The sequence below is a fragment of the Lethenteron reissneri genome, unplaced genomic scaffold (assembly GCF_015708825.2).
Source record: "Lethenteron reissneri isolate LAM-NWPU_2019-01 unplaced genomic scaffold, ASM1570882v1 scaffold_1259, whole genome shotgun sequence".
Taxonomy (NCBI): Eukaryota; Metazoa; Chordata; class Hyperoartia; order Petromyzontiformes; family Petromyzontidae; genus Lethenteron; species Lethenteron reissneri.
The window spans coordinates 23,496-84,498 of NW_026890958.1; the positions used below are offsets into that span (position 1 = coordinate 23,496).

Here is a 61,003-nt window from a genome sequence, read left to right on the forward strand (position 1 = left end):
ATCCAGGGTCGCTTCTGAGAACAAAAAGAGCCACATTGCTCAGGTGGGGGCCTTCGCTGGTAAAATAACCAAAAAATTTGATCGGTAGTTTTAACATCGCCAGCACCAACGGCCGCCCGACCGCCTTTGTCTCCCCAGTCCCGTGTCAATGTAAACGTCGGACACGTGCGTTCTGAATAAATACGTGTTTTATTTATGAAACAGTGCGGAGATTTTGGGGAGAGGGGAGGGGAAGTAATTACATTGGAAGGGTTGCCCAACCGCACACAATCGACAAATTTCGTTGATAGATCAACACCGACGTAAAGATATTCGCGGATATGAGTTCCCTCCCCCCCCAGCCCACCCCCACCGCCCTCCCACCGCTGCCGTGACTCAAACCCGCCCGTCGCATTCATATCGAGTGTTTGTCTTTCTGCCATTTCGCCATTTCTGCAGTTCGCTCGACGACTCCGCACGGAGGTTCCGCGCCGCGATGGCGTGAACCCACGCGGTCAGTCGTGGCGAGGTCGGCGATGGGAGAGAGCGCGAGGGGGAGCGAGGGAGCGCGTGCAAGGTGCGTCAGGCGATGGGACACGCCAGGATCCAGGAAGATTCCACAGCCTTTACAGGTTTCATAGATTCAACACGTTTACACATTCTTTCACGTTTCACATATTTCACACATTTTTCAGATTTTCCAGATTCCTATCGCTTCCAATATTTCCCAGGAATTCCATATTCTTCAGGTTTCCCAAGATTTCACCAGATTTCCCAAATTTCCCAAGGCTTCCCAAGACATCAACCACACAGAGACAGTGGGTGATAGAGCTGGGGGAGATAAAAGCATGGGGGGGGGGTGGTGTGGGTGGGGACACAGGTTGCACACCCATCGTCCGATCACCCTCTCACCATCACCCCCATCGGCCCCATCATCACCGTCACAGCGTGCCCACCCACTACCACCACCACCACCACCGCCCCTTTCACCGGCACGTGCATCCGAGCGCCGTCATGTCGCCGTACAGCTTGTACGCGATGCTGCCGCCAGGCTCTTGCACGAGGACGCTGACGGCGCCGTAGTGCGAGGGCACGCACGAGGCCTTGCCCGCGCCCAGCCCGGGCCGGACCTCCTCCACGATGGTGCACACGATGGTGTGGTTGGGCGCGCCCAGGGCGTGCAGGAGGCCGCGCGGACACTCGCCGCGGCAGAAGCCCGCTTCGTAGCGGTACGGCGCGATGATCCACCGGTCCCAGCCCAGGTCGCCAAAGTTCACCGACAGGTTGTGGAGGCGGCAGCCGTGGCGGTAGGCGCCCGAGTAGCCGCGCGCAGACAGCCACTGCTGCCGCTGCTGCTGCCGCTGCCGCTGCTGCTGTTGGGGTGACGGTGCCAGGGAGGAGGAGGTGGAGGAGGTTTGACGCCGATTTGGGGTCTCGTGCGGATTGACCCCCTTGGGCAGCGAGCGCGCCACCCTGCGCCTCCTCGCTCTCGAGCCGTCGGCCCCGGGGGCACTGCGCGTCGTCCCGGAGGGGCACGGGGCCCACCAGAGGCCCTCGCCGCACGCCCAGGGCCCGCTTCGGTAGCTCAGCTTCAAGGCGGCGGCGGTGGCCGTCGTCGTCGCGATCTTCCCCCTCCGCTTCGTCTCCTCGTTAAACATCGACGACTTCAGCTTCTTCTGCTTCTTCCACCACAGGGTGTCGACGCTTTGCCCAACCCGGCTCCCCGCGAGACGCCAGGCGGGGTGGTGGTGGTCCCCTTCCAGGGACCCCGGGATATCCCCGAGGAACCCCGGCGAGGGAAGCTCCAACTCCTCAGACATTTCCTCTCCTGCCGGAGGCGGCGGCGAATGCGCCGCTGCCGCCGCCGCCGCCGCCGCCGCCGCCGCCGCCCTCAGGAGGTCGTTCGAGTAGAGGAGGAGAAACGGCGGCACGGGAGCGCGACGTGGGACGGGCACGCAGCTCCATGCCACGCGGAGCGCCGGCAGCGGGGAGGAGGAGGTGGTGGTGGTGGTGGGAGACGAAGAGCCAGGGTGGTTCAAGAGGCGCGACACGGGCCCCGTGACGTCCACCTCGAACCACTCGCCCAGCGACACCCTCGCGGGAGCCTCCAGCTCGTGGTCTGAGACGAGGTCTCCGTTGGAGAGCGGAGTGGGCTCGGCGTTGAGTTTCGGTGGAAAGTCTGGGTAGGAGTCCGGAGTCGGATTTGCGGTGAGGTTCTGTGCAAGATCTGGGTTGCAGTCCAGGTCAGGTTTGGGTTTCGGTTGAGGGTTCCGGCTGGGGTCTGCGCTGGGCCTTGACATCATCTCTAGGTTTGGGTTTAAGTTCGGGTCCAGGTTGCGGTCACCACCGCTGGCCTCTGGGTCTTCCGCGGGCTCCGAAACACCGTGGTCCGCTCCGACGGAATTCCTCGGCAAAATCTGAAAGCACGGAAGGGCGAACCGCCAGGGGTGGTCTCGTCAGTGGCCTGGTTCACCTCCACCAATCACGGCTGGTGAACAGTTACAGATGTTTACACTGGTAGGAACCAACTGGTTACACCAGCCCACAGGGGATTATTGTGTCCGTCCGTCCGTCGTGCATCCAAAAATGGGAGGGGTCGGGCTGGGTGAAGAGGAGAGGGTGGGGAGGGGCTGGGTGGGGAGGGGAGGGGCTGGTCACCCCGTGGTGCCCTTATAAAACTCAACGTTTAACCTACTCACGACGGCTTGTGCCCGCCCTCACAGTCGGGCATATTTGCGGAATGCACCACGCCGCCGTTGACCCTGGCCAATGACAGAGCAACCCAACGTGTTCCTACCAGCTCCCTCCGCAGGAATGTGTTTGGTAAGGGTAACGCGTGTGGTGGTAATGGGGGGGGGGTAACGTGGTAACGTGGCGGTTACCCGCAGGGAGCACGCGGAGCGGCCGTGGGCGTCCCCAGGGTACACGAGGGCAGCGCGCAGGACCAGCTCCCCACGCGGCACCGCACGCAGGTCAAAGGTCACCACCTCGGCTATGCACCCGGGTCAAAGGATCAACGGGGCAAGGGGTCAACGGGGCAAGGGGTCAAGGGGTGGAACTATCGCACAGGGTTGTACAGCGGGGCGGGTGAGTCGTGCGAGGCCGCCTTTGTAACTCGAGTGGCGATGTCTATACATCGCACAGAGTACTCATTTGAGGCTGGCTTGACCTAGGGGAGGCCCCAGTCCGGTTCAGATTATCGTTACTGGTGTTGGCCATGAGTCGGAATCGAACTCGGGTCCCTGTGTTCAGAGTACAGCGTGATAACACCCACACACACATTCACACCCTCACACACACACATTCACACCCTCACACACTCACACCCTCACCCACACACATTCACACCCTCACACACATTCACACCCTCACCCACACATTCACACCCACCCACCCCACCCCTACTCACCCCACCCCTACCCACCCCTCACCACCCCTCCTCATCTCTCACCTGTGGCCGCGGGGTCCCCCGGGGCTCGGCCGAGCCGGGCGGGCGTCACGAGTCTCGCCGTGTTGCCGGGGAGGGCGCTGGGACCGCCCCGCGGCCTCCCGTCCTCGTGCGCCTCCCGCCGGAACAGCGCCCGCATGTAGCGCACGTGGTGGCGGTGGTGGTTGTTGTTGTTGTGGTGGTGGTGGTGGGAGTCGTCGGGGACTCGCGACCCACGCGTCCCGGTGGAAACTCCACCACCACCTCCACCGGCAACGGCGCTGTGGTCCCAAATGTGGCGGAGAAACGGCGGCGGAAATCGGTGGCGAGAGACGAAGGCGGCTGCGGCGGATTCGTGCGGATCGTCGCAGGCGGCGAGACCGAGAGAGCAGGCGGCACAGAGGGCGACTGGGAATAACAACAATCCCTGACACACCATCATCATCATCACCACCACCACCACCACCTTCATCTTCGTCGAATTCTTCTTCTCCTTCTTCCCGCTGTGCGCCCTCTCGCCTCCTGAACGAGACCCGCCAGGGCTGGGGCGGACCAGGGCGTAGCTATTTAAACCTCATCACGTGGATCGCTAATTGGCTTGGGGGGTGGGGGTGTGGGTGATGAGGTGGGGGCTGGGGATGAGGTGTGGGGGGGGGGGTGACCGGGCGTGGCTAACAGGTGGAGGGCGGGTGGGAGGGATGAGGTGGGGGGTGGAAGGGGGGGTCGTGGATGATGGCTCTGATAGTGATAGGGATGACGCCGATGAGTAAATATGCGCTGTGTTATAATTTAAGGTGATTTTGAGCTGTAATGAATCTGTGGTATAATTGTAATTTTTTTTGGCAGCATTCCAAAACAAGGGGACAGTGTAGCATTTCGAGTCATTTCAGCCAACTTGGGCCAAAGTGTGCTTATATTTGTATCTTTCTGTGATTACACGGTACCTACTGAAAATTTTGATGTACAAAACATCACAGTTTTGCTAAATTTAAAATGTTTGTTTGATTTTGCTTAGTGCCAATCCGTGAAGTTGAAGCATATTTTCTACAAATGTGCCATATTTCATGGTCTACATTCACACTTGAGTATAAAATGCACCAAACCCTGTCTCAAGTGTTGAGGTACATGTTAAAGTGTCAGATTGAGAGATATTTTGTGTTGCTAAAATGTATATAAATAACATTACAAACAAAACCAGCAGCATAAGATTTTCGTTTTTTCTAATTCACAATTAAGTACATTTATGGATTTTGAAAAAAAACTGCAGGGTATTTTGCGGAGATCTTTTAACATAAAGTCGAAAATGGTTTTGTCTTTGAAAAAAATCATTTAAAAAGTAGTTCCCAGATGTGGGAACCAAAATCATTTTCTAGCCACTTTGTCCTAGATCACCTGACGGCCTACTACCACGGCGAACGCGCTTCCTCGGGCGCGTTCCCTCGTTCTGCTTCCACCCCGATCGTCCGTCCAGACCACAGTGCCCTGCACGTGGCCACTTCAACAGTCACGACGATGTCTCCGACCTGCACGTGTCCACGAACTCGCGCTTTCACATCGACAGCTGCAGCCGCACACTCACGCACACACGCGCATACACACGCACAGACACGCCCACTCACGCACACACGTACACACACGCACACTCACGCACGCACACACACACATACACACACGCACACTCACGCACGCACACACACTCACACACGCCCACACACATACGCACACTGGCACACACTCACGCACACACACTCACACACGCCCACACACACTCACGCACACGCACACACGTACACACACACACGCACATACACGCACGCACACTCACGCACACGCACACACATGCACACACATGCACACACAAGCCCACACACACACACAACAAAGACAAAGATCCCCCGTATAGCCTGAACAGACTGTAGGGGCAAGTGCTGTTAGCGAGCACCTATGAAGGCCGGAACGATACACGAGGGGGTGGGTGGCCAGCACCACGCCCGACCGCCTTTGTCTCCCTAGTGGCGATGTTTACACACCGCACCAGGTACTCATTTAAGGCTGAGTCGACCTAGGGGAGGCCCAGGACCGGTTCAGATAATCGTCACTGGTGTTAGCCGTGAGCGGGAATCGAACCCGGGTCGCCAGATTCATAGCGCAGCGCGCTAACCGCTACACCACCGCTCCCCACACACACACGCACACTCACACACACGCACCCGCACACGCACACACGCACTCAGGTGTGAGCACACCTGTAGTGTCACGTGACCTGTAATGCCCGGTTACTTGTCACATTCCTTCTTGAGTACTTTTGCACGCGGAGAAAGCCAATGCGTTCAACTGGACACACGCGTGGAGATGGGTCACGTGTAGAGAGTGGTGAGTGAACCCTGTTGCTTGAGCGACTCGTAAAGCCGCTTCCGCAACTTCCCTAATTAAATAATTAAATCCACGAGGCGCTACTCACGGAGGGGGGAGGGGGGGAAATGCCACGAATACGATCTGACATTTTTGTTGCTGCAGGAAATTAAATCGGCTATTTTACGCGTCCAAATGCAAAGACTCGTTTGAGGAAGAGAACGTCGAGTGCCACGTGGCACGAGTCGGCGTTCTCTCGCATGCGATGAAGCCTCTTGCATTCGTTATGGAAATGTCAGGAGTGACCTTTCGCCAGTGTGGCTAAGTAAACACACGACGGCAGGACTGGACTCGATTAACGATTGCTTTCAAGGGCAGATTGAAAATGAGAGCACTTTTATAAAGCAAACGCATTCCCAGCCCCCTGAACAAAAGAAACTGGTACGATCCACTCTGCAATATTAACGTGTGCGTCTCTGACTGCTGCAATGTCTATAAACTCAAACATCTGTTTTAGTTCACAAAGCATGGCCCACTGAGCGACGTAGCGCTCTTGCAGAAGCGACCTGGCTTTCACAAATGATAGCCACATTGAAATGGCTGATGACGTGGACACTTAAAGCAGCCAAACACTCTGAACGCGTGATGTTGATTCTAAATGTGGAGGGGGAAAACCGGAGGACCCGGAGAAAAATCCACGGGGAGAATATGCAGGAGATGGTGGGTGGTGAAGGGTGATGTTTGCCATGGGTATTGTGCACGATCCACCCTGGGTTTAACCAGGCTGGATTGTGTGAGGAGCTCACAAATCCTTGAAAGATCTGGGCAAAGTCCCTTTGGTGAGCTCCTCCGGCAGGCAAGGCTGCGTTGGCTGGGTCATGTAGCCCGCATGCCCAGCCACCGCATGCCTAAACAGCTTTTGTTCGGCCGGATCGAAGGGGCTAAAAGGGCGCGGCACGGGCTAGAGAAGAGATGGAGTGATGTGGTACAGGAGGACGTGGAGCTGAGTGGACTTGCCGATGACCGGTACCAGCGGTGTCAAAATCGGCTTCAGTGGAGGAGGCTCGTGAAGGACGCTACTGGGCAGTTGGAGGCAGTCGCCCTCCAACAACAACGGAGGGCGGAGGAGCGACGCTCACAACGAGCGGAGCGCCGGGTGGCTAAAGCACAGCAAATTGGCACAGTATGGGGCACAGGTGGTGCATCAGCCGGTCATCTCAGTCAGTCGATCCGTGGCACCTGCTGGGTCTGCCCCGTGACCTCCTGCCAGCGGGCGTTCGACACTTCACGTGGCCTCAAGGTGCACATGGCCTGGCACAAGCGTCGTGGTGACGTCACCGCCACTTAGTGGCGAATGGCGGTTGTTGTTGTGTGCCTGTGTGTGTGTGTGCCCGTGTGTGTGTGTGCCCGTGTGTGTGTGTGCCCGTGTGTGTGTGTGCCCGTGTGTGTGTGGGCGCTCCGGGAATGAGGGATAACGGGCGCGGGCTACACTTCATCCCGCGTCCCCTCCGCCTCCCACCACCCCAGAATCCCACCAGCCACCTCGCCACATTCCACAGTTCCGAGTTGCACGTCACCCCACACACACTCACTCATAGGGACACAGAGGCAAAGTTCCCCCGTGTAGCCTTCGACAGGCTGTAGGGGCAAGTTGCTGTTAAGCCTGCAAGCTGCTGACCGATGTTGCCACACCGCACCAGGTTCTCGTTTGAGGCTGGCTCGAAACGCGTGCGTCTCTATAAACTACACACAGAGGTAAATACGCACGCAAACCTGCGTTCTGATATGCACATAAATGCGCGTACGTGTACGTATGCGTATTTATAGACGCACACGTACGTGGCACATACACAAGTACATCCACGCATACATTTGTGTCCGCGCATACGTACACACGCACATACACAAGTACATCCACGCATACATTTGTGTCCGCGCATACGTACACACGTACGTGCGAACGTACGAGCGCACATGCGTAAACGCAGGTACACGGGCATACAAAGTGCCCCGTAAAGGCTTCACGGGCTGTAGGGGCAAGTGCTGTTAGCGAGTAGCACCTGTGAAGGCCGGCACTGTGGCACACGAGGGGGGCGAGTGGCCAACACCACGCCCAGCCACCTGTCTCCTCAGTGGCGATGTTTACACATCGCACCAAGTACTCATTTGAGTCTGAGTCGACCTAGGGGAGGCCCAGGACCATTTCAGATAATCGTCACCGTGAGAGGGAATCGAACCCGGGTCGCCGGATTCGTAGCACAACGCGCTAACCGCTGCACCACCGCTCCCCGTCACGACACACAGACGGGTACACGAACAGCCTCGCACACGGCCGCACGTCGCGCTCCTGAGCGCCACCATCCCAGAGACGCGCACGCGTTCAACATTCCGGCCGCCCTGACGTGGGCGTCCCCTAGGTCCACTCGGCCTAAAATGATGACTCTAGCACGGTGAGTGCGTGCGTGCATTACGCAATCGTGCGATTATACACGTGCCACGACACTGACTCGCATCCCTCCGTGGAGTGCGATGCTCCGGCCTTAATAGGAGCTCGCAGACACCCACTGCCCCCCCACCCTCCCCCCGCACCCTCCCCCCCGCCACTGTCATCCTTGACAATGATGACACCACCCCCTCCCCCTCCCTTCAAACGAAAAAAATCGACAACACTGCCATGAAGATGAAAACAATATACGAGAAGACGACGTTTCATGCAATGACCCCTGTTAGTGATTCTGATTATCGATGAGAGTGTTTTAAAAAATCACTCTTCGCCTGGATAACCAGGCAGGAGATATTTTCCGGAGTCCTGGCCCCCAAAACTCCGGCTCGCAATGAAACTCGGGTTGAAATCTTTAATTGTACGAGACAACGCGTCGTCTCGTTTATTAAAAAAAGATACCTCCACATTCAGTAAACACGGCACAATTTCTTTAATTGCTTTAGGAATCAAAGCCTGCCGTTAACATAATCAACAGACAGCGTGTAGACGACACGGTCACGTAAATAGAGACAAAGATCCCCCGTGTAGCCTTAACAGACTGTTGGGGCAAGTGCTGTTAGCGAGCACCTATGAAGGGCGAAATGTTACACGAGGGGGTGGGTGGCCAGCACCCCGCCCGACCGCCTTTGTCTCCCTAGTGACGATGTTTGCACATCGCACCAGGTACTAATTTGAGGTTGAGTCTACCTAGGGGATGCCCAGGACAGTTTCAGATAATAGTCACTTGGTATTGGCCGTGAGCAGGAATCGAACTCTGGTCGCCGGGTTCGTAGCGCAGCGTAGCGCTAACAGCTACACTACTGCTCCCCATGAGGTACCACACACAGAGAGAGCACACACACACAGCACACAGCACACACACAGCACATACACAACACACACAGCACACACAGCACACACACACAGCACACACAGCACACAGCACACACAGCACACAGCACACACAGCACACACACACACAGCACACACACACAGCACACAGCACACACACACACAGCACACACAGCACACACAGCACACAGCACACACAGCACACACACACACAGCACACACACACAGCACACACAGCACACACACACACAGCACACACAGCACACAGCACACACAGCACACAGCACACACAGCACACACACACAGCACACACACACACAGCACACACAGCACACACAACACACAGCACACACAGCACACAGCACACCAGCACACACACACAGCACACAGCACACACAGCACACAGCACACACAGCACACACACACACAGCACACACACACACACAGCACACACAGCACACACAGCACACACACACACACAGCACACACACACACACAGCACACAGCACACACAGCACACACACAGCACACAGCACACACACAGCACACACACACACACACAGCACACACAGCACACAGCACACACAACACACACACACAGCACACAGCACACACAGCACACACAGCACACACAGCACACACAGCACACAGCACACACAGCACACAGCACACACAGCACACACACACACACACAGCACACACACACACAGCACACACAGCACACACACACACACAGCACACACACACAGCACACACACACAGCACACACACAGCACACAGCACACACACAGCACACAGCACACACACAGCACACAGCACGCACACAGCACACACACACAGCAGTAGCACACACACAGCACACACACAGCACACACAGTACACATACAGCACACACAGCACACACAGCACACAGCACACACACAGCACATACAGCACACACAGCACACACACACACAGCACATACAGCACACACACACACAGCACATACAGCACACACACAGCACATACAGCACACACTGTTCTAAAACAATTTTCATTGCCACAATTAACTTTATTTTTCAAATGACAATGTAACCAAATAGAAGCCACTCAGGCAGACGTGAACAACTCTAAAAACGCAATTCTGCCTTTCATTCAGTCAGATAACATTGAACAAACTGTATAGAATACCTTAAATTTCCATGAGTTAAATATCTTTACCTCATGAACATTTTTAACAGGAGTTATAAGTAATGCAAAGTGGTCTGTTATCATTAAACTTTAAAACAAGTGAATTTTGCCCTTGTCTTTTACAAGATCTTTCAGAAAGCAATAGTTTGTGTCACATCTACAGCTACATAACATCAACAGTTATAACCAAATCTTATTCAAGAGTTTAATAAAACAAGTGCCATGAGTCCATCATGTTTGCAATAACCACAATACAAGCAGTCAAAATGCAAACAAAAAGAAACAACTCTGATGATGATAATGATATGCACTGTCCTTGAAGTTGATTGGTCCACATCCGAGACAGTACCAGTTGAAAGGGTAAAAACCTATCACTATATTTTGCCACTGGTAAAGGAGGTCTCATAGTGTAAATGTTTACCCCGAGCTCTCAATACTCTGATAGTGCGCTGTCTTTGAGTTGTACGCCTTTTGGTGTCATCTGGTCCAACACCAATGGAGACTAGGCTCTAAGAAAAGCCGTCTCGGGTGTGGACCAATCAACTTCAAGGACAGTGCATATCATTATCATCATCAGAGTTGTTTCTTGTTTGTTTGCATTTTGACTGCTTGTGTTGTGGTTATTGCAAACATGATGCCTTCTATAAAGGTGTCAGTTGTTATACCAGTTGAAAAGGGTAAAAACCTATCACTATTTTGCCACTGGCAAAGGAGATGTCTCATAGTGTAAACGTCAAACCACATTTGGTGAACGAGGCGTGTAACGATGGAACTTCTCCAAAGAGACACGCGACCGAGCCAAGTGTGATTGGGCAACTGCGCCGTGCGGCGCCTTGCGCACGAGCGCGTGAGGTGCACTGCCCCAGCAACGTAGCGGCGCAGAACCCGCCGCCGCTCACCGTCCGTTAGCGTCGTACCATTGCCGGCACGGGGCTTGCAACTACCCGCCCTCCTCTGTTCGCACCCGGGTGCTTCGACCCCTCCGGCGCACCGGCGCAGTTGCACCGCCTGTGCACTCGACGGTAGCTGCGCTGCCGCGAGCGGTGAGCGCCAGACCAGGCGGTGCCGTTGGAGTTCACCCTTCACTTCGCTGCCGGCCGCTGGCGGCACGAACCTCGTGGCCTACGCAGAGATGATTGCACGAGTTGGTCAACTTGCGTGAAGGGTAACTGCGTTGCAGGGCAGCAAGTAGGTGGCCGAGCTAGCGCGTGCTCAACGGGCGTGTTGTCTCCTGCTGAACGTGTTTGTCGTATTGAAACGGCTGCACGCCGTACGGAGCTGGAAATCAAAATTTCCCTGTACAAGAATAGGGGTAAGCCGAATGGGTTGACATGTATGAATGTGTGGCATTTAAATACAAGACTCGTTTTTATTAAAACTGTGTCTGTGTTTGTTCAGGGTGTGCCAGGGTCTCAGGGTCCTATGGGACCTCCTGGTGTGCCTGGACCTCACGTGAAAAGTTAAAGAAAGTGTGCGGGAAATAGTTGATGTCAAAGGTTTCTGGAAATTGTTGACTCCCCCCTCAAAACATATCTTTACCCCCACGTAGTTATATATAGCTACACGCCCTACATACAACAGAGGAAGTAGTATCTATTGATTCTGTAGTTGTCTCGACGGACTGTACAGTAGTATCTACTGAGCCAGTAGTAGCTACTGACTGTGTAGTAGGATTTACTGCATTTCGTATTTTCATTAGAGAATGCACTGAATGTGTAAGTTGTGAATAAATGACGCTGCAGCGACGACAGCCTGACTCGTTCTTAGTTTAATGTCGCATTTAGTCGTCTAGACAAAAGTATCAGCTTAGATGCAATATCACCCTAAGAAAGTTACGTACCCGTTATTTTGGTATGATTTATCCAAGAGATAAACTGCCTCATGTGGCACTCCGCTTGTTTCTACTTTATATATACTGTATTAATGTATACTTACATACATTTAATCACGATTATTTCCTGTTCCATCAGCTAAAATTACCATCATATATACAGTGAGGGAAAAAAGTATTTATCCCCTGCTGATTTTGTACGTTTGCCCACTGACAAAGAAATGATCAGTCTATAATTTTAATGGTAGGTTTATTTGAACAGTGAGAGACAGAAAAACAACAACAAAATCCAGAAAAACGCGTCAAAAATGTTATAAATTGATTTGCATTTTAATGAGGGAAATAAGTATTTGACCCCCTCTGCAAAACATGACTTAGTACTTGGTGGCAAAACCCTTGTTGGCAATCACAGAGGTCAGACGTTCTTGTAGTTGCCCACCAGGTTTGCACATATCTCAGGAGGGATTTTGTCCCACTCCTCTTTGGAGATCTTCTCCAAGTCATTAAGGTTTCGAGGCTGACGTTTGGCAACTCGAACCTTCAGCTCCCTCCACATATTTCTATGGGATTAAGGTCTGGAGACTGGCTAGGCCACTCCAGGACCTTAATGTGCTTCTTCTTGAGCCACTCCTTTGTTGCATTGGCCGTGTGTTTTGGGTCATTGTCATGCTGGAATACCCATCCACGACCCATTTTCAATGCCCTGGCTGAGAGAAGGAGGTTCTCACCCAAGATTTGACGGTACATGGCCCCGTCCATCGTCCCTTTGATGCGGTGAAGTTGTCCTGTCCCCTTAGCAGATAAACACCCCCAACGCATAATGTTTCCACCTCCATGTATGACGGTGGGGATGGTGTTCTTGGGGTCATACAAGTTAAGGGGGAGGAGGGGGGGAGCTTATCAGAATGTGGTAGCCAATGAATGGAACGTATTGGGAGGGGGGGGTGCTAAAAGAGGTGTACGTAGACGTCGACGTGGACGTGTTTGTGCGCAAGCCCCTGTTGGTGCACATGACAGAAGAGAACGAAAATGCCCATGTTGTTTTCACCAGTGTTGGCTGACAATCAAATACGAAAAAGGAGAGTACTGTTAAACGCTGGGGATGTCAACACTCGGTAAAGTAAAATAGTGCCTGTCAGATAAAATGGTCCAAAAATGTGTAGTTAAATCTTTTTTTGCATGGTTAATAACATCTTTCCAATGATTACTAAGTTTGTACCCATCATCACGGTTGAAATTATGTCTGTGTTTGTATATCTGAATGGCTTCGTGTACAAACCTTTGATGGTATCCAGAGGGTTTGCAGAGCACCTTAGTCTCGGAAAAAGCAATATCATGAGAGCCCATCTGTGAAGGATGTCATCCCTGACTTGCAATACCCTGGAGTCTATAAACTGAGTTGCAGCTGTGGTGATTGTTACATTGGGGAAACGAAACGTCATGTCTCTGATCGTGTCCGCGAGCACAAGCAAGATTTGAAACACGGCAAAATTGAGTCTTCCGCCTTTGCCGATCATTGCTACAACGCGGTGGGCTCTCATGATATTGTTTTTTTCGAGACTAAGGTGCTTTGCAAACCCTCTGGCTACCATCAAAGGTTTGTATACGAGGCCATCCAAATTTACAAACACAGACATAATTTCAACCGTGATGAGGGGTACACACTTAGTAATCATTGGAAATATGTTATTAACCATGCAAAAAATATTTAACCACACATTTTTGGACCATCTGCCGCCCTTCCATGCGCACCTTTCCCTGTAAAACACGAGATCATCGAGTCCACGCATTTCCCCCGTGTTCGACGAGGGAAATGCTCGCCGGGGGGGGGGGGGGGGGGGGGACGCTGGGATTCACTGGGAGATGCTGCACTCGGTGCCGGCGACATACAGAACTTGTGGGTCCTCGTGGTCAGCAAATCTGAGTGGGAGAAGCAGCATGTGGTTGGAGGGGCAGAGGTGGTGGTGGGGGGGAGGGGCAGGGCATGGTGAGCAATGTGGACGAGTCACCGACTCCTCCTCTCTCTCCCATCATGCTGAGATCTCGGTGGCTACTTTGTCCCAGGCTCGGGAGCCGATTGCAGATCTCTTGCAGGGATCCGCCTGGCGCCCCCCCCCCCCACCCCGTCGGCAATCACGCAGGGTGGCGGTGGGTGGGGTGGTGAGTGGGGTGGGGTGAGGGAGGGAAGTTGAGGGCAACTGCGAGGTGCGGAACGACAGCCGCGCCATCAGGCAGCGACATCCGCTGACACTTTTGTCCGGCCATGATTGTTGTTGCCAGGGGCGAGGCCCGTGGGGGCCATGGCCGACAGTCGACGGGGCGAGCGATCGAGCCGGCGGAGGAGTCGGGGCCCCAGCTTCCCAGCGAGCCGCCGCCGCCGTCACTTGCACGTGTACTCCTCCGCCCCCTCGCTGCACGTGCTGCAGCGCACGTAGCAGCACCAGCGGAACTCGCACTTGCAATGCCACGAGCGCGTGTACTGGCGCGTGTCGTAGCCGCGGCCGCAGCACAGCAGCTCGCAGCCGTCGGCGTGCGGCGACGTGCGGTTGCACGGGCGGCCGCGCGTGCCCACGCTGCCCGTCAGCCGGTCCTCCTCGCAGTAGCTAGGCGAGCTCTCGGTGAACACGAGCTCCGTGTGGAGCGGCTTGCGGTGGCCGCGCGAGCGCCTCGCCTGGAGGAAGGCGGGGTAGCGGTGGCGGTAGCGGCCGGCGTGCACCGGCTCCACGTGGACCGCCTCGTCGTACTTGCGCTTGAGTGCGGAGCCCACCTCGCGGAACTGGGGCAGCGTGGCCCAGCACGTCCTGGTGGTGCACGAGCCCAACACTCCGTGGCACTTGCACACCGTCTTCATCTTCTCCTCCAGCACCTGGCGGCGCGTGGTGGGGAGAGAGAGACGAGAGGGCAGGAGAGCATCGGGGAGGTAGGTGGGGACAAGTGGGGGGGGGGGGGGGAGACAAAAAGACAGAGAGAGACAGAGAGAGACAGAGAGAGACACAGAGAGACACAGAGAGACAGAGACAGACTTTGACTTTAATAATTTATTACACCAGCGGCAATTGTGCTGGAGTTTTCCAATATATGAGCCTTTATGGCAACACACAAACATGTAATAAAAGACTCCATCAGCCACTGCTGGTCTCCGCTTGTCTTCTATTTAGGTTCTTCTCCGCACCCCGCTGGTCTCCTCCACGGACCAGCGTCGTCTCCTCTCGCGTGCCACGCACGCTCCTCCGTTAGCTCCTCTACTCCCGCACTCCGCACCCCGCTGGCCGACGGCGTGCTGAGGACCTTCGGCCACGTGGCCGATGGCGCGGATCTCTCACCACCCAGCGTGGCTCAGCCTCTCAACTTCCCCGACTGCCCCGATCTCTTCCGGGCTCCCACTTATATCCATTCCCCCCACGTGATCCTGACTCCTCCCCTTCCGGATCGTCAGATCCGGCCTTCCCATACTGCCCCGCTGGCTCCGCCCCCATTCACCTCGCCTCCCATTGGAGCTGCCGAGGTGACCGGTGGCCCCTCCCACACGCCCCGCAGACCAGGCTCCGCCCCCGCAATACCCCGGCCGTGTGATTGGACCAGAGCCCAGCAACAACCCCATTTACACTATGAGACACCTCCTTTACCAGTGGCAAAATATAGTGATAGGTTTTTACCCTTTCAACTGGTACAAAAACTGACATGTTTGCAAGAACCACAAGAACCACAACACAAGCAGTCAAAATGCAAACAAAAAGAAACAACTCTGATGATGATAATGATATGCACTGTCCTTGAAGTTAATTGGTCCACACTCGAGACAGCTTTCCTTAGCTAAAAATAAGCATTGTGCCGGAAAAATGACGAGGAGAAGAGGTAGGATAATGGGGGGTGGGAAGGGGGGAGGGAGAGAGTGGGGAGGGGTGATTTTGTTTTCAGCGCCTGCGTTGGATTGGATCTGGAGGAGTGCTTGGTGTGGGGAAATCGCTGACACCTTGCGCCCGGCGGCGTTGTTGTGCAGGTTCATGAGCGTGCACGCGCTCCGCTGGACCTCGCGCGCGTCCACGAAGAGGCGCGAGAACTCGAGGCTGTGGCTGAGGTCGGCCGAGCAGCCGCCCTGTGCATCGTAGAAGCCGCCCTGCTTGGCGCCGTCGCAGCCACACCAGCTCCGGTCGCCCCGGCCGCACGCCGCCGTGATGGCGTACGCCACGGCCGCCGCCATCACGGCGTGCGCGAAGGCCGCTTCTCGGCTACCTGCTCGTGTCGGGGAGCCCACGCACGGGGGGGGGGGGGGGGGGGGCGGTGTGAGCAGCAGGGTGGTGGAGCAGGGACGCGTGGGAGGTGGGGGGGGGGAGACGCGGGGTCGCGGTGATGGGGGTGGGGAAACAATTGATCGGCTGGATAAGGCAACTGCTGCATCATAAGCTCACGGGCAGCCTGCTGATAAATGGAGTCCTCTCTGAGGAGATACCAACTGGGTCAGGTGTGCGACAGGGGTGTCTCCCTATGTCACCGGTGTTATTCATATTGTGAATGGAGCCCTTTGCCCAGGCGGTCAGGGGAGCCAGCAAAAATAGCCATGTATATGGACGATGTCGTCATTTCCTGTGGGGATGTCTCCTCGGTATGGGAGGCCCTAGGACTCGCGGATAGATTATTTTTGGCCTCGGGATCTAACGTAAATGTGAGGAAGAGTGAGATGCTGATCTTCAGTGACCCCAGGCTATTCGAGGGCCGTCGACCGGTATAACGGTGCTGGGAGAGGCGATCAAGATCCTAGGGGTCAGCTTCTGTTGGCAGGACTCGGCGACGAAGCATTGGATGGGAAGGGAGAGGGCGGTGAGGGGCAGGCCGGCCGGCCGGGCGGACAGGCGCCTTCCAATGGATGGTAGAATGTTGGTCCCGAGGGTGGAAATCCTCCCGGCACTTATCTACCGGGCCTACGTGATCTCGCCGGGCGCGCAAATGGCGAAAAGACTGCAGCGAATGTTCTTCAGGTTCATCTGGGGAGGGGGGGGGGGGGGGGGCGCGATGGGCCGAGTGGAACGGGAAACGATGTGTAATAATAAAAGCGTCGAGAACGGTGGGAGGGGCGCCCCGAATATCACGTGCACCCTCGCCACGATCCTGGTCTGCGACACGCTGCACCTGTATTTCTCCAATGGACTCCAGGTGGAAGCCTCGTTACGTACGGCACAGGCAGGCGTGGCTCCTGCGGTGGCCAGGGACGGCTTCGTTGCCGCGCGGCACCCCCGCGGCTTGGCCTCAGGGGTGGTCGTGCACCGCGGCAAGCGAACACGTCGTGAGGCGTGAGCCGGCCCAGACACGCGCGTCGTGGATTCCCAGGGACGTCCTGGCGGAGACGTCTAAGCAGCAGGCTGGTACAGAGGTGCCAGGTGCACGGGGTGCCGTGCACCGACTACTTTAGAAAAACGTAACATCGCCAGCCCTGACGAAAAGGCAATGGGATTTATCCTGGCTGGCGGCCTGGGACAGGCCGGAATAAAGACGGTTCATGTGTTCCCGAAGATTGGCCCGCACCCTCAGTGCCCATTTGCTCGGGAGGTGTGGGAGTTATGTCGGCCTCTGCTGCCTCATTTTTGTCCAGTAAAGGCCACATTGCCTAATATAATTTGGGGGATGTTCAGACAGAGGGCGGGGGAGGTCTGGGCTCAGGCGTGGGCCGTCGTAAGCGCCGTGAAGGAGGCGGCCCTGTGGGCGGCGCGCGGGAGAGTGATTAAGGGCACCTGCATGTCGGCCGTTGGAAAGGGTGGTGTAGGTGGAGACAGAGATGGTGGGCAGTGACGCTGCAAATGAGAAATGGCGGTGGCCTCCACCCCCGTGTGGCACAGAGTTTGAGGACGGCCTCCGCTGCGAGGGTAGGCGGATTCATGTTTCTTCCCTGGCGACGGTAAACTTGTTCGCTCAAAGGTTGTGTGCAGGATGTGTCTCTCGTGTTTCATACTCGGTGCACCTGCTGTCAGGGAGAGTGGTGCAGGCACTGGTTGTTACAACAGGATCACCGGCTCGGGTTGTGGTCATGATTTCTCCTGTTCTTTTTCCTGTTCTAGGCAGAGGACTGCCCATGATTGAGAAATGAAAAAACTTTTAAATAAATAAGAAACGTGGCGCGTTGCGAGTTCTAGAATTCAGAGAGAGACGCACAGGGTGACCGCACACCGCGGGTCCGCCCCTCTGCCGAACTGACGCCGAGTCGGGGCGCTCACCGCCTGGGAGCTCCTGGCCGAACACCGTCTCCTCCCCCAGCGCCGAGCAATTCCAGCGGCTGAATCGGAACTGGTGCCGGCACTCGCCGATTCCCAGGCGCGCGCCCTCGCCGACCGCGACCATCGCGTCCGGGTGGCTCCGGCACAGCGCCCGCTGCTGTGGCGTCAGTCCCGGAATCTTGCCGCAGATCGTGTCCGCGGACAGCGCCCTGCGGCCATCGGGCAGGCAGACGGACGCACGGACGGGCGCGTGGACGGAGAGCCGCCCGGCGGCACCGTGACCCGCGCGAGCGAACGCAGCAGCAGCAGCAGCGTGCAGACTTCTCCCTCGACGATCTTCACAGCGACGCGTTGCCACTCATTGACCCGACATCGCCACCGCAGCCCCCCCCCCCCCCCCGTCACAACGCCGCGCGACGAGCCCGGCTTCTCGACGAGCCCGGCTTCTCTCTCTTACCCCACTCGCGAGTCGAAGAAGGCCGCCGTGAGAGCAGCAGCAATGCGGAGGAGGGGGCGGTGCGGCGGTGCCCAGCGGTGGACGCGCGCGCCACATGGCGCCGTCTGCCGCGTGGCCGAGGTGCTGGCGCGCGCCATCTCGCGGAGTGTCACAGTGCCGCTGTGACGAGTCGAGCCAGACCACCTCGTCACACGCAGCAGCAGCTACACACACAGTGACACTCAGCTACACACAGTGACACTCAGCTACACACACACACCTACACACAGTGACACTCAGCTACACACACACAGCTACACACAGTGACACTCAGCTACACACACACACCTACACACAGTGACACTCGGCTACACACAGTGACACTCAGCTATACACAGTGACACTCAGCTACACACACACAGCTACACACAGTGACACTCAGCTACACACAGTGACACTCAGCTACACACAGTGACACTCAGCTACACACACACACCTACACACAGTGACACTCAGCTACACACACACAGCTACACACAGTGACACTCAGCTACACACACACACCTACACACAGTGACACTCGGCTACACACAGTGACACTCAGCTATACACAGTGACACTCAGCTACACACACACAGCTACACACAGTGACACTCAGCTACACACAGTGACACTCAGCTACACACACACAGCTACACACAGTGACACTCGGCTACACACAGTGACACTCAGCTATACACAGTGACACTCAGCTACACACACAGTGACACTCACCTACACACACACAGCTACACACAGTGACACTCAGCTACACACAGTGACACTCAGCTACACACACACAGCTACACACAGTGACACTCAGCTACACACAGTGACACTCAGCTACACATACACAGTGACACTCAGCTACACACAGTGACACTCAGCTACACACAGTGACACTCAGCTACACACAGTGACACTCAGCTACACACAGTGACACTCAGCTACACACAGTGACACTCAGCTACACACACACAGTGATATTCAGCTACACACACACAGCTACACACACACAGTGACACTCACCTACACACACAGTGACACTCAGCTACACACACAGTGACACTCAGCTACACACACAGTGACACTCAGCTACACACACAGTGACACTCAGCTACACACACAGTGACACTCAGCTACACACACAGACACTCACCACACACAGTGACACACACCTACACACACAGACACTCCCACACACACAGTGACACACACCTACACACACACACTCACCACACACACAGTGACACACACCTACACACACACAGACACTCACCACACACACAGTGACACACACCTACACACGCATACACTCACCACACACACAGTGACACACACCTACACACACAGAGACACTCACCACATACACAGTGACACACACCTACACACAGACACTCACCTACACACACAGTGACACACACCTACACACACACAGACACTCACCACACACACAGTGACACACACCTACACACACACAGACACTCACCTACACACACAGTGACACACACCTACACACACACAGACACTCACCTACACACACAGTGACACACACCTACACACACACAGACACTCACCACACACACAGTGGCACACACCTACACACACACAGACACTCACCTACACACACAGTGACACACACCTACACACACACAGACACTGACCTACACACACAGACACTCACCTACACACACAGTGACACACACCTACACACACACAGACACTCACCACACACACAGTGGCACACACCTACACACACACAGACACTCACCTACACACACACAGACACTCACCTACACACACAGTGACACACACCTACACACACACAGACACTCACCACACACACAGTGACACACACCTACACACAGTGACACACACCTACACACACACAGACACTCACCTACACACACAGTGACACACACCTACACACAGACACTCACCTACACACACAGACACTCACCTACACACACAGTGACACACACCTACACACACACAGACACTCACCTACACACACACAGACACTCACCTACACACACAGTGACACACACCTACACACACACAGACACACACCTACACACACACAGACACTCACCACACACACAGTGACACACACCTACACACAGTGACACACACCTACACACACACAGACACTCACCTACACACACAGTGACACACACCTACACACAGACACTCACCTACACACACAGACACTCACCTACACACACACAGACACTCACCACACACACAGTGACACTCACCTACACACACACAGACACTCACCACACACACAGACACTCACCTACACACACACAGACACTCACCTACACACACAGACACTCACCTACACACACACAGACACTCACCTACACACACACAGACACTCACCACACACACAGTGACACACACCTACACACACACAGACACTCACCACACACACAGTGACACACACCTACACACACACAGTGACACACACCTACACACACAGACACTCACCACACACACAGTGACACACACCTACACACAGTGACACACACCTACACACACACAGACACTCACCTACACACACACAGTGACACACACCTACACACACACAGACACACACCTACACACACAGACACACACCTACACACACAGACACTCACCTACACACACAGACACTCACCTACACACACAGTGACACACACCTACACACACACAGACACTCACCACACACACAGTGACACTCACCTACACACACACAGACACTCACCTACACACACACAGACACTCACCACACACACAGTGACACACACCTACACACACAGACACTCACCTACACACACACAGACACTCACCACACACACAGTGACACACACCTACACACACACAGACACTCACCACACACACAGTGACACACACCTACACACACACAGACACTCACCACACACACAGTGACACTCACCTACACACACACAGACACTCACCACACACACAGTGACACACACCTACACACAGTGACACACACCTACACACACACAGACACTCACCACACACAGTGACACACACCTACACACACAGACACTCCCACACACACAGTGACACACACCTACACACACACACACACAGTGACACACACCTACACACACACAGACACTCACCACACACACAGTGACACACACCTACACACGCATACACTCACCACACACACAGTGACACACACCTACACACACAGAGACACTCACCACATACACAGTGACACACACCTACACACAGACACTCACCTACACACACAGTGACACACACCTACACACACACAGACACTCACCACACACACAGTGACACACACCTACACACACACAGACACTCACCTACACACACAGTGACACACACCTACACACACACAGACACTCACCTACACACACAGTGACACACACCTACACACACACAGACACTCACCACACACACAGTGGCACACACCTACACACACACAGACACTCACCTACACACACAGTGACACACACCTACACACACACAGACACTGACCTACACACACAGACACTCACCTACACACACAGTGACACACACCTACACACACACAGACACTCACCACACACACAGTGGCACACACCTACACACACACAGACACTCACCTACACACACACAGACACTCACCTACACACACAGTGACACACACCTACACACACACAGACACTCACCACACACACAGTGACACACACCTACACACAGTGACACACACCTACACACACACAGACACTCACCTACACACAGACACTCACCTACACACACAGACACTCAACCTACACACACAGTGACACACACCTACACACACACAGACACTCACCTACACACACACAGACACTCACCTACACACACAGTGACACACACCTACACACACACAGACACACACCTACACACACACAGACACTCACCACACACACAGTGACACACACCTACACACAGTGACACACACCTACACACACACAGACACTCACCTACACACACAGTGACACACACCTACACACAGACACTCACCTACACACACAGACACTCACCTACACACACACAGACACTCACCACACACACAGTGACACTCACCTACACACACACAGACACTCACCACACACACAGACACTCACCTACACACACACAGACACTCACCTACACACACAGACACTCACCTACACACACACAGACACTCACCTACACACACACAGACACTCACCACACACACAGTGACACACACCTACACACACACAGACACTCACCACACACACAGTGACACACACCTACACACACACAGTGACACACACCTACACACACAGACACTCACCACACACACAGTGACACACACCTACACACAGTGACACACACCTACACACACACAGACACTCACCTACACACACACAGTGACACACACCTACACACACACAGACACACACCTACACACACAGACACTCACCTACACACACAGACACTCACCTACACACACAGTGACACACACCTACACACACACAGACACTCACCACACACACAGTGACACTCACCTACACACACACAGACACTCACCTACACACACACAGACACTCACCACACACACAGTGACACACACCTACACACACAGACACTCACCTACACACACACAGACACTCACCACACACACAGTGACACACACCTACACACACACAGACACTCACCACACACACAGTGACACACACCTACACACACACAGACACTCACCACACACACAGTGACACTCACCTACACACACACAGACACTCACCACACACACAGTGACACACACCTACACACAGTGACACACACCTACACACACACAGACACTCACCTACACACACAGTGACACACACCTACACACAGACACTCACCTACACACACAGACACTCACCTACACACACAGTGACACACACCTACACACACACAGACACTCACCTACACACACACAGACACTCACCTACACACACAGTGACACACACCTACACACACACAGACACACACCTACACACACACAGACACTCACCACACACACAGTGACACACACCTACACACAGTGACACACACCTACACACACACAGACACTCACCTACACACACAGTGACACACACCTACACACAGACACTCACCTACACACACAGACACTCACCTACACACACACAGACACTCACCACACACACAGTGACACTCACCTACACACACACAGACACTCACCACACACACAGACACTCACCTACACACACACAGACACTCACCTACACACACAGACACTCACCTACACACACACAGACACTCACCTACACACACACAGACACTCACCACACACACAGTGACACACACCTACACACACACAGACACTCACCACACACACAGTGACACACACCTACACACACACAGTGACACACACCTACACACACAGACACTCACCACACACACAGTGACACACAACTACACACAGTGACACACACCTACACACACACAGACACTCACCTACACACACACAGTGACACACACCTACACACACACAGACACACACCTACACACACAGACACACACCTACACACACAGACACTCACCTACACACACAGACACTCACCTACACACACAGTGACACACACCTACACACACACAGACACTCACCACACACACAGTGACACTCACCTACACACACACAGACACTCACCTACACACACACAGACACTCACCTACACACACAGACACTCACCACACACACAGTGACACACACCTACACACACAGAGACTCACCTACACACACACAGACACTCACCACACACACAGTGACACACACCTACACACACACAGACACTCACCACACACACAGTGACACACACCTACACACACACAGACACTCACCACACACAGTGACACTCACCTACACACACAGTGACACACACCTACACACACAGACACTCACCACACACACAGTGACACACACCTACACACAGTGACACACACCTACACACACACAGACACTCACCTACACACACACAGTGACACACACCTACACACACACAGACACACACCTACACACACAGACACACACCTACACACACAGACACTCACCTACACACACAGACACTCACCTACACACACAGACACTCACCTACACACACAGACACTCACCTACACACACAGACACACACCTACACACACACAGACACACACCTACACACACAGACACACACCTACACACACAGACACACACCTACACACACACAGACACTCACCACACACACAGTGACACACACCTACACACACACAGACACTCACCACACACACAGTGACACTCACCTACACACAGAGTGACACACACCTACACACACACAGACACTCACCACACACACAGTGACACTCACCTACACACACACAGACACTCACCACACACAGTGACACTCACCTACACACACAGTGACACTCACCTACACACACACAGACACTCACCACACACACAGTGACACTCACCTACACACACAGTGACACACACCTACACACACAGACACTCACCTACACACACACAGACACTCACCTACACACACACAGACACTCACCTACACACACAGTGACACACACCTACACACACACAGACACTCACCTACACACACACAGACACTCACCTACACACACAGTGACACACACCTACACACACAGACACACACCTACACACACACAGACACTCACCTACACACACACAGACACTCACCTACACACACAGTGACACACACCTACACACACAGACACTCACCTACACACACACAGTGACACACACCTACACACACAGACACTCACCTACACACACACAGACACTCACCTACACACACAGACACTCACCTACACACACACAGTGACACACACCTACACACACAGACACTCACCTACACACACACAGTGACACACACCTACACACACAGACACTCACCTACACACACAGACACTCACCTACACACACACAGACACTCACCTACACACACACAGTGACACACACCTACACACACAGACACTCACCTACACACACACATTGACACACACCTACACACACAGACACTCACCTACACACACAGACACTCACCAACACACACACAGACACTCACCTACACACACACAGTGACACACACCTACACACACAGACACTCACCTACACACACACAGTGACACACACCTACACACACACAGACACTCACCTACACACACACAGACACTCACCACACACAGTGACACTCACCTACACACACAGGGACACTCACCTACACACACACAGACACTCACCACACACACAGTGACACTCACCTACACACACAGTGACACACACCTACACACACAGACACTCACCTACACACACACAGACACTCACCTACACACACACAGACACTCACCTACACACACAGTGACACACACCTACACACACACAGACACTCACCTACACACACACAGACACTCACCTACACACACAGTGACACACACCTACACACACAGACACACACCTACACACACACAGACACTCACCTACACACACACAGACACTCACCTACACACACAGTGACACACACCTACACACACAGACACTCACCTACACACACACAGTGACACACACCTACACACACAGACACTCACCTACACACACACAGACACTCACCTACACACACAGACACTCACCTACACACACACAGTGACACACACCTACACACACAGACACTCACCTACACACACACAGTGACACACACCTACACTCACCTACACACACACAGACACTCACCTACACACACACAGTGACACACACCTACACACACAGACACTCACCTACACACACACATTGACACACACCTACACACACAGACACTCACCTACACACACAGACACTCACCAACACACACACAGACACTCACCTACACACACACAGTGACACACACCTACACACACAGACACTCACCTACACACACACAGTGACACACACCTACACACACACAGACACTCACCTACACACACACAGACACTCACCTACACACACAGTGACACACACCTACACACAGTGACACACACCTACACACACACAGACACTCACCTACACACACACAGACACTCACCTACACACACAGTGACACACACAGACACTCACCTACACACACAGACACTCACCTACACACACACAGACACTCACCTACACACACACAGACACTCACCTACACACACACAGACACTCACCTACACACACACAGACACTCACCTACACACACACAGACACTCACCTACACACACAGACACTCACCTACACACACACAGACACTCACCTACACACACAGACACTCACCTACACACACAGACACTCACCTACACACACAGTGACACACACCTACACACACACAGACACTCACCACACACACAGTGACACACACTTACACACACAGACACTCACCTACACACACACAGACACTCACCTACACACACAGACACTCACCTACACACACAGACACTCACCTACACACACAGTGACACACACCTACACACACACAGACACTCACCTACACACACACAGACACTCACCTACACACACAGACACTCACCTACACACACAGACACTCACCTACACACACACAGTGACACTCACCTACACACACACAGACACTCACCTACACACACAGACACTCACCTACACACACAGTGACACACACCTACACACACACAGACACTCACCTACACACACACAGTGACACTCACCACACACACACAGACACTCATCACACACACAGTGACACACACCTACACACACACAGACACTCACCTACACACACACAGACACTCACCTACACACACAGTGACAACAACAACCGCCATTCGCCACTAAGTGGCGGTGACGTCACCACGATGCTTGTGCCAGGCCAAGTGCACCTTGAGGCCACGTGAAGTGTCGAAAGCCCGCTGGCAGGAGGTCACGGGGCAGACCCAGGTGCCACTGGTCGACTGACCGAGATGACCGAGATGACTGGCTGATGCACCACCTGTGCCCCCTACTGTGCCAACTTGCTGTGCTTTAGCCACCCGGCGCTCCGCTCGTTGTTGTGAGCGTCGCTCCTCCGCCCTCCGTTGTTGTTGGAGGGCGACTGCCTCCAACTGCCCAGTAGCGTCCTTCACGAGCCTCCTCCACTGAGGCCGATCTTGACACCGCTGGTACCAGTCATCGGCAAGTCCACTCAGCTCCACGTCCTCCTGTACCACATCACTCCATCTCTTCTCCAGCCCGTGCCGCGCCCGTCTAGCCCCCTCGATCCGGCCGAACAAAAGCTGTTTAGGCATGCGGTGGCTGGGCATGCGGGCTACATGACCCAGCCAACGCAGCCTTGCCTGCCGGAGGAGCTCACTGATGGGACCTTGCCCAGATCTTTCAAGGATTTGTGAGCTCCTCACACAATCCAGCCTGGTTAAACCCAGGATGGATCGTAGGCAGGCCAGCCTAAATGTTTCCAACCGGCGAAGATGCTCCACCAGGGGGGTCCACGTCTCGCAAGCGTAGAGAAGGGAGGGAATGACCGTGGCCGAGAAGACCTGAAGCTTCGTGCGGAGCGACAGACCAGGTAGCTTCCACACAGCGTTACACAACCGATGAAAAGATATTGCCGCTCGACTGATTCGGAGTGAGACCTCTGCTGATAGACTGGAGCCGGTCATAAGCACACTGCCCAGGTATGGGAAACTCTCCACTCTCTCCACAACTGCCCCATCACCAATTGGGAGTTGTGGGGGTGGAGTGTCCGATGGTACAAAATACCCAGGCAGGTGCTTGGTTTTGGTGGGGCTGATGGTAAGGCCCCACCTCTTAGTGGCACGCTCCAGTCTCAGCAGCAGCGCCTCCAACTCCTCTTCTGAATGAGCAGCTATTACCAAATCATCGGCATACATAACGTGGTTGACCAATAGGGAGCCATCCCTTGATCGCACCCGGGCGTCGATCAGCCTCCCATTATATCTGTACCAAACGGAAATTCCCCCGGTACAGCTATTGAAGGCTTCACGAACTACGCGGTCAAAATAGATGTTAAATAATGTGGGAGCCAGAGGACATCCCTGTCGCACCCCAAGGTGTACAGGGAAAGGCTCCGACTCCCGGCCGCGTAGTTTTACCCGGGCCCGCTCACCATCATGAAGGTCCTTAATGATCGTGAGCAGAGGGTCAGGGACTCCGAAAGCACGAAGAATAACCCAGAGTCCAGTCCTACTGATGGTATCATAGGCCTTGACCAGGTCAATAAAGCAGAGATGTAGGTCTTTTTGGAATTCCCTACACCTCTGCTGTAGCAGACGGACAGAAAATATGGCATCTGTGCAGGACCGCCCTTTCCTGAAACCGCATTGGGGCTCCGCAAGCCCCTCCTCAGCGTGCCTAGCAAGGCGATGTTGAATAATCCTTGCCAGGACCTTACCCGGCACACTGAGGAGTGAGATGCCCCTGTAGTTGTTACAGTCTGTAACAACTACAGGGGCATCTCACACCTACACACAGACACTCACCTACACACACAGACACTCACCTACACACACAGTGACACACACCTACACACACAGTGACACACACCTACACACACACAGACACTCACCTACACATACAGACACTCACCTACACACACACAGACACTCACCTACACACACAGACACTCACCACACACACAGTGACACACACCTACACACACACAGACACTCACCTACACACACAGACACTAACCACACACACAGTGACACACACCTACACACACACAGACACTCACCTACACACACACGGCTGCGGCCGTGGTGAAATCCTCTATGAAAAGTAGTTAAGGGGCCGTCCATAAATGACGTCACGCCAGGTGCGTGACGTCATTTAATGACGGCCCCTAATCGATGCACACAAACACATTTAGAATAATTGATTCTCGATGGGCTTTAATTGATGAAGCAAGCAGGTGTAATCAATTCCGTTGTGTGTTCTAATTGCCCAAATCGCGCTGTGAGATGCAAGTGCACGTGGCACCTTGACCAAGTCATTCAGGAAATGTGAGCCACATCTCACGCCCCTCCGCCCCCAGAGCCACGACACCATTCGCCACCCTCGCCGGTGGGATACACGTCGAAACCTCATCGTCGTGTTGTCGATGACAGTCACTTCACACACACATCGTGTTGTCGATGACAGTCACTTCACACACACATCGTGTTGTCGATGACAGTCACTTTACACACACATCGTATAGTCGATGACAGTCACTTCACACACACATCGTGTTGTCGATGACAGTCACTTCACACACACATCGTATAGTCGATGACAGTCACTTCACACACACATCGTGTTGTCGATGACAGTCACTTCACACACATCGTCGTGCGGATCCACCTCGTCACGGGAGAGAACAGGACTCGCCAAATAAAAACGAAGCAATTGGCAACATTGTCACTGGTAGGAACCTCCTAGTTACACCAGCCCACAGGGGATTATTGTGTCCGTCCGTCCGTCGTGCAGGGAGGGGCTGGGTGGGGAGGGAGGGGCTGGGTGGGGAGGGGAGGGTGGGGAGGGGCTGGGTGGGGAGGGTGGGGCTGGGTGGGGGGTGGGAGGGGTGGGGCTGGGTGGGGAGGGGCTGGGTGGGGAGGGTGGGGCTGGGTGGGGAGGGGCTGGTCACCCCGTGGTGCCCTTATAAAACTCAACGTTTCACCTACTCACGCCGGCTTGTGCCCGCCCTCACAGTCGGCATATTTGCGGAATACACCACGCCGCCGTTGACCCTGCAGGCCATTGAGCGAGCAACCCGACGTTCCTACCAGCTCCCTCCGCAGCAGCAGGAATGTTGTTCAGTGGCAACTTAGAGGTATGAAGCCAGGCTCAGATGTCCTTGAATGATGGGATGAACAGATCTGACGTCAGCTGCTGCACGTGTGTGTGCTGTGCTAACTTCCTGCTTCGACTCTTATAAAGAGTTCCAGAGGAAAACTAAAATAAACTATTGTTTTGTTACAACCTCCGTGTTCATCAGAGTTAATATACTTTACACTGTCACACACTGCCCGGTTTTTCCCTCCACATTCAGCGTCTTTGACAGACAGACATTGACACACGGAGTCTTGGTTCTTTCGGTAAAGTCACGTAGATAGGAAATAAAAATAACAGATCATGAAATTAAATTAAAAAAACACCACTTGTGTTGCGATCGAAACGTCGTGGGTTTATTCTTTATTTGCATTTTTTTTATTTTATTTAACATTATTATCTGTTATTCTTTTTAATCTCCGTGACTTTACCGAAATAACCAAGAATATGAATTGCTGCAGTCACGAAAGTTTTAAGTCAAAACACCGAGACACACGTTGACAAAACCCACCTTGTTGTTGTTGTGGGCAGGTAGCTTCTGTAAACAAGAGCGGTACAGCAGCTCAAGCGGGCTTGGGCTGGTAAAAAAGCGAAAAAAAAACTGCGTTAATATCTACAATAAACCAAAGTGACAAAGTAGCGAGCCGCGTGAAGACAAATTAAACTTAAGGGAGGGAATTAAAGCAAACGCGACCAGGCGAGGGCAGGAGGCAAGGCCCCGCGTGTCTAGGCCCCGCGTTGTAAAGTTCCAACTTGGACATCGATTCACAAGCTGCTGCTGCTGCTCTATTGGCATCCCTACGAGAGAGAGAGCGAGGCTCTACCTTGGTAAACAACAACAACAACCACAACAACAACCACAACAACAACAACCACCACGATGAGAATTTCTCACCTCGTATTTCACTGCACGCGCGGAGCGACAGCTTCTTGTCACCTCGTGACGTCACGCGGTAGTAGGTGACATGACGTCACTTCCTGGGTACGTATGAATAAATTATGTTAATGAGACCGTCGCAATATACTGGTGACGTCTTTAACGAACTCTTTATGTTAATGAGCCGCCAGTCACTGGTCGTGGCTTTGCCCAAATAAGGATTGGCAACTGGAACGATGTCTGCAGTGACCGAGGCGGAGGTGACGTCACGTTCAAGAGCGCGGGGGACGGGGGGTGACATCCTTGGCGACATGACGTCACTAGCGAGGTACACCTCCCCTGGTGTTTCACGCGGATGACGTAATGCTGAGTGGTGACGTCACAGAGCGGGGTTGGAGTTTAAGTTGATTTAGATCCATTTTCATTGCTCCATCTCTTGAACAGAGACCCCTTGGGTGTGTGAGCTCAGCAACTACAACGTGGACATTATTGTGTGTGCGCAGTGTGTGTGTGTACACTGTGTGTGTACACTGTGTGTGTGTACACTCTGTGTACGTACAGTGTGTGTTACATGTACGCACACAATCAGACAAGTATTCATTCTAAATTATTGACAGGCATATGCACAAAATTGAATTAGTGCAGTGAAATATACTGCATCAGATAACATCTTATTCTCTGGTTTTTTCAGTAAACTCATGTAGAACGAAATTTAATAGAAAACGACGTTTCGATTGGAACACAAGCAACCATCGTCAGGTACAAGTGAATGAGAAAACAAACATAGTGAACTTAGAAATATAATGCAACACAACACAGAGTCAGCCAACACAAGTCAACACCCTACCTGGTGGATTACGTTCTTCCAAAATTGAATAATTTAGTTTAGATAACATCTTATTAACAAGGAGCTATTTCAAGAATGCACCCTCTACTGAACAGTGGATGTGAAACACACAATTGTGCAATTCAAAACGAGTAGGCCTTTGCATGTTGGCGTCTGGGTCAAAAATGTAGCAAATTCTAAACATTACCTACAAACTCCACAACTGAGATGACAGATCAACCATCGCCCCCCACTGACAGACTCTTGTCCACACGCAGGCCGGTGCAGGGCCACCACCTTGTGCCACACAGGGGCAGCTGCCACTTGGGGATGTTTCGAGTGTTTGAGACAAGATACGATGCAAAACTCAGAGTTGCTGAGCGGATTAAGTAAGCACCATGTGAAAGCAATTATAACATCGTGAATGCTTGGGAGCTTATTGGCTCTCACTGCTGGTTAGAGATCTACCCAACACACAGGTCCACAAAGACTGGCCACCCTTACCCTGCAGGTTGAACCTAGGAACTGAGTGTTCAACTTCACATTCTTGTCATTAAAGGCCTGTGACAAAGGTGCATCTATTGGAGCGGCATCGTCACTGGCTTACACATTTCCCGGGTCTCCATTTGACTTTGTATTGTCTCAGAGGAAGTCCACACACAGCTCCACTTCCACAAACTGCTGCTGGGAGTTGCCTCGCTCTGCCTCACAGTCAGAATTCTCCTCCTGCTTCACGTTGCCATCGATGTGAAGGTCCCATTTTGGAGTTGAACCTTCATCTTCACATTTTACCTTCACTTCTTCACTCTTCACCATCACTTCTTCACATTTTACCTTCACTTCTTCACTCTTCACCATCACTTCTTCATATTCCACCTTCACCTCTTCATATTTCACCTCGTTACCTTTAAAAGTGTCCAAGCTGGGATTTTCTTCTGGTTCTTGTTTGATGAGGGATGGGCTCATTGCAGCACTTTGACTTTCACAAGCTTTCAGACTCCACTCCTGGTGGATCTTGTGATGCTTGTGTGTTCTCTGATGTACATGAAGATTTGATGACTGTGCAAACGCCTTCCCGCACGGAGTGCACCTGAAGGGTTTCTCTCCCGTGTGTGTTCTCTGGTGTTTTACAAGAGCAGATGACTGTGCAAACGCCTTCCCACAGACACTGCACTTGAAGGGTTTCTCTCCCGTGTGTGTTCTCTGGTGTGTTTTAATAGCAAATGACCGTGAAAACGCCTTCCCACACACACTGCACTTAAAGGGTTTCTCTCCCGTGTGTGTTCTCTGGTGTTTTATAAGAGAAGATGACCGTGAAAATGCCTTCCCACACACACTGCACTTGAAGGGTTTCTCTCCTGTGTGTGTTCTCTGGTGTTTTTTAAGATTTGATGACTGTGTAAATGCCTTCCCACACACAGTGCACTTGAAGGGTTTCTCTCCTGTGTGTGTTCTCTGGTGTTTTTTAAGAGAAGATGACCGTGAAAATGCCTTCCCACACACACTGCACTTGAAGGGTTTCTCTCCCGTGTGTGTTCTCTGGTGTTTTATAAGAGAAGATGACAGTGAAAATGCCTTCCCACACACACTGCACTTGAAGGGTTTCTCTCCCGTGTGGGTTCTCTGGTGTGCTTGAAGATGCGGTGATTGTGCAAACGCCTTCCCACACACACTGCACTTGAAGGGTTTCTCTCCCGTGTGTGTTCTCTTGTGTGTTTTAATAGCAAATGACCGTGAAAACGCCTTCCCACACACACTGCACTTGAAGGGTTTCTCTCCTGTGTGTGTTCTCTGGTGGATCTGAAGAACTGATGGCCATGAAAATGCCTTCCCACACACACTGCACTTGAAGGGTTTCTCTCCTGTGTGTGTTCTCTGGTGCTGTGTCAAATTTCCAGTCCGCTCCGTGCTGTATCCACGCTGGTCGCATTGTTGCCTTGCCGTACCGAGCTGTGCTGAGCGCCTTTGCTCCATCAGACCAAGCGACAGCTGCAGACAGAAAAAAATTATATCCACACCACCTACACGTCAGACACAGAGTAATGCATATACACAGTCACACGTGACTTACACGTCTATACTTATTCATATATTCATGATGTAGTGAAAAAGTTTCCCAAATTCATCACACAGGCTGTTATTGCACACAATGAGAGGGCAAATGGTCATAAATATGCCTGGAAGCCCTCGTATCTCCGTGGTGAGATGTTAACTACCTCACCTGGTATACAGGAAGTCGTGGGTTCGATCCTGACCCTGACGCCTGCTGCTGTATATTTGGAGTTTGCGTGTCTCTCTCTCTCTCTCTCCGTGGTGAGATGTTAACTACCTCGCCTGGTGTACAGGAAGTCGTGGGTTCGATCCCGACCCTGACGCCTGCTGCTGCTGTATATTTGGAGTTTGCGTGTCTCTCTCTCCGTGGTGAGATGTTAACTACCTCGCCTGGTATACAGGAAGTCGTGGGTTCGATCCCGACCCTGACGCCTGCTGCTGTATATTTGGGGTTTGCGTGTCTCTCTCTCCGTGGTGAGATGTTAACTACCTCACCTGGTATACAGGAAGTCGTGGGTTCGATCCCGACCCTGACGCCTGCTGCTGTATATTTGGAGTTTGCGTGTCTCTCTCTCTCTCTCCGTGGTGAGATGTTAACTACCTCGCCTGGTATACAGGAAGTCGTGGGTTCGATCCCGACCCTGACGCCTGCTGCTGCTGTATATTTGGAGTTTGCGTGTCTCTCTCTCTCCGTGGTGAGATGTTAACTACCTCGCCTGGTATACAGGAAGTCGTGGGTTCGATCCCGACCCTGACGCCTGCTGCTGTATATTTGGGGTTTGCGTGTCTCTCTCTCCGTGGTCGCGTGGATTTTCCTCCGAATCTCCCGGGTTTCCCCTCCACATTTAGAGTCAACATCAGCACGCGTGCAGCGTCTTTGACCGATACACATTTCCACACGTATTCTTGGTTCTTTCGGTAAAGTCACGTAGATAGACAATAACAACAGATAATAAAATCAAATAAAGGCCATTTGTGTTGCGATCGAAACGTCGTGGGGTTTTATTTATTTATTTACAATTGTTTACTTTTAGTAATTTTATTATCTGTTATTTTTACTAAATTTCCTATGTCCGTGACTTCACCGAAAGAACCAAGAATATGAATTGCTGCAGTTACTAAAGTTTTAAGTCAAAACATTGACACACGCGTTCACAAACCCCCCATACCTTGTTGTTGTTGTGGGCAGGTAGCTTCTGTAAACAAGAGCGGTACAGCAGCTCAAGCGGGCTTGGACTGGTAAAAAAACAAACAAAAAAACTGCGTTAATATCTACAATAAACCAAAGTGACAAAGTAGCGAGCCGCGTGAAGACAAATTAAACTTAAGGGAGGGAATTAAAGCAAACGCGACCAGGCGAGGGCAGGAGGCAAGGCCCCGCGTGTCTAGGCCCCGCGTTGTAAAGTTCCAACTTGGACATCGATTCACAAGCTGCTGCTGCTCTAGTGACATCCCTACGAGAGAGAGAGCGAGGCTCTACCTTGGTAAACAACAACAACCACAACAACAACAACAACCACAACAACCACCACGACGATGAGAATTTCTCACCTCGGATTTCACTGCACGCGCGGAGCGACAGCTTCCTGTTACCTCGTGACGTCACGCGGTAGTAGGTGACATGACGTCACTTCCTGGGTACGAGACACGCCCCTCCCACAACGAGCGGCTCTGTAACTAAATGCGAATATGAATAAATTATGTTAATGAGACCGTCGCAATAAACTCGTGACGTCTTTAACGAACTCTTTATGTTAATGAGCCGCCAGTCACTGGGCGTGGCTTTGCCCAAATAAGGATTGGCAACTGGAACGATCTCTGCAGTGACCGAGGCGGAGGTGACGTCACGTTCAAGAGCGCGGTGGACGGGGGGGAGGGGGGTGACATCCTTGGTGACATGACGTCACTAGCGAGGTACACCTCCCCTGGCGTTTCACGCGGATGACGTAATGCTGAGTGGTGACGTCACAGAGCGGGGTTGGAGTTTAAGTTGATTTAGATCCATTTTCCATTGCTCCATCTCTTGAACAGAGACCCCTTGGGTGTGTGTACACTGTGTGTGTGTGTGTACACTGTGTGTGTGTGTACACTGTGTGTGTAGACTGTGTGTGTACACTGTGTGTGTGTGTACACTGTGTGTGTGTGTATACTGTGTGTGTACACAGTGTGTGTGTGTACACTGTGGGTGTGTGTACACTGCGTGTGTGTACACTGTGCGTGTGTGTACACTGTGTGTGCACTGTGCGTGTGTGTACACTGTGTGTGTACACTGTGTGTGTGTGTACACTGTGTGTGTGTACACTGTGTGTACAGTGTGTGTACACTGTGTGTGTACACTGTGTGTGCATTGTGTACATACAGTGTGTTACATGTACGCACACAATCAGACAAGTATTCATTCTAAATTATTGACAGGCATATGCACAAAATTGAATAACTGCAGTGAAATATACTGCATCAGATAACATCTTATTCTCTGGTTCTTTCAGTAAAGTCACGTAGAACGAAATTTTATAGAATACGACGTTTCGATTGGAACACAAGCAACCATCGTCAGGTACAACAAGTGAATTAGAAAACAAACAGTGAACTTAGAAATATAATGCAACACAACACAAGAGTCAGCCAACACAAGTCAACACCCTACCTGGTTGATTACGTTCTTCCAAAATTGAATAATTTAGTTTAGATAACATCTTATTAACAAGGAGCTATTTAAAGAATGCACCCTCTACTGAACAGTGGATGTGAAACACACAATTGTACAATTCAAAACGAGTAGGCCTTTGCAAGTTGGCGTCTGGGTCAAAAATGTAGCAAATTCTAAACATTACCGACAAACTCCACAACTGAGATTACACATCAACCATCGCCCCCTACTGACAGGCTCTTGTCCACACGCAGGCCGGTGCAGGGCCACCACCGTGTGCCACACAGGGGCAGCTGCCACTTGGGGTGCTCTTAGAATGTTTGAGACGAGGTACGATACAAAACTCAGAGTTGCTGAGCGGATTAAGCACCATGTAAAAGCAATTATAACATCGTGAATGCTTGGGAGCTTATTGGCTCTCTGCTGGTCAGAGATCAACCCAACACACAGGTCCACAAAGACTGGCCACCCTTACCCTGCAGGTTGAACCTAGGAACTGAGTGTTCAACTTCACATTCTTGTCATTAAAGGCCTGTGACAAAGGTGCATCTATTGGAGCGACATCGTCTCTGGCTTACACATTTACCGGGTCTCCATTTGACTTTGTATTGTCTCGGAGGCCACCCACACCTCCACTTCCACAAACTGCTGGGAGTTGCCTCGCTCTGCCTCACAGTCAGAATTCTCCTCCTGCTTCACGTTGCCTCCATCGATGTGAAGGTCACATTTTGGAGTTGAATCTTCATCTTCACATTTTACCTTCACTTCTTTGCTCTTCACCATCACTTCTTCACATTTCACCTTCACCTCTTCACATTTCACCTCGATACCTTTCAAAGTGTCCAAGCTGGGATTGTCGTCCGGTTCTTGTTTGATGAGGGATGGGCTCATTGCAGAACTTTGACTTTCACAAGCTGATTTCAGACTCCACTCCTGGTGGATCTTCTGATGCTTGTGTGTTCTCTGGTGTACATGAAGATGTGCTGACTGTGCAAACGCTATCCCACACACACTGCACTTGAAGGGTTTCTCTCCCGTGTGTGTTCTCTGGTGTTCTACAAGAGCAGATGACTGTGCAAACGCCTTCCCACACACACTGCACTTGACGGGGTTCACTCCCGTGTGAGTTCTCTTGTGTTTTACAAGAGTAGATGAATTTGAAAACGCCTTCCCACACACACTGCACTTGAAGGGTTTCTCTCCCGTGTGTGTTCTCTTGTGTTTTACAAGAGTAGATGAATCTGAAAACGCCTTCCCACACACACTGCACTTGAAGGGTTTCTCTCCCGTGTGTGTTCTCTGGTGTGTTACAAGAGTAGATGACTTTGCAAACGTCTTCCCACACACACTGCACTTGAAGGGTTTCTCTCCCGTGTGTGTTCTCTGGTGTTTTACAAGAGTAGATGAAAGTGCAAACGCCTTCCCACACACACTGCACTTGTAGGGTTTCTCTCCCGTGTGTGTTCTCTGGTGTGCTACAAGAGTAGATGACTTTGCAAACGTCTTCCCACACACACTGCACTTGAAGGGTTTCTTTCCCGTGTGTGTTCTCTGGTGTGCTACAAGAGTAGATGAAAGTGTAAACGCCTTCCCACACACACTGCACTTGAAGGGTTTCTCTCCCGTGTGTGTTCTCTGGTGTTTTACAAGAGTAGATGAAAGTGAAAACGCCTTCCCACACACACTGCACTTGAAGGATTTCTCTCCCGTGTGTGTTCTCTGGTGTGCTACAAGAGTAGATGACTTTGCAAACGTCTTCCCACACACACTGCACTTGAAGGGTTTCTTTCCCGTGTGTGTTCTCTGGTGTGCTACAAGAGTAGATGACTGTGCAAACGCCTTCCCACACACACTGCACTTGAAGGGTTTCTCTCCCGTGTGTGTTCTCTGGTGTGTTACAAGAGTAGATGACTTTGCAAACGTCTTCCCACACACACTGCACTTGAAGGGTTTCTTTCCCGTGTGTGTTCTCTGGTGTGTTACAAGAGTAGATGACTGTGCAAACGCCTTCCCACACACACTGCACTTGAAGGGTTTCTCTCCTGTGTGAGTTCTCTGGTGCCGTGTCAAATTTGCAGGACGATCCGTGCTGTATGCACACCGGTCGCATTGATGCCTTGTCGCACCGAGCTGCGCCGAGTGCCTTTGCTCCATCAGACCAATTCTGCAGAGGAAGCGACAGCTGCAGACAGAAAAAGAATATCCACACCATCTACACATCAGTATCGAGACACAGAGGAATGCATATTTACATAGTAACACGTGACTTACACGTCTATACTTATTCATAGATATTCATGATATAGTGAAAAAGTTTCCCAAATTCATCACACGGGCTGTTATGGCACACAATGAGAGGGTGAATGGTCATAAATATGCCTGGAAGCCCTCGTATCTTCTTAATGAATGTTAACCCAAAATTCCGAGCACACAATTTTGGCTGTCTGGTTACAAAATAGATATTTATAAGAGCTAAATTCGGCTGACATTGCAAAGGGTGTTGAAAACAATCCTATTTGTGTTATGCAGAAATGCATAAATTAATGTTCAATCGCAACTTAGCGGTGTGAAGCCAGCCAGGCTTAGATGTCCTGAATGCTGAGATGAGCAGATCTGACTTCAGCTGCTGCACGTGTGTGCTGTGTCAACTTCTTGACTTTTCCATTCTTATAAAGAGTTCCAGAGGAAACCAAAAACAAACAATTGTTGTGATATAACCTCCGTGTTCAACAGAGTTAATAGATCTTCTTGGTTCTGTCGGTAAAGTCACGTAGAAGGGAAACGTCGTGAGAATTGTTTTATTATGTTTTATTTTTATTATTTTATTATTTCCCTTCTACGTGACTTTACCGAAAGAACCCAGAAGATGTAATATTGTTTTGATATAACGTGCGTGTTCAACAGAGTGAACAGACTTGACTCTGGCACACACACTGCCATGGTCAACAGCAGCAGGGGTTGTCCCCTCCACATTTAGAGTCAACATCAGCACGCGCTCAGCGTGTTTGACAGACATTGACACACGTAGTCTTGGTTCTAAAGTCACGTAGATAGCAAATACAAATAACAGATAATGGAAATAAACAAAGACCACTTGTGTTGCGGTCAAAACGTCGTGGGTTTTTTTGCTTTATTTGCAATTTTTTATTTAATTTAATATTTTTTCTGTTATTTCATTTTCTATCTCCGTGACTTTACAGAAAGAACCAAGAATATGAATTGCTGCAGTTGCTAAAATTTTAAGTCAAAACACCGAGACACGCGTTGACAAAACCCACCTTGTTGTTGTTGTTGTGGGCAGGTAGCTTCTGTAAACAAGAGCGGTACAGCAGCTCAGGCGGGCTTGGGCTGGTAAAAAAACGAAAAAAAAACCGCGTTAATATCTACAGTAAACCAAAGTGACAAAGTAGCGAGCCGCGTGAAGACAAATTAAACTTAAGGGAGGGAATTAAAGCAAACGCGACCAGGCGAGGGCAGGAGGCAAGGCCCCGCGTGTCTAGGCCCCGCGTTGTAAAGTTCCAACTTGGACATCGATTCACAAGCTGCTGCTGCTGCTCTAGTGACATCCCTACGAGAGAGAGAGCGAGGCTCTAGCTTGGTAAACAACAACAACCACAACAACCACAACAACAACCACAACAACCACAACAACCACAACAGCGATGAGAATTTCTCACCTCGGATTTCACTGCACGCGCGAAGCTGCAGATTATGACGTCACGCGGCAGCAGGTGACATGACGTCACTCCCGGGGTACAAGACATTCCCCTCCCACAACGAGTGGCTACTCTAACTGACGTCATTAATACATTATGTTAATGTATTGAGATCGAAACGTCGTGGGTTTTATGCTTTAATGAGTGACTTTACCGAAAAAGCCTAAGAGTATGAATCATTGCAGTCACGAAAGCTTCAAATCTGGAACTCATCATGGATGTGGCTGAACGTCACCGTGTAGGAGCCCAGAGCGTGACACCTTCACGCACTGGGCGAGTAGCGCATACTAAAATAATGATTTTATTATGTTTTATTTTATATTAAGTAGAATGGAAATAATAAAATAATCAAAAGAAAACATGATTAAATAATTATTTTGTTATACATACTAAAATAAATTATGTTTTATTTTTATTACGTCGAATGGAAAAAATAAAATAATCAAAATAAAACATAACAAAATAATTATTTATTATGTTTTATTGTTATTATTTTATTATTTCCATTCTACGTGACTTTACCGAAAGAACCAAGAAGATGACACACACAGCTTGCACGCTAACAACGACACTGGGACCCTCGCGATGCTACGGAGACATCAGCGCACCTGGTAGCGTGAGCACGCTACAAAGTACACTGACCTCTCTGATGTTAAAGTCGCCGGATCGCTGCCCGCCTCCTCCACGGGGAATATTTTTTTTTAAATCAAATTTTAACTGTAACGCCCCAGCGTTATTGTTGGTGACATGTTCACATTGGTGAACCAGCTTGACCTCTTGTCGCCCTCGATTTTTGATGCGGATTTGCAGTTTAATAAACCCGCATCTTAGTTGATGTAAAAGTGCGGCGCGAGTTGCTCGCTGCGCTGAAGACTCCCGCCTCTGGGCGGCAGGCGGCGCTCGTGAGAACGCGAGAGGCGCCAGCTGAGAGCTGCACCCCGAGGAAGCCTCTTGGCGGCTTGTTGTTGTTGTCGCACTGAAACACGTTCATCACCTTCAGCGCAACGGGGTCTCTGCTCGTGAATGTAAAAACGGAGTTTCCTTTTTGAAAACTCTTGTTTGCGTGGAGGATGCGGGGATCGAACCCGCGACCTAAAAAAATAATAATTTTATGATGTTTTATTTTTATACATAATAAAATATTTTATTATTTTAATAATAAAATATTTTATTATTTTAATAATAAAATATTTTATTATTTTATTATTTCCATTCTACGTAATAAAAACAAAACATAATAAAAATAATTATTTTATTACGTATATAAAAATAATTATTTTATTATGCTGTATTTTTATTAGTTTATTATTTCCCTCCTATGCGACTTTGTTTAATTGTTATTATTTTATTATTTCCCTTCTACGTGCCTTTATGGTGAATTATTATTTTATTATTTCCCTTTTATGCGACTTTGTTCTATTTGTATCATTTTATTTCTCTTTTACGCGACTTTATGTTTTATTATATTATTATTTCCCTTCCATGCGACTTTATGTTTAATTGTTACTATTTTATCATTTCCCTTGTACGCGACTTTATGTTGTATTTTTATTATTTTATTATTTCTCTTCTGCGAGACACACAGAGAGAGAGACACACACAGACACACAGAGAGACACACACAGAGAGACACAGACAGAGACACACAGAGAGAGAGACACACACAGAGACACACAGAGAGAGAGACACACACAGAGACACACAGAGAGAGAGAGACACACACAGAGACACACAGAGTGAGAGAGACTCGGCACTGTACGTAATCCAAGCGTTTGGTGGGGGGAGCTGGACGACTGAGTGGCTGAGTAAGACGGTTGCTGATTGGCTGAAGCGTGGGTGTGTGAGGCGTTGCTGATTGGCTGAGGCGTGGGTGTGTGAGTAAGACGATTGCTGATTGGCTGAGTGGCTGAGTGAGCCGATTGCTGATTGGCCGAGGCGTGGGTGTGTGAGGCGTTGCTGATCGGCTGAGTGGCTGAGTAAGACGGTCGCTGATTGGCCGAGGCGTGGGTGTGTGAGAGGAAGGTTGCTGATTGGCTGAGTGGCTGAGTAAGACGGTTGCTGATTGGCTGAGGCGTGGGTGTGTGAGAGGGGGGCTGCTGATTGGCTGAGTGGGTGGGCGGGGCTCCATCTTTGTGTGAAGCCAGGTGACGCGTTCCGCCATTTTCTCAACATTTCGATTCAAGGTGACGCATCTTATTGTAGCTCCCAGCGAATTCTAGCGACTTCTAGTGACTTCCAGCGAATTCTAGTGACTTCTAGTGACTTCTAGAGACTTCTAGTGACTTTTAGTGACTTCTAGAGACTTCTAGAGACTTCCAGAAGCTCCCATCAGCTGGCAGAAGCGTCCATCATCACACGGAGAGACACGCAGAAAAGGCGGGGTTTTCAACTAGGTATGTATAAATGTTGTGTGTATAAATGTTGTGTGTATAAATGTTGTGTGTATAAATGTTGTGTGTATAAATGTTGTGTGTATAAATGTTGTGTGTATAAATGTTGTGTGTATACATGTTGTGTGTATAAATGTTGTGTGTATAAATGTTGTGTGTATACATGTTGTGTGTATACATGTTGTGTGTATACATGTTGTGTGTATAAATGTTGTGTGTATAAATGTTGTGTGTATAAATGTTGTGTGTATAAATGTTGTGTGTATAAATGTTGTGTGTATAAATGTTGTGTGTATAAATGTTGTGTGTATAAATGTTGTGTGTGTGTACTCTTTAAGTTTTTTTTCACGTAGGGTAAAAAATAAAATTAAAACTTAATAAAAGTTTTAGTAGAAATACAGCGAATGTAGCTGTGACGGATCCAGCTGATGACGACACGTCGTGATTTATTATTTTATTTCTATTATTACTTTTATTAATGTTATTCTTTTAACCTTCGTGACTTTCCCGCATCGATTAGCAAATTAGATTACGTTCGCTTGCAAAAATTAATCGTTAAAGAGTTATAATTCTTTAACGATTCATTTTGGGAGCTTGGTGAGGGGGTTGTTTAGGCCTCAGCCTGGGCGCTCGCCTGGATCTCAGGCCGGGCTCGGTGGGCCAGAGTCGCTAGGCGAGGCCGTGGTCCCCCGACGTGAGGCGAGGCCTGGTGACTACCCATCATGTCTCGCCCTCTCACGTTCACATTGGTGCACTTGCAACGATTTGTTTATGTTACTCGTGGGCTATAAGCTTTCATTGTGACGTTGCCGTGCTTTAAACATTGTTATTTATCTTCTTGGTTCTTTAGGTAAAGTCACGTAGAATGGAAATAATAAAAATAAAACATAGTAAAATACTTTATGTTTAATAAATGATTGGTTCTTTCGGTAAAGTCACGTAGAATGGAAATAATAAAATAATAATAAAACGTTAAAAAATACTTTATTATGTTAAATAATTTATTGGTTTTTTCGGTAAAGTCACGTAGAATGGAAATAATAAAATAATAAAATGTAAACTTCATAAAATAAATTATAAACCAATTAAATATTGTATTGCTTTATTTTTATAATTTATAAAACATAATAAAATATTTTATTATGTGTTATTTTTATTATTTTATTATTTCCCTTCTACGTGACTTTACCGAAAGAACCAAGAAGATGAATCCCTGTAGTCACGAAAGCTTTACATCGAAATTGTTATTTATGTTTTAATAGCGGTTAGCAGACGCGAATCATTGTACGGTACACAGACAAAAGCCGCTCCTCGCACAGACTGTAGGGGCAAGTGCTGTTAGCGAGTAGCAGCAGCAGCAGCTATGAAGGCAAAGACAAAGATGCCCCGTGTAGCCTGTAGTAGCAGGCTGTAGGGGCAAGTGCTGCTAGCAGGAGGGGTGGGTGGCCAGCACCACGCCCGGCCGCCTTTGTCTCTCCTCAAGTGGAGATGTTCATACAGTCTGCTGCGTGTCTCTACACCATCCACCTATATGGGTATCTCACGCCCATTGTATGTACTGTCTGTGTAGAGAACACCAAGATGAGCTCGCAGGAGACCACAGAAGACATCATGGCAGACCAGCCCAGCCAGGTGGATGCCGATCAGGTGAGCGTCACGTCTCTACCCCCTCTCCTCCTCCCCCCGTGTGTCTCACAAGCCAAGCAGGGCCCAGCCTGGTAGTGCTGGGATTGTAGGGACTGTGGTGAACCACTGCGTGGTGGTGAGCGTCACGTCTCTACCCCCCTCTCCTCCCCCCGTGTGTCTCATGTAGAGTGAGGAGAGAGACGGATCTCTCCCCGTGCTTGCGCCCAGCGCTAGTTTAGAGAGTGACAGCCTCTTGTTGTTGTTGTGCCCCCCCCCTCCCCTCGGCTTCGCCGTCAGCCCACGGACACGAGCGACGGCGCCCGCCGCTACCCGGGGCCCCACCTCCAGGGCCACCACCTCGGCCTCCTCACGCCGCGGCGACTGCGGCGCCGCTGCCTCGTGGTGCCGCGCTGCGTCGTCTTGCCGCAACCGCGGCGCCAGCAGCCGCAGGAGGAGCCCCGGCGCGACCCGGAGGAGCCGCGCCGGGTGGCGCCGGCGGTGGCCATGGCAGCCGACCCGGACGGCGTCGCCGCTCGGGTGAGAGAGACGCACCGCGGGGGGGGGGATCTCGACCCGAAGGTTTCGTGGACGCGGCAAGAATTGACGTTCTCGGGTGCTTGGGTGAAGAAATCGAGACGGCGTCGGCGAGTTCGGAGAGAATCACAGAAGCGCGACGCTTCGACCGCGACGCTTCGACCGCGACGCTTCGACCGCGACGCTTCGACCGCGACGCTTCCACCGCGACGCTTCCACCGACACGGCGCCCCGTTCTAACCCCCCCCCCCCCCCCCAGCGCCGTCGTCTCCACCGGCGCCGGTGCCTCACCTTGACTAGGCCGGAGATGCTGGCGACGGTGGAGCAATTACGGCGGCAGCAGCGCGCCACGGAAGCCGCTGAAGACGACCGGCTCCGGGCGCCGCCCCCGGACGGCGCCGTGGCGGGTCCCGCTCCACAGCCGGCGGTGGTGGCGCCGGGCACCGGCGACGGCGAGCGGGAGGAGGCGGAGCTGCGTCGGCGAGTTCGGCAAGCCGAGCAGTTTGCCGTGCTGCACGAGGCGCAGCGCCGGGACACGGAGAGGTGAGACTCACCACACAGACTCACCACACAGAGACCCACAGACTCACCACACAGAGACCCACAGACTCACCACACAGAGCGCCGGGGAGGGAGACAGAGGCAGTCGGGCGTGGTGCTGGCCACCCACCCACCCCCTCGCGTGTCGCTCGCTAACGGCACTTGCCCCAACGGTCTGTTAAGGCTACACGGGGGATCTTTGCGGGTGTGTGTGTGCGCTTGTGTGTGTGTGTTTGCGTGTGTGTGTGTGTGCGTGTGTGTGTGTTTGCGTGTGTGTGTTTGTGTTTGCGTGTGTGTGTGTTTGCGTGTGTGTGTGTCCGGCAAAACAACCTCCTACCTCCTCGCGGTGCCGGACGGGCAACACTGTCGTGGGCAGTGCTGTGGGGGGAGGGCCAATGCCCATTGGCCTCTCCCCTCATGGCGTCTGTGACCACCACAGTGGCTAAACGGGGGCTCTGGACGGGTGTGAGGGGCTGGTAACCCCTCCACCTTCAATTCATTACCACTAAACCACGAATTAAACATAAACCTGTAACAAATAAGCTTGTGCCGGAGGCCCCGGGGGGTCAGGCTTTTATGACGTCTCCTGGCCAAACCCCATTTGGCGGAGCCAGGAGATTGAATTTTCACCCTCGGGGCTCCTCCAGAAACAACAAAAAACCATTGCGGATGGCCACGTGGAATGTTCGAACGCTCACTGCGGAGGAGAGGCTGCCACTCCTCTGTCGGGAGCTGGACCGGTACCGCCTGGATCTCTGTGGCATTCAGGAGGTCCGGTGGACCGGTTCTGGCTCCTGCCACCATGAGGGGTGGACAGTCCTCTACTCGGGGCAGGAGACTGCCAAACAACAGGGTGTGGCTCTTCTTCTGAACAAAAGAATGAAGGGGGCGTGGGAGCGTGGCGGTGAGGTGTGGGAAGCTGTAAGCCCCAGGATACTTTGGGCTCGCCTTCCCATCAACCAGAGGCGAGGAGTGGTGGTCGTGGTTACTTATGCCCCCACCGAAGACGAACATCCGTGGAGGGATGCAAGCAAAGCCGATGAGTCAGACGCTTTCTATGACCTCCTGTCACAGGTGCTGGCTAAAGTGGCCACTCGGGACAGAGTCATCTTGTTGGGTGACTTCAATGCCCGAGTTGGTCATGATGCTGACACCTGGTCTGGAGTGATTGGAAGGCATGGGCCAGATCAGCTCAATAATAACGGTAGGAGGCTGCTAGATTTTTGTGCAGCCCATGGGCTTGTAATTACCAACACGCTCTTCCGGCATCGGCGCATCCACACAACATCATGGATACATGCCGGGTCCAAGCAAGAACATCTGCTGGACTACATAGTGACGGACCAGCGGATGCGAACCCATGTCCTTGACACCAGGACCTACCGTGGAGCTGATCTGTCCTCTGACCATCGACTAGTCATCTGTAAGATGCGCCTGCCTTTCTTCCACTCCGGTGGTGGGTGTACACCCAGGATCCCATTCCAACCAAAAGTGGCCTGGTCTCAGTTAGCTGATGAAAGTTGCAAGCGAGAATTTCATCATCGCTTGCAGCTGGGGTTGGCATCGTCTCCCCACTCCACCTGATGTCGAGGGTAAATGGGCGAGGTTTAGGACTGTGACTCATGCAGCTGCAATGGCTGCTTTGGGTACGCGGTCCAGACCTCCCCAGAAACCCTGGCTGACAGAGGAGGTGTTCAGGTTAATTGAGAAAAAGCGACAGGCCCACTCTCATCGCCTACAGCATCCCACGTCAGAGAATGAGGAGGTTTACCGCAGCCTTCGCTCGGAAGTTCGGAGAGCCGTAAGGCGTTGTAAGGATGGGTGGTGGTCGCGGGTTGCTGAGGAGATGGAGTCTGCCTCAGTGGCCCGTGATCACAAATCACTATTTAACTCCATCAAAAAAGTAACCTGCAGCGCCACACCTATTACCATCATTAGAGGAAAAAACGGTGATCCAATCTCCGACCCCCAGGAACAGGTTTGCAGATTTGCTGAGCATTTCTGTGAGGTCCTGGGGGAGGGAAATTCTCTCAGCCAGGAAAACATCATGGCACAAAGTGGGGATAACCCTGCTGAGGCTGCGGTGCCTCAAATATTGGAAGAGGTCACCCCCTGTGAGTGGCTGGCTGAGGTTCCAGCTGTTGAGGAAGTACTGAGGGCGATCCGGAGTCTGAGACCAGGGAAGGCACCGGGCAGAGATGATCTCCCAAGCGAAATGCTGAGGGAGGGTGGCGTTTGTGCACAGACTGCCCTATATGACATCATAACAACAGTCTGGACCACTGGACGGGTTCCGCAGGACTGGAAGGATGCCCTGGTGGTCCCCCTCTTTAAGAAGGGGGACCGCACAGACTGTAACAACTACAGGGGCATCTCACTCCTCAGTGTGCCGGGTAAGGTCCTGGCAAGGATTATTCAACATCGCCTTGCTAGGCACGCTGAGGAGGGGCTTGCGGAGCCCCAATGCGGTTTCAGGAAAGGGCGGTCCTGCACAGATGCCATATTTTCTGTCCGTCTGCTACAGCAGAGGTGTAGGGAATTCCAAAAAGACCTACATCTCTGCTTTATTGACCTGGTCAAGGCCTATGATACCATCAGTAGGACTGGACTCTGGGTTGTTCTTCGTGCTTTCGGAGTCCCTGACCCTCTGCTCACGATCATTAAGGACCTTCATGATGGTGAGCGGGCCCGGGTAAAACTACGTGGCCGGGAGTCGGAGCCTTTCCCTGTACACCTTGGGGTGCGACAGGGATGTCCTCTGGCTCCCACATTATTTAACATCTATTTTGACCGCGTAGTTCGTGAAGCCTTCAATAGCTGTACCGGGGGAATTTCCGTTTGGTACAGATATAATGGGAGGCTGATCGACGCCCGGGTGCGATCAAGGGATGGCTCCCTATTGGTCAACCACGTTATGTATGCCGATGATTTGGTAATAGCTGCTCATTCAGAAGAGGAGTTGGAGGCGCTGCTGCTGGGACTGGAGCGTGCCACTAAGAGGTGGGGCCTTACCATCAGCCCCACCAAAACCAAGCACCTGCCTGGGTATTTTGTACCATCGGACACTCCACCCCCACAACTCCCAATTGGTGATGGGGCAGTTGTGGAGAGAGTGGAGAGTTTCCCATACCTGGGCAGTGTGCTTATGACCGGCTCCAGTCTATCAGCAGAGGTCTCACTCCGAATCAGTCGAGCGCCAATATCTTTTCATCGGTTGCGTAACGCTGTGTGGAAGCTACCTGGTCTGTCGCTCCGCACGAAGCTTCAGGTCTTCTCGGCCACGGTCATTCCCTCCCTTCTCTACGCTTGCGAGACGTGGACCCCCCTGGTGGAGCATCTTCGCCGGTTGGAAACATTTAGGCTGGCCTGCCTACGATCCATCCTGGGTTTAACCAGGCTGGATTGTGTGAGGAGCTCACAAATCCTTGAAAGATCTGGGCAAAGTCCCATCAGTGAGCTCCTCCGGCAGGCAAGGCTGCGTTGGCTGGGTCATGTAGCCCGCATGCCCAGCCACCGCATGCCTAAACAGCTTTTGTTCGGCCGGATCGAGGGGGCTAGACGGGCGCGGCACGGGCTGGAGAAGAGATGGAGTGATGTGGTACAGGAGGACGTGGAGCTGAGTGGACTTGCCGATGACTGGTACCAGCGGTGTCAAGATCGGCCTCAGTGGAGGAGGCTCGTGAAGGACGCTACTGGGCAGTTGGAGGCAGTCGCCCTCCAACAACAACGGAGGGCGGAGGAGCGACGCTCACAACAACGAGCGGAGCGCCGGGTGGCTAAAGCACAGCAAGTTGGCACAGTAGGGGGCACAGGTGGTGCATCAGCCAGTCATCTCGGTCATCTCGGTCAGTCGACCAGTGGCACCTGGGTCTGCCCCGTGACCTCCTGCCAGCGGGCTTTCGACACTTCACGTGGCCTCAAGGTGCACTTGGCCTGGCACAAGCATCGTGGTGACGTCACCGCCACTTAGTGGCGAATGGCGGTTGTTGTTGTTGTTGTGTGTGTGCGCTTGTGTTTGCGTGTGTTTGTGTGTGTCTGCGTGTGTGTGTGTGTCTGCGTGTGTGTGTGTTGCGTGTGTGTGTGTGTGTTTGCGTGTATGTGTTTGCGTGTGTGTGTGTTTGCGTGTGTGTGTGTGCGGGTTTGTGTTTGCGTGTGTGTGTGTTTGCGTGTGTGTGTGCGGGTGTGCGCTTGTGTTTGTGTGTGTTTACGTGTGTGTGCACTTGTGTGTACGTGTGAGTCGGTGCGCGTGTGTTAGTGCCGTGCGTGTGGAGCGCTCCGTGCGTGACGACGGTGACGTGACCCCGCCCCTCTCCTGCAGGCTGGTGACGGCGCTGCTGCGACTGGCACATGACCAAAACGCGGCGCTGGCGGCGGCCGGCCTGGCGAGCGCAGAGCAGACGGCCGTCCTGGTGAGCGCGGTGCGCGTGGCACGGCGCCGTCGAGGCGTCGCGTGGACCGGCACCGGCGGAGCGAGCCGCTAGGACGGAGCGGCGGCGCGAGCCGCTTCGCACTCTCGCTCTCTCGTCTTCACTTCTTTCCACTCGCTTCGTCACGTAGACGTTTGTGTTTTGCATGCACGGCTTTTGGTTTGTTTTGAGAGTTTTTTTTTTTACTTTTGATAATCTCGTACTACTTTGTAATAAAAGACATTTGTGCAAACTTTAAGCTGCGTTATTGACGTCTTTATGAGAAGCGCACTTCACTCTGCGATCTGTCCGCGATTAATCATTTACATTAACAGCCGCCAGAGCCCCGTAGTGGAGGAAGCGACATCATCGGTGGTGGTGGTGCTGACTATCTGGTCTGCACGTTGTGCTCTGTCGAGGGTTCAGTCGCTTTGCCGGAATGCCCCGATGCGCACGGCAGCTGCACCGTCGTGGCTCGGCGATGTGTGCACTCGCAACCGGCGTTCAGCTACCTCGCTGGAGGGTCAAGGCTCTCAATGCAATCGCTTCAAGCCAGGCGTGTCCACAGACACGTGTCCCAAACAGAGCCCTGCACCGCGCACTTCGAGACGACCGAGACGACTGGCTGATGCGCCACCTGTGCCCCCTACTGTGCCAACTTGCTGTGCTTTAGCCACCCGGCACTCCGCTCGTTGTTGTACGCACACACATACACACACACACACACAACCGCCATTCGCCACTAAGTGGCGGTGACGTCACCACGACGCTTGTGCCAGGCCACGTGCACCTTGAGGCCACGTGAAGTGTCGAACGCCCGCTGGCAGGAGGAGGTCACGGGGCAGACCCAGCAGGTGCCACGGGTCGATTGACCGAGATGGAGTGACACACACACATGGACACACACACAGACATCGACTTACACACACACACACACAAGTACACACAGACATCGACTTACACACACACACAAGTACACACACACAGACATCGACTTACACACACACAAGTACACACACAGACATCGACTTACACACACACACAAGTACACACACAGACATCGACTTACACACACACACAGACATCGACTTACACACACACAAGTACACACACAGACATCGACTTACACACACACAAGTACACACACACACGGAGTGACACACACACACGATAGTCTATTTCCATGTGATCCCAACGGAAATCGATTCCATTAGCTTAATCAACTATACATCGATTCCCATGTTATCCCAATAGAAATCGACTCTATAAATCCACTACGCCGCAATAATCGATTCCTAATGTTATCCCATTAAGAATCGACGCAAGTAAAGTTAATCGAACCGGGAATCGAATTTCTCTGCACCACGTGACTTGAGAAACTGAAACACGTGGGTCCCAGGTGGGTGTCATGGCGGCGCGAGAACTCTTCTCGAGACTTGCCCTACTCTTCCTTTCCCTCCTCCTCCTCGTCACGTGCACACGCGGTGAGCACAGCCAGAGGTGGTCGATACATCGGGTACCAGGTTGTGGTGGACGTGGGGAGCGGTGGTGAAGTGGTTAGCGCACTGTGTGTGTGTGTGTGTGGGGAGCGGTGGTGAAGTGGTTAGCGCACTGTGTGTGTGTGGGGAGCGGTGGTGCAGTGGTTAGCGCACTGTGTGTGTGGGGAGTGGTGGTGCAGTGGTTAGCGCACTGTGTGTGTGTGGGGAGCGGTGGTGCAGTGGTTAGCGCACTGTGTGTGTGTGGGGAGCGGTGGTGCAGTGGTTAGCGCACTGTGTGTGTGGGGAGTGGTGGTACAGTGGTTAGCGCAGTGTGGGGAGCGGTGGTGCAGTGGTTAGCGCACACTGCCCATCTCCCCAGCTGCGACTCCCCCTCTGAATGTGCGCGTGGAGTCTCGCGACCTGCTGACGCAACTCCGCTGGGACCACGACGCTCAAGTGGACGTCGCCACCAGCAGCAGCTCAAAGCTCCTGGACGTTACCTACAGGGTGGACAGCAAACTGTGAGATGCTCGCTCACTCGCTCACCCACTTACTCACTCACCCACCCACTCACTCACCCACCCACTCACTCGCTCACTCACCTACCAATCCACTCACTCAACCATCCACTCACTCATTCGCTCACCCACCCACTCACTCACCCACTCACTCACCCACTCACTCACCCACTCACTCAACCATCCACTCACTCGCTCACCCACCCACCCACTCACCCACTCGCTCAACTACTCACCCACCCACTCGCTCACACGCTCACCCACTCGCTCACTCGCTCACCCACTCGCTCACCCACCCACTCACTCAACCATCCACTCACTCGCTCACCCACCCACTCGCTCACCCACTCGCTCACCCATCCACTCACTCAACCATCCACTCACTCGCTCACCCACCCACTCGCTCACCCACCCACTCGCTCACCCACCCACTCGCTCACCCATGCACTCACTCACCCATCCACTCACTCATCCATCCATCCACTCACCCACTCACCCACTCGCTCACCCACCCACTTACTCACCCATCCACTCACCCACCCATCCACTCACCCACCCATCCACTCACCCACCCACTTACTCACCCACCCACTCTCTCACTCACCCACCCACTCACCCACCCACCCACTCACTCTCCCACTCACACACTCAACCACCCACTCACTCACCCAGTCACTCACTGACTAACGCACTCACCCACCCACTTACTCACCCACTCACTCACTGACTAACACACTCAACCACCCACTCACTCACTCACTGACGAACTCACTCACCCACCCACTCACTCACTGACTCGCCCACTCACTCACTAACGCACTCAACTACCCACTCACTCACCCACTCACTCACTCACTCACCCACTCACTCACTGACTAATGATTTCACCCACCCACTTACTCACCCACTCACTCACTGACTAACACACTCAACCACCCACTCATTCACCCACTCACTCACTGAATAACTCACTCACCCACCCACTCACTGACTGACTCACCTACTCACTCACTGACTAACGCACTCAACTACCCACTCACTCACCCACTCACTCACCCACTTACTCACCCACTCACTCACTGACTACCGCACTTACCCACCCACTTACTCACCCACCCACTCTGTCACTCACCCACTCACCCACCCACTCACTCACTGACTCACCCACTCACTCACCCACCCACTCACTCACTGACTCACCCACTCACTCACCCACTTACCCACTCACTCGCCCACTCACCCGCTTGCTCACTCACCCACCCACTCACTCACCCACTCACTCACTGACTCACCGACCCACTCACCCACCCACCCACTCACCCACTCCTCACCACCTCCTCCTCCCCGTGTCTCTGTCTGTGCAGCTATGGACGAGCCCGCTGGCGGACCGTCTGCGCTGCCACCGCAGAGACACGGTGCGATGTCTCCTCAGCGCTGCGACATCCCGGCGACCGCTATCACCTTCGCATCAGATCCACCGTCTCATCGCCACCACCAACACCACCATCATCCTCACCCTGGGTCGTGGTTGAGGTGTTACCCTTGAAGACAAGTGAGTGGCGTTGTTTATGTTTCTCTCTGTGTGTGTCTCTGTCTCTGTGTGTCTCTGTGTGTGTCTGTCTGTGTGCGTGTGTCTCTGTGTGTGTCTTCGCCGGTTGGAAACATTTAAGCTGGCCTGCCTACGATCCATCCTGGGTTTAACCAGGCTGGATTGTGTGAGGAGCTCACAAATCCTTGAAAGATCTGGGCAAAGTCCGGCAGGCAAGGCTGCATTGGCTGGGTCATGTGGCCCGCATGCCCTGCCACCGCATGCCTAAACAGCTTTTGTTCGGCCGGATCGAGGGGGCTAAACGGGCGCGGCACGGGCTAGAGAAGAGATGGGGTGATGTGGTACAGAAGGACGTGGAGCTGAGTGGACTTGCCGATGACTGGTACCAGCGGTGTCAAGATCGGCCTCTGTGGAGGAGGCTCGTGAAGGACGCTACTGGGCAGTTGGAGGCAGTCGCCCTCCAACAACAACGGAGGGTGGAGGAGCGACGCTCACAACAACGAGCAGAGCGCCGGGTGGCTAAAGCACAGCAAGTTGGTACAGTAGGGGGCACAGGTGGTGCATCAGCCAGTCATCTCGGTCATCTCGGTCAGTAGACCCGTGGCACCTGCTGGGTCTGCCCCGTGACCTCCTGCCAGCGGGCGTTCAACACTTCACGTGGCAGCCTCATGGTGCACTTGGCCTGGCACAAGCGTGGTGGTGACGTCACCGCCACTTAGTGGCGAATGGCGGTTGTTGTTGTTGTCTCTGTGTGTGAGTGTCTCTGTGTGTGTCTGTGAGTGTCTCTGTGTGTCTGTGTGTCTCTGTGTGTGTCTCCGTGCGTGTGTCTGTGTGAGTGTCTCTGTGTGTGTCTCTGTATGTGTGTCTCTGTATGTGTGTCTGTGTGTGGGTGTCTCTGTGTGTGTGTGTCTCTGTGTGTGTCTCCGTGTGTGTGTCTGTGTGAGTGTCTCTGTGTGTGTCTGTGTGTGTCTCTGTCTCTGTGTGTGTCTGTGTGTGGGTGTCCCTGTGTGTGTGTGTCTCTGTGTGTGTCTGTGTGTGTCTCTGTATGTGTGTCTGTGTGTGTCTGTGTGTCTCTGTGTGTATGTCTGTGTGTGTGTCTGTGTGAGTGTCTGTGTGTATGTCTGTGTGTGTGTCTGTGTGAGTGTCTGTGTCTGTGTGAGTGTGTCTGTGTGTGGGTGTCTCTGTGTGCTGCTCTGGCACCAACAGTCTGTTCAGGCTAGGGGGGTGAGTGAGATGACGTCATCTCCTCACCAGGTGAGTGAGATGACGTCATCTCTTCACCAGGTGAGTGAGATGACGTCATCTCTTCACCAGGTGAGTGAGATGACGTCATCTCCTCACCAGGTGAGTGAGATGACGTCATCTCACCAGACGAGGGAGATGACGTCATCTCCCTCCCCCCCCCCCCCCCGTGTCTCAGCCGTGCTGAGTGCTCCGACTGTCACCTTGATGCTGCACAAGAACGTGACGCTGGAGGAGGAGGGGGGTGGTGATGAGGGGGAGGGTGGTGAGGAGGGGGAGGAGTGTGGTGGTGAGGAGGGTGAGGACTACGAAGATGATGACGACGATGGCTACGACAATGATGACTACGATGATGATGATGAGGGTGATGATGATGATGAGGGTGATGATGAGGATGATGAGGGTGATGATGATGATGAGGGTGATGATGATGATGAGGGTGATGATGAGGATGATAGTGGCGACGGTGATGGGGCCGACGGTGATGGCGGTGACGGTGATAACTACGATGATGATGATGATGAGGGTGATGGCGGTGACGGTGATGGTGGCGACGCTGATGACGACGATGAGGGTGATGGCGGTGACAGTGATGGCGGTGATGGGGCCGACGGTGATGGCGGTGGCGGTGATGGCAGTGACGGTGATGGCGGTGACGCTGATGATGATGATGATGGCGGTGATGGCGGTGACGGTGATGATGATGATGGCGGTGATGGTGGTGACGGTGATGACGACGACAATGAGTTTTATGACGACGATGACGACGACGACAATGAGGGAGAGCGGAAGGCGTGGGAGCTGTCCGTGCGGGTCTCCATGAGCAGCGAGTGGAGGAGGAGGATGGCGCAGAGTGACGTGCACTACCATCTGCAAGCCGAGGTCTCCACAAGGAGGGGTGTCACTAGCACGGTGAGAGTGGGTGAATGAGTGGTGAGTGAGTGGGTGGGTGAGTGGGTGGGTGGGTGAATGAGTGGTGGGTGAGTGGGTGGGTGGGTGAGTGAGTGGTGAGTGAGTGGGTGGGTGGGTGAATGAGTGGTGGGTGGGTGGGTGAATGAGTGGTGAGTGAGTGGGTGGGTGAGTGGGTGAATGAGTGGTGAGTGAGTGGGTGAGTGAGTGGGTGGGTGAGTGGGTGGGTGGGTGAGTGAGTGAGTGGGTGAGTGGGTGGGTGGGTGAGTGGGTGAGTGGGTGGGTGGGTGAGTGGGTGAGTGAGTGGGTGAGTGGGTGGGTGGGTGGGTGAGTGGGTGGGTGGGTGGGTGAGTGAGTGGGTGGGTGAGTGAGTGGGTGGATGAGTGGGTGGGTGGGTGAGTGGGTGAGTGGTGGTTGGGTGGGTGAGTGGGTGGTGGTTAGGTGGGTGGGTGAGTGGGTAGGTGGGTGGGTTGGTGGGTGAGTGAGTGGATGGGTGTTTGAGTGGGTGGGTGGGTGTGTGAGTGGGTGAGTGAGTGGGTGGGTGGGTGAGTGGGTGAGTCAGTGGGTGAGTGGGTGGGTGAATGAGTGGGTGTGAGGGAGTGGGTGTGAGTGAGTGGGTGGGTGAGTGAGTGAGTGGGTGGGTGGGTGAGTGAGTGAGTGAGTGGGAGGGTGGGTGGGTGGGTGGGTGGGTGGGTGAGTGAGTGAGTGGGTGGGTGGGTGGGTGAGTGGGTGGGTGGGTGGGTGAGTGGGTGGGTGGGTGGGTGAGTGGGTGGGTGGGTGAGTGGGTGGGTGAGTGGGTGGGTGGGTGAGTGAGTGGGTGGGTGAGTGAGTGGGTGGGTGGGTGAGTGAGTGGGTGGGCGGTTGAGTAGGTGGTTGAGTGGGTGGTTGAGTGGGTGGTTGAGTGGGTGGGTGGTGATGCTACTACTACTGATGATGATGCTATTGCTGCTGCTGCTACTACTGATGATGATGCTATTGCTGCTGCTGCTACTACTGATGATGCTATTGCTGCTGCTGCTACTACTGATGATGCTATTGCTGCTGCTGCTGCTACTACTGATGATGCTATTGCTGCTGCTGCTGCTACTACTGTTGATGATGATACTCAGGTTAACACGTAGCAGGCTTCGCGACCAATATCATCCAAAAGAGGTTTTTGGGTTAGATCACGTAAATATATAAATGATGTGTCGTTAAAACCCGCGACCACCCGACACAGCCAACTCGTGAGGGTTGTCACGTAAACAGAACGTGGCCAATGTACATGTGTGTGTGTTTGGATGGATGGGTTTTGCGAGTTGAGATGATTTAGAAACGCGCTCAGTGTATCTTTGCTGTGTGGCCAGACCACCGACGTGTCATCCACGTAACGCAGCACACTGAGACCATCTGCTTGCTCCTGCCAGGAGCGCTTTGTGGGATGTCGCTACCGCCACGCGCTGCCTCAGCCTGCAGGCGCCGCTGAGTACTGCGTCCGCGTGAGAGTCATAGTCAACTACCCGCGGTGGAAGACAGGGGAGTGGTCTCCCCTGTCGTGTGTCTCCGTCCCTCCACCACACAGCGCCGTGGGTGAGTGGGTGAGTGGGTGGGTGGGTGAGTGGGTGGGTGGGTGAGTGGGTGGGTGAGTGGGTGGGTGGTTGAGTGAGTGGGTGGGTGAGTGTGTCAGTGAGTGGGTGAGTGGGTGGGTGAGTGGGTGGGTGAGTGTGTCAGTGAGTGGGTGAGTGGGTGGGTGGGTGGGTGAGTGGATGGGTGAGTGGGTGGGTGGGTGAGTGTATGAGTGAGTGGGTGTGTGAGTGGGTGGGTGGGTGAGTGGGTGGGTGGGTGGGTGAGTGGGTGGGTGGGTGAGTGAGTGAGTGGGTGTGTGAGTGAGGGTGGGGAGCGGTAGTGCAGCGGTTAGCGCACTGCGCTATGAACCCGGCGACACGAGTTCGATTCCCGCTCACGGCCAACACCAGTGACGATTATCTGAACCGGTCCCGGGCCTCCCCTAGGTCGACTCAGCCTCAAATGACCCAGCCAACGCAGCCTTGCCTGGCGGAGGAGCTCACCGATGGGACTTTGTCCAGATCTTTCTGGGATTTATGAGCTCCTCACACAATCCAGCCTGGTTAAACCCAGGATGGATCGTAGGCAGGCCAGCCTTAATGTTTTTAAGCGGCGAATATGTTCCATTAGGGGGGTCCACTTTTCGCAAGCGTAGAGAAGGGAGGGAATGATTGTGGCCGAGAAGATCTGAAGCTTCGTGCAGAGCAACAGACCAGGTAGCTTCCACACACCGTTACACAACCAATGAAAAGATATTGCCGCTTGACTGATTCGGAGTGAGACCTCTGCTGTTAAACCGGAGCCGGCCATGATCACACTGCCCAGGTATGGGAAACTCTCCACTCTCTCCACAACTGCCCCATCACCAAATGGGAGTTGTGGGGGTGGAGTGTCCAATGGTACAAAATACCCAGGCAGGTGCTTAGTTTTGGTGGGTCTGATGGTAAGGCCCCACCTCTTAGTGGCACGCTCCAGTCTCAGCAGCAGCGCCTCCAAATCCTCCTCTGAGTGAGCAGCAATTACTAGATCATCGGCATACATAACATGGTTGAGCAATAGGGAGCTATCCCTTGACCGCACCTGGGCATCAATCAGCCTCCCATTGTATCTGTACCAGATGGAAATTCCTCTGGTACAGCCATCGAAGGCTTCACGAACTACGTGGTCAAAATAGATGTTCAATAATGTGGGAGCTAGAGGACATCTCTGTTGCACCCCAAGGTAAAAAGGGAATGGCTCTGACTCCCAGCCACGTAGTTTTACCCGGGCCCGCTCACCATCACGAAGGTCCTTAATAATCGTGAGCAGAGGGTCAGGGACTGCAAAAGCACGAACAATGACCCAGAGCCCAGGCCTACTGATGGTATCATAGGCCTTGACCAGGTCAATAAAGCAGAGATGTAGGTCTTGTTGGAATTCCCTCCACCTCTGCTGTAGCAGACGGACAGAAAATATGGCATCTGTGCAGGACCGCCCTTTCCTGAAACCACATTTGGGCTACGCAAGCCTCTCCTCAGTGTGCCTGGCAAGGCGATGTTGAATAGACACACAGACACACATAGACAGACACACACAGACAGACACAGGCAGATAAAGATCCCCCGTATAGCCTTAACAGACTGTAGGGGCAAGTGCTGTTAGCGAGCACCTATGAAGGCCGGAACGGTACACACAGACAGACACACAGACACAGACAGACACACACAGACAGACACACAGACACAGACAGACACACACAGCCACACACAGACAACAACAACCGCCATTTGCCACTAAGTGGTGGTGACATCACCACGACGCTTGTGCCAGGCCACACACACAGACAAACAGACAGCCACAGACACACACAGACACACACGGACAGACACTGCCACACACAGACAAACACAGACACACAGAGACACACACAAGACAGACACAGAAAAGTGATGAAGACCAAAACCTCATCACTAACCTCATACAACAACACTGATCAGCATCCCACTCTGTCTGTGTCTCCCTGTCTCTCTGTTTCTCTGTCTGTATCTGTCTCACTGTGTCTCTCTGTCTGTGTCTCCCTGTCTCTCTGTCTGTATCTGTCTCGCTGTGTCTCTCTGTCTGTGTCTCCCTGTCTCTCTCTCTGTCTCTCTGTCTGTATCTGTCTCACTGTGTCTCTCTGTCTGTGTCTCTCTGTCTTTCTCTGTCTCTCTGTCTGTATCTGTCTCACTGTGTCTCTCTGTCTGTGTCTCCCTGTCTCTCTCTCTGTCTCTCTGTGTATCTGTCTCACTGTGTCTCTCTGTCTGTGTCTCCCTGTCTCTCTCTCTGTCTCTCTGTCTGTATCTGTCTCACTGTGTCTCTCTGTTCTGTGTCTCCCTGTCTCTCTCTGTTTCTCTGTCTGTGTCTGTCTCTCTCTGTCTTTATCTGTCTCCCCGCGTCTCACCGTATCTCCCCGCGTGTGTCCCCAATCCCGTAGCCCGCCACCACCGCCGCCACCTCCCGCTCCTCCCGACCCTCGTCCGCGGTGTCTACGGAGACGAGGCGACGCTCCCCGCCGGTGGCGGCAGCGCCTCCATCAGCTTGATGGCGGCCATAGCGGTGCTGGCGATCCTCCCCTTCGTGGTGTGCACCACGTGGGGCACACGGAGTGCCGGCAAAACGTGGCGGTGAGTGTTGTGGTGGCTATGAGATGTTGACGGTGAGCGTTGTGGTGGCGTTGTGGTGACGTTGTGGTGGCTATGAGATGTTGACGGTGAGCGTTGTGGTGGCGTTGTGGTGGCTATGAGATGTTGACGGTGAGCGTTGTGGTGGCGTTGTGGTGACGTTGCGGTGGCGTTGTGGTGGCTATGAGATGTTGCCGGTGAGCGTTGTGGTGGCTATGAGATGTTGACGGTGAGTGTTGTGGTGGCGTTGTGGTGGCTATGAGATGTTGCCGGTGAGCGTTGTGTGGCTATGAGATGTTGACGGTGAGTGTTGTGGTGGCGTTGTGGTGGCTATGAGATGTTGACTGCCTCGCCTGGTACACGGGAGGTCGTGGGTTCGATCACGACCCTGACGACGCCTGCTGCTGCTGCTGCTGGTGTGATTTGGAGTTTGCTCCGCACTCACGTGCCTCGTGAGTTTCTCTCCGCACTCTGCGCGATGTTCTCGTTCCCCAGCGGACGAGCAAGGAGGGAGCTCCCCGAGCCTGGTGCCTGAGAGAGATGCGTCTCTGCCGAGTGCAGGTAGCCACCAACACTAACACCACCAACACCACCACCACCATCACCACCACCACCAACACCACAGCCACCATCACCACCAACACTAACACCATCACCAACACCACCAACACCACCACCACCATCATCATCACCACAGCCACCATCACCACCAACACCAACACCATCGCCACCACCACCACCAACACCACAGCCACCATCACCACCAACACTAACACCATCACCAACACCACCACCGCCACCACCACCATCGTCACCGCCACCGCCACCACCACCATCATCATCACCACCACCATCACCGCCACCACCACCATCAT

The 61,003-nt window shown here is 52.8% G+C and overlaps 3 protein-coding genes across 6 annotated transcripts; all 3 read right to left on the reverse strand.

The window, feature by feature from the left end:
• Positions 1–13,943: 13,943 nt before the first annotated feature.
• LOC133361849 (protein Wnt-7b-like) lies at positions 13,944–40,380 on the reverse strand. 4 transcript variants are annotated; one of them, XM_061580840.1, is made up of 5 exons: positions 40,315–40,380; positions 18,757–18,915; positions 18,300–18,508; positions 16,067–16,326; positions 13,944–14,959 (listed from the first exon to the last, which is right to left on the reverse strand). In XM_061580840.1, exons 2-5 carry the CDS (start codon positions 18,891–18,893, stop codon positions 14,474–14,476), a joined length of 1,092 nt encoding a protein of 363 aa, XP_061436824.1. In that variant the 5' UTR covers positions 18,894–18,915; positions 40,315–40,380; the 3' UTR covers positions 13,944–14,473. The 4 variants fall into 4 exon arrangements, with proteins under 4 accessions (XP_061436824.1, XP_061436823.1, XP_061436825.1 ...); XM_061580839.1 differs by lacking the exon at positions 40,315–40,380 and adding an exon at positions 31,143–31,209 and having other exon boundaries at positions 18,757–18,981; XM_061580841.1 differs by lacking the exon at positions 40,315–40,380 and adding an exon at positions 31,143–31,203.
• Positions 32,702–35,618, reverse strand: LOC133361848 (zinc finger protein 664-like). The gene is made up of 3 exons (XM_061580838.1): positions 35,556–35,618; positions 33,967–34,323; positions 32,702–32,710 (listed from the first exon to the last, which is right to left on the reverse strand). Exons 2-3 carry the CDS (start codon positions 34,306–34,308, stop codon positions 32,702–32,704), a joined length of 351 nt encoding a protein of 116 aa, XP_061436822.1. The 5' UTR covers positions 34,309–34,323; positions 35,556–35,618.
• LOC133361850 (zinc finger protein OZF-like) lies at positions 36,827–39,207 on the reverse strand. Its single transcript, XM_061580843.1, has one exon. The coding sequence runs from the start codon at positions 39,188–39,190 to the stop codon at positions 37,619–37,621; it is 1,572 nt and encodes a 523-aa protein (XP_061436827.1). The 5' UTR covers positions 39,191–39,207; the 3' UTR covers positions 36,827–37,618.
• Positions 40,381–61,003: the final 20,623 nt, after the last annotated feature.

Excerpts from the sequence above, each read along its gene's own strand:
- LOC133361850 (XM_061580843.1), bottom strand. The coding sequence starts at position 39,190 with ATGGAGCAAAGGCACTCGGCGCAGCTCGGTGCGACAAGGCATCAATGC.
- LOC133361849 (XM_061580840.1), bottom strand. The coding sequence starts at position 18,893 with ATGGCGCGCGCCAGCACCTCGGCCACGCGGCAGACGGCGCCATGTGGC. Across the intron at positions 18,509-18,756 it reads TTCTTCGACTCGCGAGTGGG|GGCGCTGTCCGCGGACACGA; the intron begins GTAAGAGAGAGA and ends CGATGGCCGCAG. Across the intron at positions 16,327-18,299 it reads CGGCCAGGAGCTCCCAGGCG|GTAGCCGAGAAGCGGCCTTC; the intron begins GTGAGCGCCCCG and ends CGACACGAGCAG.
- LOC133361848 (XM_061580838.1), bottom strand. The coding sequence starts at position 34,308 with ATGGAGCAAAGGCGCTCAGCACAGCTCGGTACGGCAAGGCAACAATGC.